At 49.3% G+C, this 57,908-nt stretch overlaps 2 protein-coding genes across 2 annotated transcripts; both read right to left on the bottom strand.

Moving 5' to 3' along the window:
• Positions 1–19,610: 19,610 nt before the first annotated feature.
• LOC138673830 (mucin-2-like) lies at positions 19,611–34,108 on the bottom strand. Its single transcript, XM_069761867.1, has 7 exons — positions 33,790–34,108; positions 33,296–33,565; positions 32,309–33,182; positions 31,638–32,074; positions 31,118–31,500; positions 30,429–30,939; positions 19,611–23,874 (listed from the first exon to the last, which is right to left on the bottom strand). Exons 1-7 carry the CDS (start codon positions 34,106–34,108, stop codon positions 20,021–20,023), a joined length of 6,648 nt encoding a protein of 2,215 aa, XP_069617968.1. The 3' UTR covers positions 19,611–20,020.
• Positions 34,109–42,325: 8,217 nt separating this feature from the next.
• On the bottom strand, positions 42,326–47,703 carry LOC138673833 (proteoglycan 4-like). The gene is made up of 5 exons (XM_069761868.1): positions 47,155–47,703; positions 46,293–46,646; positions 45,214–45,610; positions 43,721–44,763; positions 42,326–43,636 (listed from the first exon to the last, which is right to left on the bottom strand). Exons 1-5 carry the CDS (start codon positions 47,701–47,703, stop codon positions 42,326–42,328), a joined length of 3,654 nt encoding a protein of 1,217 aa, XP_069617969.1.
• Between the last annotated feature and the right edge of the window lie 10,205 nt (positions 47,704–57,908).

Below are 57,908 nucleotides of genomic sequence, written 5' to 3' on the forward strand. Positions count from 1 at the left end.
GGATATCATACAGCAGCATGGAGGTCATCATACAGCAGCATGGAGGACATCATACATGGAGGTCATCATACAGCAGCATGGAGGACATCATACAGCAGCATGGAGTACATCATACAGCAGCATGGAGTACATCATACAGCAGCATGGAGGACATCATACATGGAGGACATCATACTGCAGCATGGAAGTCATCATACAGCAGCATGGAGGTCATCATACAGCAGCATGGAGGAAATCATACAGCAGCATGGAGGACATCATACAGCAGCATGGATGTCATCATACATCAGCATGGAGGATATCATACTGCAGCATGGAGGTCATCATACAGCAGCATGGAGGACATCATACTGCAGCATGGAGGTCGTCATACAGCAGCATGGAGGACATCATACATGGAGGACATCATACTGCAGCATGGAGGACATCATACATGGAGGACATCATACTGCAGCATGGAGGACATCATACATGGAGGACATCATACATGGAGGACATCATACATGGAGGACATCATACTGCAGCATGGAGGTCATCATACAGCAGCATGGAGGACATCATATATGGAGGACATCATACAGCAGCATGGAGGACATCATACAGCAGCATGGATGGCATCATACATGTAGGACATCATACAGCAGCATGGAGGACATCATACAGCAACATAGAGGACATCATACATGGAGGACATCATACAGCAGCATGGAGGACATCATACAGCAGCATGGAGGACATCATACATGGAGGACATCATACTGCAGCATGGAGGACATCATACAGCAGCATGGAGGACATCATACATGTAGGACATCATACAGCAGCATGGAGGACATCATACAGCAACAAAGAGGACATCATACATAGAGTACATCATACAGCAGCATGGAGGACATCATACATGGAGGACATCATACTGCAGCATGGAGGACATCATACAGCAGCATGGAGGACATCATACATGTAGGACATCATACAGCAGCATGGAGGACATCATACAGCAACAAAGAGGACATCATACATAGAGTACATCATACAGCAGCATGGAGGACATCATACATGGAGGACATCATACTGCAGCATGGAGGACATCATACAGCAGCATGGAGGACATCATACATGTAGGACATCATACAGCAGCATGGAGGACAACATACATGTAGGACATCATACAGCAGCATGGAGGACATCATACAGCAACAAAGAGGACATCATACATAGAGTACATCATACAGCAGCATGGAGGTTATCATACATGGAGGACATCAAACTGCAGCATGTAGGACATCATACAGCAGCATGGAGGACATCATACAGCAACAAAGAGGACATCATACATAGAGTACATCATACAGCAGCATGGAGGACATCATACATGGAGCACATCATACAGCAGCATGGAGGTCATCATACAGCAGCATGGAGGACATCATACATGGAGGACATCATACTGCAGCATGGAGGACATCATACATGGAGGACATCATACTGCAGCATGGAGGATATCATACAGCAACATAGAGGACATCATACATGGAGGAGATCATACAGCAGCATGGAGGACATCATACATGAAGGACATTATACAGCAGCATGGAGGACATCATACATGGAGGACAACATACAGCAGCATGGAGGACATCATACATGGAGGACATCATACAGCAGCATGGAGGACATCATACATGGAGGGCATTATACAAAGAGGACATCATACATGGAGGACATCATACAGCAGCATAGAGGACATCATACATGGAGGGTATCATACAGAAGCATGGATGACATCATACATGGAGGACATCATTCAGAAGCATGGATGACATCATACATGGAGGACATCACACAGCAGCATGGAGCACATCATACATGGAGGACATCATACTGCAACATGGAGGACATCATACATGGAGGACATTATACTGCAACATGCAGGACATCATACAGAAGCATGGAGGACATCATACATGGAGGACATCATACAGAAGCATGGAGGACATCATACATGAAGGACATCATACTGCAACATGGAGGACATCATACATGGAGGACATCATACAGAAGCATGTAGGACATCATACATGGAGGACATCATACTGCAGCATGGAGGACATCATACATGGAGGACATCATACAGCAGCATGGAGGCTAACATACATGGAGGACATCATACATGAAGGACATCACACAGCAGCATGGAGGACATCATACATGGAGGACATCACACAGCAGCATGGAGGACATCATACATGGAGGACATCATACAGCAGCATGGAGGCTAACATACATGGAGGACATCATACATGAAGGACATCACACAGCAGCATGGAGGACATCATACATGGAGGACATCATACAGCAGCATGGAGGACATCATACATGGAGGACATCATACAGCAGCATGGAGGCTAACATATATGGAGGACATCATACATGAAGGACATCACACAGCAGCATGAAGGACATCATACATGGAGGACATCATACAGCAGCATGGAGGACATCATACATGGAGGACATCATACAGCAGCATGGAGGCTAACATACATGGAGGACATCATACATGAAGGACATCACACAGCAGCATGAAGGACATCATACATGGAGGACATCATACAGCAGCATGGAGTATAACATACATGGAGGACATCATACATGGAGGACATCATACAGCAGCATGGAGGACATCATACATGGAGGACATCATACAGCAGCATGGAGGCTAACATACATGGAGGACATCATACATGAAGGACATCACACAGCAGCATGAAGGACATCATACATGGAGGACATCATACAGCTGCATGGAGGACATTATGCAGCAGAGCTGACCACTGTGAATCAGCTCTGGATGAAGGTCGATGACTTGTTAGACAGCTCCCCACACTCTTTCTACGTCTCCCTCTGCCTGTTTCCTCTCCCTGCTCCTCTCCATACAGTATAATGGGCTGAGTGCTGGTGTCCGCCGTTCTGTTTGCTGAAAGGACAAGTTCAGGAGAAGCGTCTGATCAGTGCAGAAAGAAGCCGATTCTTCTATTCGTCTGTTTTGATACATGTTTGTTACAGTCCAGCTCCAGTAGTGTCGTTAGTGTCACATGGGTGGTGCATTATTTAGGTATTTGCGGAGCGATTCTTGTGCCCCGTATTGCAGCATTTGGGCTCATGTCCACTTGCGATGAAATCGGACTAATTCAATCCGATGAAAATCTATGATTGTGTGTTCATCTACGTTTTTTTTTTCCAGCTCAGATCAGATCACGCATTAGAAGTCAATGGGTGTAAGAAAAAAATCACACAGGACTCGCACAGGACTCGGACCATGCAAGTGCTGTGTGAATTTTACGCACCGGTGTCCTTTGAAAAGCCGGCAATTCATGTGCGGCTAATGTAAAAAACACACTGACAGGTTAGAATCTATAATATAACGCTGGGAGCGTCACTCTGTCCGAAGCCTTTATAGACTGCGCAAGCGCAAGCGCCGGCTTAGTCTGGCCCCCACAGAGTGATGCTCCCAGGAGATCGCGGTATGCGTAAACACTGAACGCACACCGCGATCTCCACCGGAGAGTCAGGGACGCGCCAGGATGGTGAGTATGAGCTATATTCACCTGTCCTCCGTTCCAGCGCTGCATGCGGCTCCGAATCCCGGGTCCTCTGCTGTGACGTTCACAGTTCAGAGGGCGCGATGACGCGCTTAATGCGCGCCGGCGCCGCCCTCTGACTGAACAGTCACAGCTAGAGGAGCCAGAAGATGGCGGCGCGCAGCGCTGGAACGGGACAGACAGTTGAATATAGCAAGTGCTTGGGGCCTGAGCTAGCGGTGACTCTGGCACCTGACCCCCACAGCGCGCCGGTGTCCCCGCCTGCTCAGGCCCCCCAGCACTCGGCGCCCAGCGGCGATAGGTGAGTATGGTTTTTTTTTTTTTTTATATGGCAGCAGCATACGGGGCATATATAATGGAGCATCTTATGGGGGGCATATAATACAATGGTGGCGCAGGATGGGAGCAGCACATGACAGAACGGGCGCAGGATGGCAGCAGCACATGACAGAACGGGCGCAGGATGGCAGCAGCACATGACAGAACGGGCGCAGGATGGCAGCAGCACATGACAGAACGGGCGCAGGATGGCAGCAGCACATGACAGAACGGGGGCGCAGGATGGGAGCAGCACATGAAAGAACGGGGGCGCAGGATGGGAGCAGCACATGACAGAACGGGCGCAGGATGGAGCAGCAAATGACAGAACAGGGGCGCAGGATGGAGCAGCACATGACAGAACGGGCGCAGGATGGCAGCAGCACATGACAGAACGGGGGCGCAGGATGGGAGCAGCACATGAAAGAAAGGGGGCGCAGGATGGCAGCAGCACATGACAGAACAGGCGCAGGATGGCAGCAGCACATGACAGAACAGGCGCAGGATGGAAGCAGCACATGACAGAACGGGGGCGCAGGATGGGAGCAGCACATGAAAGAACGGGGGCACAGGATAGGAGCAGCACATGACAGAACGGGGGCGCAGGATGGGAGCAGCACATGACAGAATGGGCGCAGGATGGCAGCAGCACATGACAGAACGGGGGCGCAGGATGGGAGCAGCACATGACAGAACGGGCGCAGGATGGCAGCAGCACATGACAGAATGGGGCGCAGGATGGGAGCAGCACATGAAAGAACGGGGGCACAGGATGGGAGCAGCACATGACAGGATGGGAGCAGCAAATGACAGAATGGAGGCGCAGGATGGGTGCAGAACATGTCAGAATGGGGGCGCAGGATGGGAGCAGCACATGTCACAATGGGGGCGCAGGATGGGAGCAGCACATGTCACAATGGGGGCGCAGGATGGGAGCAGCACATGACAGAATGGGGGCGCAAGATGGGAGCAGCACATGTCACAATGGGGGTGCAGGATGGGAGCAGCACATGACAGAATGGGGGTGCAGGATGGGAGCAGCACATGTCACAATGGGGGCGCAGGATGGGAGCAGCACATGTCACAATGGGGGTGCAGGATGGGAGCAGCACATGACAGAATGGGGGCGCAAGGTGGGTGCAGCACATGACAGAACGGGGGCGCAGGATGGGAGCAGCACATGAAAGAACGGGGGCACAGGATAGGAGCAGCACATGACAGAACGGGCGCAGGATGGCAGCAGCACATGACAGAACGGGGGCGCAGGATGGCAGCAGCACATGACAGAACGGGGGCGCAGGATGGGAGCAGCACATGACAGAACGGGCGCAGGATGGCAGCAGCACATGACAGAATGGGCGCAGGATGGCAGCAGCACATGACAGAACGGGGGCGCAGGATGGGAGCAGCACATGACAGAACGGTCGCAGGATGGCAGCAGCACATGACAGAATGGGGCGCAGGATGGGAGCAGCACATGAAAGAACGGGGGCACAGGATGGGAGCAGCACATGACAGGATGGGAGCAGCAAATGACAGAATGGAGGCGCAGGATGGGTGCAGAACATGTCAGAATGGGGGCGCAGGATGGGAGCAGCACGTCACAATGGGGGCGCAGGATGGGAGCAGCACATGACAGAATGGGGGCGCAAGATGGGAGCAGCACATGTCACAATGGGGGTGCAGGATGGGAGCAGCACATGACAGAATGGGGGTGCAGGATGGGAGCAGCACATGTCACAATGGGGGCGCAGGATGGGAGCAGCACATGTCACAATGGGGGTGCAGGATGGGAGCAGCACATGACAGAATGGGGGCGCAAGGTGGGTGCAGCACATGTCAGGATGGGGACGCAGGATGGAGCAGCACATACCAGGATGGAGACCATATACCAATATAGATGCTCGCCACCCGGGCGTAGAACGGGTTCAATAGCTAGTAGATATATACACAGAGAATACATATACACGTCAGTGACACAGATATACAGATATATATATATATATATATATATATATATACAGTATATTTATATTTAACAGAGAGATAGAAGAATAGCTGGTAATTCATTTGTCGGCTTCTGTAAAATCACTGCAGGAGCCGACAGGATAGAAGACATGGTTCACATACAGTAAATATTTGCAGAATAGGTAGATACTGTATATAGATGACAGTGACCAATGCAATTAGTACAGTGTGTGTGCAAATTATGGGACATGTATGTAATTAATAAAAGATTATTTTACGGGAAAAAATGGTGTGGGCTCCCGCGCAATTTTCAAAACCAGCAGAGGGAAAGCCAGAGACAGGGGGTCAATGTTTATAGCCTGGGAAGGGGGTAATACTCATGGAGCTTCCCAGGCCATTAATATCAGCTCACAGGTGTATACTTAGCCTTTACTGGCTATTAAAATGGGGGACCCCCCAAAAAATGACAATGGGTCCCCCAATAATTAATAACCAGCAAAGGCGATGCAGGCTGATATTAATAGTCTAGGAAGGGGCCATGGACATAGCCTTCCCCCCCACCTAAAAACATCAGCCTGACCCACGCTGAGCTCTGGACCGTGGGAACTGGCATTTTCCCACGCTCCAGAGTTCAGCGCAGGTCAGGCTGTGAGGGAGCGCAGCTTCCGTGATGTCACCACTAGTCACTGAAGCTGCTGTCAGCTTCTTGTTCATCAGTGGTTTACAGCCGGGGCGGTCGCATCTTGGCACCGTCCACATTGAAAACTGTATATGCCTGAGATATGGAACACTGCGTGGGACACAACAACAGACAGGTATGGGTATATTGTTGGTTTATTTTTTTTTATTACAGGGGAACGAGGGTGTCTGGGAATTAGGTGTATAATAAAATGGGAAACTGTGTTGTGTTATATTTCATTAAAAGACTTTATTCTGGCCGTGAAGAGAAGGACAGCACCACAGCAATTGTGAAAAAAACAGCTCCCGTATTTATTCTGCCATCTGCAACGTTTCGGTCCGTGGACCTTTTTCAAGCAGGACGTGCACTCTGCTGTCCATAGAGATGTTGCCATTATAGGGTGCGGCCTTACTACTAATATTTGATACTTTATTCTGGCCGTGTCTTCATTTAACCTGTAACAACTATAGGATTAGTAATGGATAGGTTCTTATTGACACCTTTCCATTACTAAGCCGAGCTTGATGTCACTTTACAATACAAAGGTGACATCAACCCCGCAACTATTACCCATGGGGAAAAGAGGAGCCTTGATGAGCAGGTGAGCGGGGGCAAGAGCCCTGAGGGGCAAGAGAGCGGGGGAAGGAGTCCTGAGGGGCAGGTGACCGGGGGCAGGAGCCCTGGGGGGCAGGTGACCGGGGGCAGGAGCCCTGGGGGGCAGGTGACCGGGGGCAAGAGCCCTGAGGAGCAGGGGAAGGAGCCCTGAGGAGCAGTTGAGCGGGGGCAGGAGCCCTGAGGTGCAGGTGAGTGGGGACAGGAGCAGTGGCGTAGGAAGGGGGGTGCGGGGGGGGCGGTCCGCCCCGGGCGGCACAATGCGGGGGGCGGCCGGCGCTGCAGGAGAAGAAAAAAAAAAAAAAAAGACGCCCCTTTAAATCTTCGGGCGGCGCCGTCCGCCGCCACGACCAGGGCCAGCTCCCCCCGCCACCGGACCCCGCCCCCCGCTCTATACTCACCTCTCCTGGTTCCTGCGGCGCCGGCAGCTGCAGCGTCCTCTGACTCTGCGACGTCTCAGAGCAGAGGGCGCGATGACGTCACTACTGTGCGCGCCGCTCTGCCTCTCTGTCCTGAGCGTCGCAGAGCCGGAGAGACGCTGACTGCACCGGACCTGCGCTAGGAACGGGAGAGGTGAGGATTTTACTTTTTTTTTTTTTTCTTTATGTCTGACTGTCTGGGGCTGGGGCAATGCTGGAGACCATGGGGCAGATTGCTGGACACACTGGGGCAATACTGGAGACCATGGGGCAGATTGCTGGACACACTGGGGCAGTACAGGAGACTATGGGGCAGATTGCTGGACACACTGGGGCAATACAGGAGACCATGGGGCAGATTGCTGGACACACTGGGGCAATACATGAGACCATGGGGCAGATTGCTGGACACACTGGGGCAATACATGAGACCATGGGGCAGATTGCTGGACACACTGGGGCAATACAGGAGACTATGGGGCAGATTGCTGGACACACTGGGGCAATACTGGAGACCATGGGGCAGATTGCTGGACACACTGGGGCAATACAGGAGACCATGTGGCAGAATGCTGGACACACTGGGGCGATACAGGAGACCATGGGGCAGATTGCTGGACACACTGGGGCAATACAGGAGACCATGGGGCAGATTGCTGGACACACTGGGGCAATACTGGAGACCATGGGGCAGATTGCTGGACACACTGGGGCAATACTGGAGACCATGGGGCAGAATGCTGGACACACTGGGGAAATACTGGAGACCATGGGGCAGAATGCTGGACACACTGGGGCAATACAGGAGACTATGGGGCAGATTGCTGGACACACTGAATACTGGAGACCATGGGGCAGATTTCAGGACACATTGAGGCAATGCTGGAGACCCTGGGCAGACTTCTGGACATACTGGGGCAATACTGGAGACCATGGGGCAGATTGCTGGACACACTGGGGCAATACTGGAGACCATGGGGCAGATTGCTGGACACACTGGGGCAATACTGGAGACCATGGGGCAGAATGCTGGACACACTGGGGAAATACTGGAGACCATGGGGCAGAATGCTGGACACACTGGGGCAATACAGGAGACTATGGGGCAGATTGCTGGACACACTGAATACTGGAGACCATGGGGCAGATTTCAGGACACATTGAGGCAATGCTGGAGACCCTGGGCAGACTTCTGGACATACTGGGGCAATACTGGAGACCATGGGGCAGATTGCTGGACACACTGGGGCAATACTGGAGACCATGGGGCAGAATGCTGGACACACTGGGGCAATACAGGAGACCATGGGGCAGATTGCTGGATACACCGGGGCAATACTGGAGACCATGGGGCAGAATGCTGGACACACTGGGGCAATACAGGAGACCATGGGGCAGATTGCTGGACACACTGGGGCAATACTGGAGACCCTGGGGCAGATTTCTGGACACACTGGGGCAATGCTGGACACTGGGGCAGATTGCTGGACACACTGGGGGTAATATGCTGGACACACTGGGGCAATGCTGGACACTGGGGGTAATATGCTGGACACACTGGGGCAGACTGCTGGACACACTGGGGAAAGGCTGGACACTGGGGCAGATTGCTGGACACACTGGGGGCAGTGCTGGACATACTGGGGCAGATTGCTGGACACACTGGGGGTAATATGCTGGACACACTGGGGCAGATTGCTGGACAACATGGGGGTAATATGCTGGACACACTGGGGCAGATTGCTGGACAACATGGGGGTAATATGCTGGACACACTGGGGGCAGGACTTGAGGCATGGGCAGAATGTAGATACAGGGCATGATTGGAGACACGGGGCAGGATTGGATCATGGGGCAGGACGGATACGAAGGAGGCTGGTGGGGCAGGATGTGGAGATCATATGGGGTAGAATGGATACTCATGAGGGCAGGATGCGAGAACATATGGCTGGAGCCAGGAATGAGATAAACGGGGCCAGGGTGGGGATATTATTAATACCATAGGGGCTAATTAAGGGATATTATTACTGCAGTGATGTATTTATTTTATTTTTTGAGTATACTGTTTTAAATGGGGGGGCGGTCCTGTTACTGTATAGAGTGACACTATATCACCTTTTTTTCTTCATGTGATGTAATGTAGAAGTTGTGAAAAATTAAGTAATGTGTTCTGCAAGCGGAGCTCGAGATAACTGTGTTATTTCCTGCAGAAACGAGTCCTGGCTGGAAGGAATGATGGCGGTCTGTGCTGGATGAAAGATGAAGGACTTCACCTAGAGACGTCACTGGTGAGTCAGTGTTACCTATACACTGACACTATACACTGTATACTATATAGAGGTCCTGTGTATAATGTCACCAGTGATCTCTGTATTACCTCTACACAGACACTGCATACTAAGTACAGATCTCCTGTGTATAATGGCACTTATGGTGATAGTATTGTGGGTTTTTTTTTATTACTGATCAGTATTGTAGTATTCAGTCACTATGTGGTGGTAATATGTGGTCTGGACATGGTGCGGTGGTATTTGTCCCTTGTATGTAGTATTATTCGGTCACTATGTGGCCTGGTCATGGTGTGGTGGTATTAAGTCACAGGTGTGGCATGTGGGGGTGACACCATTAGGCCCAGTTTAAGTTCTACAAAACAGGAAAACCGTTTTTGGTAACCTTTGTCTGTATTGAGCCGGGGGGGGGGGCTTTGGGGGGCGCCAAACTCGGGAACAGCCCCGGGCGGCAAAAGCTCTAGCTACGCCTCTGGACAGGAGCCCTGATGAGCAGGAGCCCTGAGAAGCAGGTGAGCGGGGGCAGGAGCCCTGAGAGACAGGTGAGCGGGGGCAGGTGAGAGGGGCAGGAGCCCTGGGCCCTAGGGGGCAGATGAGCGGGAGCAGCGGCCCTGGGGGGCAGGTGAGAGGAGCAGGAGCCATGGGGGGCAGGGCGGGGAAATCATCGTAGTCATTTTCCCCTCCACAATCTGCAGGATCAGGGTGGACGCGCTCGGCGCTGGATTACTCCTGTCTGCAGAATTTAAAGCTCCGCTCCTGACGTCAGCAGTGTGCAGAGTCCAGGGCACTCAGATTACAGGGTCTCACCAGCCCCGAGCCCTCCCCCACCCGCTATGTGACCCTGAGATCTGTCCACACGAGGGTTAAACGATCACCCACAGAAACCACATTAAAAATACCGATATCATGTATAAAGTGCGGACGATCACTCCCAACCGGCTCCCATCATCCTGTTATCTATAAACTGGATTCAGGACTGTGCAAAAGTCTCATCAGTATCTGGTGACTGCCCGTCACCTCCATCATCAGTATCTGGTGACTGCCCGTCACCTCCATCATCAGTATCTGGTGACCGCCCGTCACCTCCATCATCAGTATCTGGTGACCGTCCGTCACCTCCATCATCAGTATCTGGTGACCGCCTGTCTCCTCCATCATCAGTATCTGGTGACCGCCCGTCACCTCCATCATCAGTATCTGGTGACCGCCCTTCACCTCTATCATCAGTATCTGGTGACCGCCCGTCACCTCCATCATCAGTATCTGGTGACCGCCCATCACCTCTATCATCAGTATCTGGTGACCGCCCGTCACCTCCATCATCAGTATCTGGTGACCGCCCATCACCTCTATCATCAGTATCTGGTGACCGCCCATCACCTCTATCATCAGTATCTGGTGACCGCCCGTCACCTCCATCATCAGTATCTGGTGACCGCCCCCCGCCTCCATCATCAGTATCTGGTGACCGCCCGTCACCTCCATCATCAGTATCTGGTGACCGCCTGTCTCCTCCATCATCAGTATCTGGTGACCGCCCGTCTCCTCCATCATCAGTATCTGGTGACCGCCCGTCACCTCCATCATCAGTATCTGGTGACCGCCCGTCTCCTCCATCATCAGTATCTGGTGACCGCTCGTCTCCTCCATCATCAGTATCTGGTGACCGCCCATCACCTCTATCATCAGTATCTGGTGACCGCCCGTCACCTCCATCATCAGTATCTGGTGACCGCCCATCACCTCCATCATCAGTATCTGGTGACCGCCCGTCACCTCCATCATCAGTATCTGGTGACCGCCCATCACCTCTATCATCAGTATCTGGTGACCGCCCGTCACCTCCATCATCAGTATCTGGTGACCGCCCGTCACCTCCATCATCAGTATCTGGTGACTGCCCGTCACCTCCATCATCAGTATCTGGTGACAGCCCGTCTCCTCCATCATCAGTATCTGGTGACCGCCCATCACCTCCATCATCAGTATCTGGTGACCGCCCGTCTCCTCCATCATCAGTATCTGGTGACCACCCATCACCTCCATCATCAGTATCTGGTGACTGCCCGTCTCCTCCATCATCAGTATCTGGTGACTGCCCGTCTCCTCCATCATCAGTATCTGGTGACCGCCCGTCACCTCCATCATCAGTATCTGGTGACCGCCCGTCACCTCCATCATCAGTATCTGGTGACCGCCCATCCCCTCCATCATCAGTATCTGGTGACCGCCCATCACCTCCATCATCAGTATCTGGTGACCGCCCGTCACCTCCATCATCAGTATCTGGTGACCGCCCGTCACCTCCATCATCAGTATCTGGTGACCGCCCGTCACCTCCATCATCAGTATCTGGTGACTGCCCGTCACCTCCATCATCAGTATCTGGTGACAGCCCGTCTCCTCCATCATCAGTATCTGGTGACCGCCCGTCTCCTCCATCATCAGTATCTGGTGACCACCCATCACCTCCATCATCAGTATCTGGTGACTGCCCGTCTCCTCCATCATCAGTATCTGGTGACTGCCCGTCTCCTCCATCATCAGTATCTGGTGACCGCCCGTCACCTCCATCATCAGTATCTGGTGACCGCCCGTCACCTCCATCATCAGTATCTGGTGACCGCCCATCCCCTCCATCATCAGTATCTGGTGACCGCCCATCACCTCCATCATCAGTATCTGGTGACCGCCCGTCACCTCCATCATCAGTATCTGGTGACCGCCCGTCACCTCCATCATCAGTATCTGGTGACCGCCCGTCACCTCCATCATCAGTATCTGCTGACTGCCCATCACCTCCATCATCAGTATCTGGTGACCGCCCGTCACCTCCATCATCAGTATCTGGTGACCGCCCATCACCTCCATCATCAGTATCTGGTGACCGCCCGTCACCTCCATCATCAGTATCTGGTGACCGCCCATCACCTCTATCATCAGTATCTGGTGACCGCCCGTCACCTCCATCATCAGTATCTGGTGACCGCCCGTCACCTCCATCATCAGTATCTGGTGACTGCCCGTCACCTCCATCATCAGTATCTGGTGACAGCCCGTCTCCTCCATCATCAGTATCTGGTGACCGCCCATCACCTCCATCATCAGTATCTGGTGACCGCCCGTCTCCTCCATCATCAGTATCTGGTGACCACCCATCACCTCCATCATCAGTATCTGGTGACTGCCCGTCTCCTCCATCATCAGTATCTGGTGACTGCCCGTCTCCTCCATCATCAGTATCTGGTGACCGCCCGTCACCTCCATCATCAGTATCTGGTGACCGCCCGTCACCTCCATCATCAGTATCTGGTGACCGCCCATCCCCTCCATCATCAGTATCTGGTGACCGCCCATCACCTCCATCATCAGTATCTGGTGACCGCCCGTCACCTCCATCATCAGTATCTGGTGACCGCCCGTCACCTCCATCATCAGTATCTGGTGACCGCCCGTCACCTCCATCATCAGTATCTGGTGACTGCCCGTCACCTCCATCATCAGTATCTGGTGACAGCCCGTCTCCTCCATCATCAGTATCTGGTGACCGCCCATCACCTCCATCATCAGTATCTGGTGACCGCCCGTCTCCTCCATCATCAGTATCTGGTGACCACCCATCACCTCCATCATCAGTATCTGGTGACTGCCCGTCTCCTCCATCATCAGTATCTGGTGACTGCCCGTCTCCTCCATCATCAGTATCTGGTGACCGCCCGTCACCTCCATCATCAGTATCTGGTGACCGCCCGTCACCTCCATCATCAGTATCTGGTGACCGCCCATCCCCTCCATCATCAGTATCTGGTGACCGCCCATCACCTCCATCATCAGTATCTGGTGACCGCCCGTCACCTCCATCATCAGTATCTGGTGACCGCCCGTCACCTCCATCATCAGTATCTGGTGACCGCCCGTCACCTCCATCATCAGTATCTGCTGACTGCCCATCACCTCTATCATCAGTATCTGGTGACCGCCCGTCACCTCCATCATCAGTATCTGGTGACCGCCCGTCACCTCCATCATCAGTATCTGGTGACCGCCTGTCTCCTCCATCATCAGTATCTGGTGACCGCCCGTCACCTCCATCATCAGTATCTGGTGACCGCCCGTCACCTCCATCATCAGTATCTGGTGACCGTCCGTCACCTCCATCATCAGTATCTGGTGACCGCCTGTCTCCTCCATCATCAGTATCTGGTGACCGCCCGTCACCTCCATCATCAGTATCTGGTGACCGCCCCCCGCCTCCATCATCAGTATCTGGTGACCGCCCGTCACCTCCATCATCAGTATCTGGTGACCGCCTGTCTCCTCCATCATCAGTATCTGGTGACCGCCCGTCTCCTCCATCATCAGTATCTGGTGACCGCCCGTCACCTCCATCATCAGTATCTGGTGACCGCCCGTCTCCTCCATCATCAGTATCTGGTGACCGCTCGTCTCCTCCATCATCAGTATCTGGTGACCGCCCATCACCTCTATCATCAGTATCTGGTGACCGCCCGTCACCTCCATCATCAGTATCTGGTGACCGCCCATCACCTCCATCATCAGTATCTGGTGACCGCCCGTCACCTCCATCATCAGTATCTGGTGACCGCCCATCACCTCTATCATCAGTATCTGGTGACCGCCCGTCACCTCCATCATCAGTATCTGGTGACCGCCCGTCACCTCCATCATCAGTATCTGGTGACTGCCCGTCACCTCCATCATCAGTATCTGGTGACAGCCCGTCTCCTCCATCATCAGTATCTGGTGACCGCCCATCACCTCCATCATCAGTATCTGGTGACCGCCCGTCTCCTCCATCATCAGTATCTGGTGACCACCCATCACCTCCATCATCAGTATCTGGTGACTGCCCGTCTCCTCCATCATCAGTATCTGGTGACTGCCCGTCTCCTCCATCATCAGTATCTGGTGACCGCCCGTCACCTCCATCATCAGTATCTGGTGACCGCCCGTCACCTCCATCATCAGTATCTGGTGACCGCCCATCCCCTCCATCATCAGTATCTGGTGACCGCCCATCACCTCCATCATCAGTATCTGGTGACCGCCCGTCACCTCCATCATCAGTATCTGGTGACCGCCCGTCACCTCCATCATCAGTATCTGGTGACCGCCCGTCACCTCCATCATCAGTATCTGGTGACTGCCCGTCACCTCCATCATCAGTATCTGGTGACAGCCCGTCTCCTCCATCATCAGTATCTGGTGACCGCCCATCACCTCCATCATCAGTATCTGGTGACCGCCCGTCTCCTCCATCATCAGTATCTGGTGACCACCCATCACCTCCATCATCAGTATCTGGTGACTGCCCGTCTCCTCCATCATCAGTATCTGGTGACTGCCCGTCTCCTCCATCATCAGTATCTGGTGACCGCCCGTCACCTCCATCATCAGTATCTGGTGACCGCCCGTCACCTCCATCATCAGTATCTGGTGACCGCCCATCCCCTCCATCATCAGTATCTGGTGACCGCCCATCACCTCCATCATCAGTATCTGGTGACCGCCCGTCACCTCCATCATCAGTATCTGGTGACCGCCCGTCACCTCCATCATCAGTATCTGGTGACCGCCCGTCACCTCCATCATCAGTATCTGCTGACTGCCCATCACCTCCATCATCAGTATCTGGTGACCGCCCGTCACCTCCATCATCAGTATCTGGTGACCGCCCATCACCTCCATCATCAGTATCTGGTGACCGCCCGTCACCTCCATCATCAGTATCTGGTGACCGCCCATCACCTCTATCATCAGTATCTGGTGACCGCCCGTCACCTCCATCATCAGTATCTGGTGACCGCCCGTCACCTCCATCATCAGTATCTGGTGACTGCCCGTCACCTCCATCATCAGTATCTGGTGACAGCCCGTCTCCTCCATCATCAGTATCTGGTGACCGCCCATCACCTCCATCATCAGTATCTGGTGACCGCCCGTCTCCTCCATCATCAGTATCTGGTGACCACCCATCACCTCCATCATCAGTATCTGGTGACTGCCCGTCTCCTCCATCATCAGTATCTGGTGACTGCCCGTCTCCTCCATCATCAGTATCTGGTGACCGCCCGTCACCTCCATCATCAGTATCTGGTGACCGCCCGTCACCTCCATCATCAGTATCTGGTGACCGCCCATCCCCTCCATCATCAGTATCTGGTGACCGCCCATCACCTCCATCATCAGTATCTGGTGACCGCCCGTCACCTCCATCATCAGTATCTGGTGACCGCCCGTCACCTCCATCATCAGTATCTGGTGACCGCCCGTCACCTCCATCATCAGTATCTGGTGACTGCCCGTCACCTCCATCATCAGTATCTGGTGACAGCCCGTCTCCTCCATCATCAGTATCTGGTGACCGCCCATCACCTCCATCATCAGTATCTGGTGACTGCCCGTCTCCTCCATCATCAGTATCTGGTGACCGCCCATCACCTCCATCATCAGTATCTGGTGACCGCCCGTCTCCTCCATCATCAGTATCTGGTGACCGCCCGTCACCTCCATCATCAGTATCTGGTGACCGCCCGTCACCTCCATCATCAGTATCTGGTGACTGCCCGTCACCTCCATCATCAGTATCTGGTGACAGCCCGTCTCCTCCATCATCAGTATCTGGTGACCGCCCATCACCTCCATCATCAGTATCTGGTGACCGCCCGTCTCCTCCATCATCAGTATCTGGTGACCGCCCATCACCTCCATCATCAGTATCTGGTGACTGCCCGTCTCCTCCATCATCAGTATCTGGTGACTGCCCGTCTCCTCCATCATCAGTATCTGGTGACCGCCCGTCACCTCCATCATCAGTATCTGGTGACCGCCCGTCACCTCCATCATCAGTATCTGGTGACCGCCCATCCCCTCCATCATCAGTATCTGGTGACCGCCCATCACCTCCATCATCAGTATCTGGTGACCGCCCGTCACCTCCATCATCAGTATCTGGTGACCGCCCGTCACCTCCATCATCAGTATCTGGTGACCGCCCGTCACCTCCATCATCAGTATCTGGTGACCGCCCATCACCTCCATCATCAGTATCTGGTGACCGCCCGTCACCTCCATCATCAGTATCTGGTGACTGCCCGTCACCTCCATCATCAGTATCTGGTGACAGCCCGTCTCCTCCATCATCAGTATCTGGTGACCGCCCATCACCTCCATCATCAGTATCTGGTGACCGCCCGTCTCCTCCATCATCAGTATCTGGTGACCACCCATCACCTCCATCATCAGTATCTGGTGACTGCCCGTCTCCTCCATCATCAGTATCTGGTGACTGCCCGTCTCCTCCATCATCAGTATCTGGTGACCGCCCGTCACCTCCATCATCAGTATCTGGTGACCGCCCGTCACCTCCATCATCAGTATCTGGTGACCGCCCATCCCCTCCATCATCAGTATCTGGTGACCGCCCATCACCTCCATCATCAGTATCTGGTGACCGCCCGTCACCTCCATCATCAGTATCTGGTGACCGCCCGTCACCTCCATCATCAGTATCTGGTGACCGCCCGTCACCTCCATCATCAGTATCTGGTGACCGCCCGTCACCTCCATCATCAGTATCTGGTGACCGCCCGTCACCTCCATCATCAGTATCTGGTGACCGCCCGTCACCTCCATCATCAGTATCTGGTGACCGCCCATCACCTCCATCATCAGTATCTGGTGACCGCCCGTCACCTCCATCATCAGTATCTGGTGACTGCCCGTCACCTCCATCATCAGTATCTGGTGACAGCCCGTCTCCTCCATCATCAGTATCTGGTGACCGCCCATCACCTCCATCATCAGTATCTGGTGACCGCCCGTCTCCTCCATCATCAGTATCTGGTGACCACCCATCACCTCCATCATCAGTATCTGGTGACTGCCCGTCTCCTCCATCATCAGTATCTGGTGACTGCCCGTCTCCTCCATCATCAGTATCTGGTGACCGCCCGTCACCTCCATCATCAGTATCTGGTGACCGCCCGTCACCTCCATCATCAGTATCTGGTGACCGCCCATCCCCTCCATCATCAGTATCTGGTGACCGCCCATCACCTCCATCATCAGTATCTGGTGACCGCCCGTCACCTCCATCATCAGTATCTGGTGACCGCCCGTCACCTCCATCATCAGTATCTGGTGACCGCCCGTCACCTCCATCATCAGTATCTGGTGACCGCCCGTCACCTCCATCATCAGTATCTGCTGACTGCCAGATACTGATGATGGAGGTGACGGGCGGTCACCAGATACTGATGATGGAGGAGACGGGCAGTCACCAGATACTGATGATGGAGGAGACGGGCGGTCACCAGATACTGATGATGGAGGTGACGGGCGGTCACCAGATACTGATGATGGAGGGGACGGGCGGTCACCAGATACTGATGATGGAGGTGACGGGCAGTCACTAGGTACTGATGATGGAGGTGACGGAATTTACATTTCTCTCTTCTTCGGTAATTTTGTAGTTTGATAATTGGTAATAATAGCCTATTAACCCTTCTATTACTGGCGGCTTCTGACTGCAGCATTCCCCCACCTGCCTCAGCCTTTTGCACAGTATTATCTGTCTCTCTGTCTCCTCATTTCCAGCTGTTGGCCGGTTCCTCCGCTGGGGCAGATGTGCGCCTTATTACGAATCTGAACCGCCCATCCCCCGCTCTGCCGGGTTCTTTCCTCTGTAATATGTTCAGGTTACAGTCACTTCCTTCTGACCTTCTCATTTGCGCAGGAGACCAATCAGAGAAGCCCAAAAATCCCAAACCCCATTATAACCTGCGCCCGGCACAGATATGAATATGGCGATCAGGATTCTGCGCTGATGGCGCAACTTCACGACTCATCCCCATTCATTGTTTATGGAGAACACATACCGGCTGTAACAGAGAGATGGTGGGGCCCGTGGCAGAAGCTACATGGGGCCCCCGCACTGTGAGCACAGCTCTGATTGGCTGAGGAAATAATAGTCATACAGTGTGAAAACCATACATTAATTGATTGCCAAACTATACCCAAATAATACCAACCTATAGTGCCCAAAGTATACTGTCAAATAGTGCCCAAAGTAATCCTCTCATATGGTGGCCAAAAAATACTCATACTGTACTCAAATAATACAGCCACTTAGTGCCCAAATAATACAGCCACATAGTATCCAAATAATGGTCACATAGTGTCCAAATAATACAGCAAGAAAGTGCCCATATAATACAGTCACATAGTGCCCAAATAATACAGCCATAGAGTGCCCAGATAATACAGCCATATAGTGCCCATATAATACAGCCACGTAGTGCCCAGATAATACAGCCACATAGTGTCCAGATAATACAGCCATATAGTGCCCAAATAATACAGCCATGTAGTGCCCATATAATACAGCCTCATAGTGCCCAAATAATACAGCCATAAAGTGCCCGTATAATACAGCCACATAGTGCCCAAATAATACAGCCATTTATAGCCACAATAGTCCTCCCATGTTGTGCCCAATCATACTGTCATTATAGGTGAAATAATACCGTCCTACTATTGAGCAATAGTTTTGCTAAGATTTGCTCTGCTCCAATCACATCCAAAGCTGCATCCAAAATGTTCTTGAAAACAAATGAGAGAAATATTAAAGTAGCGACAGCGGATTTTCCCTTTATTTTTCTGCCGGCGTTAGGCCCTGGATTCTGGACTGAGGGGCGACATGTCCCCTGTGTGACCCCATTATATAAACGGGGCGATCGCGCTAAGCGCTGGCTATCTGGGAAGATCTATCCTGATATTTACAGTCAACAGTCGGAGGCTTCGCTGTGTGCGGTGGCAGGAATGTGGCCCCCGGCTGCGCCGCCTCCTCCCATGTAAACAGCTGAATGCTCTGTGGCCTGACTGCACCACACGGTGTAAAGACGGATCCAGACCGTTCTGCAAGCGGCTCCGCTCTGAAGACGCTCCGCGCTTTACACTACGAGTCAATGGGAAGTTTCAGAAGACCCAGAGCTGCTTTATTTTATGTTTATGTTAGCGTTTTCTTCATTGTTGAATGGAGTTAAAAAAAAAAAAAAAAAAAAAAGCGAGTGAAAAAGGTGAAAAAACGCTGCCAAAAATGTTGAAGAATCACTCAAGAAGGGACCAAAAAGCGAAAAAAGACCCTGCAGGGAGAAAAAATTGCGACGTCCTGATGCCTCCGCCTCCTGGAATACTGGGTGGGTTTGCTGGAGTGAAAAAACAACGCTGTGTGCACAGAGCCCTAACATACAACACAGTCTTATTCGGGGCTGGAGTTGGTTTCTTATTCGGGGCTGGAGTTGGTTTCTTATTCGGGGCTGGAGTTGGTTTCTTATTTGGAGCTGGAGTCAGTTTCTTGTTCGGAGCTGGAGTCGGTATCTTATTTGGAGCTGGAGTCGGTTTCTTATTCGGGGCTGGAGTCGGTTTCTTATTCGGGGCTGGAGTTGGTTTCTTATTCGGAGCTGGAGTCAGTTTCTTATTTGGAGCTGGAGTCAGTTTCTTGTTCGGAGCTGGAGTCGGTTTCTTATTCGGGGCTGGAGTCAGTTTCTTGTTCGGAGCTGGAGTCGGTATCTTATTTGGAGCTGGAGTCGGTTTCTTATTCGGGGCTGGAGTTTGTTTCTTATTCGGAGCTGGAGTCAGTTTCTTGTTGGGAGCTGGAGTCGGTATCTTATTTGGAGCTGGAGTCGGTTTCTTATTCGGGGCTGGAGTTGGTTTCTTACTCGAGGCTAGAGTCAGTTTCTTGTTCGGAGCTGGAGTCGCTATCTTATTAGGGGATGCAGTCGGTTTCTTATTCGGGGCTGGAGTCGGTTTCTTATTCGGGGCTGGAGTTGGTTTCTTATTCGAGGCTGGAGTCAGTATCTTATTCAGAGCTGTAGTCGGTTTCTTGTTCAGGGCTAGAGTTGGTTTCTTGTTTGGAGTCAGTATCTTAGAGGCTCGAGTCGATTTCTTATTCAAGGCTGGAGTCGCTTTCTTATTCGGGGCTGGAGTTGGTTTCTTATTTGGGGCTGGAGTCGGTTTCTTATTTGATGCTGGAGTCAGTTTCTTATTCCAGGCTGGAGTCAGTTTCTTATTCAGGGCTAGAGTCGGTTTCTCGTTCGGAGCTGGAGTCAGTTTCTTATTAGGGTCTGGAGTCAGTTTCTTACTCGGAGTGAGAGTCAGTTTCTTGTTCGGAGCTGGAGTCGGTATCTTATTAGGGGCTGCAGTCAGTTTCTTGTTCGGAGCTGGAGTCAGTTTCTTATTCGGGGCTGGAGTCGGTTTCTTATTCGAGGCTGGAGTCGGTATCTTATTCGGAGCTTTAGTCGGTTTCTTATTCGAGGCTGGAGTCGTTATCTTATTCAGAGCTGTAGTCAGTTTCTTATTCAGGGCTAGAGTCGGTTTCTTATTAGGGGCTGGAGTTGATTTCTTATTCGGGGCTGGAGTCGATTTCTTATTAGGGGCTGGAGTCGGTTTCTTATTCGGGGTTGGAGTCGGTTTCTTATTCGGGGCTGGAGTCGGTTTCTTATTCAGGGCTGGAGTCGCTTTCTTATTTGGGGCTGGAGTCGGTTTGTTGTTCGGGGCTGGAGTCGGTTTCTTACTTTTGGCTGCAGTCGGTTTCTTGTTTGAGGATGTAGTCGGTTTCGTATTCGAGGCTGGAGTCGGTTTCTTGTTCGGGGCTAGAGTCGGTTTCTTGTTCGGGGCTGGAGTTTGTTTCTTATTCGGAGCTGGAGTCAGTTTCTTGTTGGGAGCTGGAGTCGGTATCTTATTTGGAGCTGGAGTCGGTTTCTTATTCGGGGCTGGAGTTGGTTTCTTACTCGAGGCTAGAGTCAGTTTCTTGTTCGGAGCTGGAGTCGCTATCTTATTAGGGGATGCAGTCGGTTTCTTATTCGGGGCTGGAGTCGGTTTCTTATTCGGGGCTGGAGTTGGTTTCTTATTCGAGGCTGGAGTCAGTATCTTATTCAGAGCTGTAGTCGGTTTCTTGTTCAGGGCTAGAGTTGGTTTCTTGTTTGGAGTCAGTATCTTAGAGGCTCGAGTCGATTTCTTATTCAAGGCTGGAGTCGCTTTCTTATTCGGGGCTGGAGTTGGTTTCTTATTTGGGGCTGGAGTCGGTTTCTTATTTGATGCTGGAGTCAGTTTCTTATTCCAGGCTGGAGTCAGTTTCTTATTCAGGGCTAGAGTCGGTTTCTCGTTCGGAGCTGGAGTCGGTTTCTTATTCGAGGCTGGAGTCGGTATCTTATTCGGAGCTTTAGTCGGTTTCTTATTCGAGGCTGGAGTCGTTATCTTATTCAGAGCTGTAGTCAGTTTCTTATTCAGGGCTAGAGTCGGTTTCTTATTAGGGGCTGGAGTTGATTTCTTATTCGGGGCTGGAGTCGATTTCTTATTAGGGGCTGGAGTCGGTTTCTTATTCGGGGTTGGAGTCGGTTTCTTATTCGGGGCTGGAGTCGGTTTCTTATTCAGGGCTGGAGTCGCTTTCTTATTTGGGGCTGGAGTCGGTTTGTTGTTCGGGGCTGGAGTCGGTTTCTTACTTTTGGCTGCAGTCGGTTTCTTGTTTGAGGATGTAGTCGGTTTCGTATTCGAGGCTGGAGTCGGTTTCTTGTTCGGGGCTAGAGTCGGTTTCTTGTTCGGGGCTGGAGTTTGTTTCTTATTCGGAGCTGGAGTCAGTTTCTTGTTGGGAGCTGGAGTCGGTATCTTATTTGGAGCTGGAGTCGGTTTCTTATTCGGGGCTGGAGTTGGTTTCTTACTCGAGGCTAGAGTCAGTTTCTTGTTCGGAGCTGGAGTCGCTATCTTATTAGGGGATGCAGTCGGTTTCTTATTCGGGGCTGGAGTCGGTTTCTTATTCGGGGCTGGAGTTGGTTTCTTATTCGAGGCTGGAGTCAGTATCTTATTCAGAGCTGTAGTCGGTTTCTTGTTCAGGGCTAGAGTTGGTTTCTTGTTTGGAGTCAGTATCTTAGAGGCTCGAGTCGATTTCTTATTCAAGGCTGGAGTCGCTTTCTTATTCGGGGCTGGAGTTGGTTTCTTATTTGGGGCTGGAGTCGGTTTCTTATTTGATGCTGGAGTCAGTTTCTTATTCCAGGCTGGAGTCAGTTTCTTATTCAGGGCTAGAGTCGGTTTCTCGTTCGGAGCTGGAGTCAGTTTCTTATTAGGGTCTGGAGTCAGTTTCTTACTCGGAGTGAGAGTCAGTTTCTTGTTCGGAGCTGGAGTCGGTATCTTATTAGGGGCTGCAGTCAGTTTCTTGTTCGGAGCTGGAGTCAGTTTCTTATTCGGGGCTGGAGTCGGTTTCTTATTCGAGGCTGGAGTCGGTATCTTATTCGGAGCTTTAGTCGGTTTCTTATTCGAGGCTGGAGTCGTTATCTTATTCAGAGCTGTAGTCAGTTTCTTATTCAGGGCTAGAGTCGGTTTCTTATTAGGGGCTGGAGTTGATTTCTTATTCGGGGCTGGAGTCGATTTCTTATTAGGGGCTGGAGTCGGTTTCTTATTCGGGGTTGGAGTCGGTTTCTTATTCGGGGCTGGAGTCGGTTTCTTATTCAGGGCTGGAGTCGCTTTCTTATTTGGGGCTGGAGTCGGTTTGTTGTTCGGGGCTGGAGTCGGTTTCTTACTTTTGGCTGCAGTCGGTTTCTTGTTTGAGGATGTAGTCGGTTTCGTATTCGAGGCTGGAGTCGGTTTCTTGTTCGGGGCTAGAGTCGGTTTCTTGTTCGGGGCTGGAGTCGGTATCATATTAGGGGCTGGAGTTGATTTCTTATTTGGGGCTGGAGTCGGTTTGTTGTTTGGGGCTAGAGTCAGTTTCTTATTCGGGGCTGGAGTCGGTTTCTTGTTCGGGGCTGGAGTCGGTTTCTTATTCGAGGCTGGAGTCGGTATCTTATTCGGAGCTGTAGTTGGTTTTTTATTCAGGGCTAGAGTCAGTTTCTTGTTCGGAGCTGGAGTCGGTATATTATTAGGGGTTGGAGTCGATTTCTTATTCAGGGCTGGAGTCAGTTTCTTATTCAGGGCTGGAGTCAGTTTCTTATTAGGGGCTGAGTCGGATTCTTATTCGGGGCTGGAGTCAGTTTCTTATTCAGGGCTGGAGTCGCTTTCTTGTTCGGGGCTGGAGTCAGTTTGTTGTTCGGGGCTGGAGTCGGTATCTTATTTGGTCTATAAAGGCACGGATGATTGACCTCGTGGAGACCAAAACATCCAACACCGCGGAGACCCCTGTTATGTAGGCAATCCAGTAACACAGTGTGCAGTAATCAGAGCACATACAGTGATCTGACAGTAACCCAAAAACAATAGAACCAGCTCTGAGACGTGGAATCTCTGTAGACCGCAATACCTGAACCTATCCTAAACACAACTAAAGGCAGCTGTGGATTGCGCCTATCACTACCTATGCAACTTGGCACAGCCTGAGGAGCTGACTAGCCTGAAGATAGAAATACAAGCCTGACTTGCCTCAGAGAAATACCCCAAAGGAATAGGCAGCCCCCCACATATAATGACTGTTAGCAAGATGAAAAGACAAACGTAGGAATGAAATAGATTCAGCAAAGTGAGGCCCGATATTCTAGACAGAGCGAGAATAGCAAAGAGAACTATGCAGTCTACAAAAAAACCCTAAAGCAAAAACCACGCAAAGGGGGCAAAAAGACCCACCGTGCCGAACTAACGGCACGGCGGTACACCCTTTGCGTCTCAGAGCTTCCAGCAAAAAAGAATAGACAAGCTGGACAGAAAAAACAGCAACAAAAACAAAGTAGCACTTATCTAGCAGAGCAGCAGGCCACAGGAAAGATCCAAGAGCTCAGATCCAACACTGGAACATTGACAAGGAGCAAGGAAGACAGAATCAGGTGGAGTTAAATAGCAAGGCAGCCAACGAGCTCACCAGAACACCTGAGGGAGAAAGCCCAGAGGCTGCAGTACCACTTGTGACCACAGGAGTGAATTCAGCCACAGAATTCACAACAGTACCCCCCCCCTTGAGGAGGGGTCACAGAACCCTCACCAGAGCCCCCAGGCCGACCAGGATGAGCCACATGAAAGGCACGAACAAGATCTGGAGCATGGACATCAGAGGCAAAAACCCAGGAATTATCTTCCTGAGCATAACCCTTCCATTTGACCAGATACTGGAGTTTCCGTCTAGAGACACGAGAATCCAAAATTTTGTCCACAACATACTCCAATTCCCCCTCCAGCAAAACAGGGGCAGGAGGCTCCACAGATGGAACCATAGGTGCCACGTATCTCCGCAACAACGACCTATGGAATACATTATGTATGGAAAAGGAGTCTGGGAGGGTCAGACAAAAAGACACCGGATTGAGAATCTCAGAAATCCTATACGGACCAATAAAACGAGGTTTAAATTTAGGAGAGGAAACCTTCATAGGAATATGACGAGAAGATAACCAAACCAGATCCCCAACACGAAGTCGGGGACCCACACGGCGTCTGCGATTAGCAAAAAGCTGAGCCTTCTCCTGGGACAAGGTCAAATTGTCCACTACCTGAGTCCAGATCTGCTGCAACCTGTCCACCACAGAATCCACACCAGGACAGTCCGAAGACTCAACCTGTCCTGAAGAGAAACGAGGATGGAACCCAGAATTGCAGAAAAATGGAGAGACCAAGGTAGCCGAGCTGGCCCGATTATTAAGGGCGAACTCAGCCAACGGCAAAAATGACACCCAATCATCCTGGTCTGCAGAAACAAAACATCTCAGATATGTTTCCAAGGTCTGATTGGTTCGTTCGGTCTGGCCATTAGTCTGAGGATGGAAAGCCGAGGAAAAAGACAGGTCAATGCCCATCCTACCACAAAAGGCTCGCCAGAACCTCGAGACAAACTGGGAACCTCTGTCAGAAACAATATTCTCAGGAATGCCATGCAAACGAACCACATGCTGGAAAAACAAAGGCACCAAATCAGAGGAGGAAGGCAATTTAACCAAGGGCACCAGATGGACCATTTTAGAAAAGCGATCACAGACCACCCAAATGACCGACATCTTTTGAGAAACGGGAGGGTCAGAAATAAAATCCATCGAAATATGAGTCCAAGGCCTCTTCGGGACCGGCAAGGGCAAAAGCAACCCACTGGCACGAGAACAGCAGGGCTTAGCCCTAGCACAAGTCCCACAGGACTGCACAAAAGCACGCACATCCCGTGACAGAGATGGCCACCAGAAGGATCTAGCAACCAACTCCCTGGTACCAAAGATTCCTGGATGACCAGCCAACACCGAACAATGAAGTTCAGAGATAACTTTACTAGTCCACCTATCAGGGACGAACAGTTTCTCGGCTGGACAACGATCAGGTTTATTAGCCTGAAATTTCTGCAACACTCTCCGCAAATCAGGAGAGATGGCAGACACAATGACTCCTTCCCTGAGGATACTCGCCGGCTCAGACAACCCCGGAGAGTCGGGCACAAAACTCCTAGACAGAGCATCCGCCTTCACATTTTTAGAGCCCGGAAGGTACGAAATCACAAAATCAAAACGAGCAAAAAATAACGACCAACGGGCCTGTCTAGGATTCAAGCGCTTGGCAGACTCGAGATAAGTCAAGTTCTTATGATCAGTCAATACCACCACGCGATGCTTAGCTCCTTCAAGCCAATGATGCCACTCCTCGAATGCCCACTTCATGGCCAGCAACTCTCGGTTGCCCACATCATAATTACGCTCAGCAGCAGAACACTTCCTGGAAAAGAAAGCACATGGTTTCAACACTGAGCAACCAGCACCTCTCTGTGACAAAACCGCCCCTGCACCAATCTCAGAAGCATCAACCTCGACCTGGAACGGAAGAGAAACATCTGGTTGACACAACACAGGGGCAGAAGAAAAACGACGCTTCAACTCCTGAAAAGCTTCCACGGCAGCAGAAGACCAATTAACCAAATCAGCACCCTTCTTGGTCAAATCGGTCAATGGTCTGGCAATGCTAGAAAAATTACAGATGAAGCGACGATAAAAATTAGCAAAGCCCAGGAATTTTTGCAGACTTTTCAGAGATGTCGGCTGAGTCCAATCCTGGATGGCTTGGACCTTAACCGGATCCATCTCGATAGTAGAAGGGGAAAAGATGAACCCCAAAAATGAAACTTTCTGCACACCGAAGAGACACTTTGATCCCTTCACGAACAAGGAATTAGCACGCAGTACCTGGAAAACCATTCTGACCTGCTTCACATGAGACTCCCAATCATCTGAGAAGATCAAAATGTCATCCAAGTAAACAATCAGGAATTTATCCAGATACTCACGGAAGATGTCATGCATAAAAGACTGAAACACAGATGGAGCATTGGCAAGTCCGAACGGCATCACTAGATACTCAAAATGACCCTCGGGCGTATTAAATGCCGTTTTCCATTCATCTCCCTGCCTGATTCTCACCAGATTATACGCACCACGAAGATCAATCTTAGTGAACCAACTAGCCCCCTTAATCCGAGCAAACAAGTCAGATATCAATGGCAAGGGATACTGAAACTTAACAGTGATCTTATTAAGAAGGCGGTAATCAATACACGGTCTTAGCGAACCATCCTTTTTGGCTACAAAAAAGAACCCTGCTCCCAGTGGTGACGACGATGGGCGAATATGTCCCTTCTCCAGGGATTCTTTCACATAACTGCGCATAGCGGTGTGTTCAGGCACGGATAAATTAAATAAACGACCTTTAGGGAATTTACTACCAGGAATCAAATTGATAGCACAATCACAATTCCTATGCGGAGGTAGAGCATCGGACTTGGGCTCTTCAAATACATCCTGAAAATCAGACAAGAACTCTGGGATCTCAGAAGGAATGGATGACGAAATAGACAAAAATGGAACATCACCATGTACTCCCTGACAACCCCAGCTGGTCACCGACATAGAGTTCCAATCCAATACAGGATTATGGGTTTGTAGCCATGGCAACCCCAACACGACCACATCATGCAGATTATGCAGCACCAGAAAGCGAATAACTTCCTGATGTGCAGGAGCCATGCACATGGTCAGCTGGGCCCAGTACTGAGGTTTATTCTTAGCCAAAGGTGTAGCATCAATTCCTCTCAATGGAATAGGACACCGCAAAGGCTCCAAGAAAAACCCACAACGTTTAGCATAATCCAAATCCATCAGATTCAGGGCAGCGCCTGAATCCACAAACGCCATGACAGAATACGATGACAAAGAGCAGATCAAGGTAATGGACAGAAGGAATTTGGACTGTACAGTACCAATGACGGCAGACCTATCGAACCGCCTAGTGCGCTTAGGACAATTAGAAATAGCATGAGTGGAATCACCACAGTAGAAACACAGCCCATTCAGACGTCTGTGTTCTTGCCGTTCAACTTTAGTCATAGTCCTATCGCACTGCATAGGCTCAGGTTTAATCTCAGACAATACCGCCAGATGGTGCACAGATTTACGCTCGCGCAAGCGACGACCGATCTGAATGGCCAAGGACATAGACTCATTCAAACCAGCAGGCATAGGAAATCCCACCATGACATCCTTAAGAGCTTCAGAGAGACCCTTTCTGAACAAAGCTGCCAGCGCAGATTCATTCCACAGAGTGAGTACTGACCACTTCCTAAATTTCTGACAATATACTTCTATATCATCCTGACCCTGGCACAAAGCCAGCAAATTTTTCTCAGCCTGATCCACTGAATTAGTCTCATCGTACAGTAATCCGAGCGCCAGGAAAAACGCATCGACACCGCTCAATGCAGGGTCTCCTGGCGCAAGAGAAAACGCCCAGTCCTGTGGGTCGCCGCGCAAAAAAGAAATAATAATCAAAACCTGTTGAACTGAATTACCAGAAGAATGAGGTTTCAAGGCCAGAAATAGCTTACAATTATTTTTGAAGCTCAGAAACTTATTTCTATCACCAAAAAACAAATCAGGAATAGGAATTCTTGGTTCTAGCATAGATTTCTGATCAATTGTATCTTGAATCTTTTGTACATTTACAACGAGATTATCCATTGAAGAGCACAGAGCCTGAATATCCATGTCCACAGCTGTGTCCTGAAGCACCCTAATGTCTAGGGGAAAAAAAAGACTGAAGACAGAGCTGAGAAAAAAAAATGATGTCAGAACTTCTTTTTTCCCTCTATTGAGAATCATTGGTGGCTCCTTGTACTGTTATGTAGGCAATCCAGTAACACAGTGTGCAGTAATCAGAGCACATACAGTGATCTGACAGTAACCCAAAAACAATAGAACCAGCTCTGAGACGTGGAATCTCTGTAGACCGCAATACCTGAACCTATCCTAAACACAACTAAAGGCAGCTGTGGATTGCGCCTATCACTACCTATGCAACTCGGCACAGCCTGAGGAGCTGACTAGCCTGAAGACAGAAATACAAGCCTGACTTGCCTCAGAGAAATACCCCAAAGGAATAGGCAGCCCCCCACATATAATGACTGTTAGCAAGATGAAAAGACAAACGTAGGAATGAAACAGATTCAGCAAAGTGAGGCCCGATATTCTAGACAGAGCGAGAATAGCAAAGAGAACTATGCAGTCTACAAAAAACCCTAAAGCAAAAACCACGCAAAGGGGGCAAAAAGACCCACCGTGCCGAACTAACGGCACGGCGGTACACCCTTTGCGTCTCAGAGCTTCCAGCAAAAAAGAATAGACAAGCTGGACAGAAAAAACAGCAACAAAAACAAAGTAGCACTTATCTAGCAGAGCAGCAGGCCACAGGAAAGATCCAGAAGCTCAGGTCCAACACTGGAACATTGACAAGGAGCAAGGAAGACAGAATCAGGTGGAGTTAAATAGCAAGGCAGCCAACAAGCTCACCAGAACACCTGAGGGAGAAAGCCCAGAGGCTGCAGTACCACTTGTGACCACAGGAGTGAATTCAGCCACAGAATTCACAACAGACCCCATCACATGTTTCTCAACGCAGTGATCCAGAACACTGCCCCCAAATATGCAAATGCAAGTAGAGAAGCTGCGGAGACACCATCACGTGTTTCTCAACGCAGGCAGTGAATAGCCAGGCCTTTCCCCGGGAAGGAACAACCAAGGGAAGGGCAGCATCCAATAAAGGAAAACATCCAATAAAGGAAAACCACCTATGCCAAGCATGGTATCCATCCACAGACAGCTGTTTCGGGGTTTTTGCCCCTCATCAATGTGGAGTAGGAAACGGGCTATCAGAAGCAGTGCCTAGTAGAAAGTCTATAAAGGCACGGATGATTGACCTCGTGGAGACCAAAACATCCAACACCGCGGAGACACCATCACGTGTTTCTCAACGCAGTGATCCAGAACACTGCCCCCAAATATGCAAATGCATGTAGAGGAGCTGCGGAGACACCATCACTAGTTTTTCAACGCAGGCAGTGAATAGCCAGGCCTTTCCCCGGGAAGGAACAACCAAGGGAAGGGCAGCATCCAATAAAGGAAAACATCCAATAAAGGAAAACCACCTATGCCAAGCATGGTAACAATCCACAGACAGCTGTTTCGGGGTATCTTATTTGGGGCTGGAGTCGGTTTCTTGTTAGGGGCTGAAGTCGGTTTCTTACACGGGGCTGGAGTCGGTTTCTTGTTCGAGGCTGGAGTCGGTTTCTTACTTGGGGTTGCAGTCGGTTTCTTACTTGGGGTTGCATTCGAGGCTGGAGTTAGTTTCTTGTTCGGGGCTGGAGTTGATTTCTTATTCAGGGGTGGAGTCGGTTTCTTGTTCGGGGCTGGAGTCGGTTTCTTGTTCGGGGCTGGAGTCGGTTTCTTATTCAGGGCTGGAGTCGCTTTCTTTTTCGGGGCTGGAGTCGGTTTGTTGTTCGGGGCTGGAGTCGCTTTCTTGTTCGGGACTGGAGACGCTTTCTTATTCGGGGCTGGAGTCGGTTTGTTGTTCGGGGCTGGAGTTGGTTTCTTATTTGGGGCTGGAGTCGGTTTCTTGTTCGGGGATGGAGTCAGTTTCTTGTTCAGGGCTGGAGTTGGTTTCTTATTCGGGGCTGAAGTCGCTTTCTTATTCAGAGCTGCAGTCAAATTCTTGTTTGAGGCTGGAGTCAGTTTCTTATTTGGGGCTGGAGTCGTTTTCTTGTTCGGGGCTTGAGTCAGTTCTTATTCGGGGCTGGAGTGGCTTTCTTATTCGGGCCTGCAGACGGTTTCTTATTCGGGCTGGAGTAGGTTTCCTATTCGGAGCTCGAGTCGCTTTCTTATTCGGGACTGGAGTCGATTTTTTGTTTGGGGCTGGTGTTGGTTTCTAATTCAGGGCTGGAGTCGGTTTCTTGTTCGGGGCTAGAGTCGGTTTGTTGTTCGGGGCTGGAGTCGGTTTGTTGTTCGAGGCTGGAGTCGGTTTCTTGTTCGAGGCTGGAGTCGGTTTCTTATTCAGAGCTCGAGAGAGTTTCTTATTCAGAGCTGGAGTCGGTTTCTTATTCGGTGCTGGAGTCAGTTTCTTATTTGGGGCTGGAGTCGTTTTCTTGTTCGGGGCTGGAGTCGTTTTCTTGTTCGGGGCTGGAGTGGCTTTCTTATTCGGGGCTGGAGTCGGTTTCTTGTTTGAGGCTGGAGTCGGTTTCTTATTCAGAGCTCGAGAGAGTTTCTTATTCAGAGCTGGAGTCGGTTTCTTATTCGGGGCTGGAGTCCTTTTCTTGTTCGGGGCTGGAGTCGGTTCTTATTCGGGGCTGGAGTCAGTTTCTTATTCGGAGCTGGAGTCACTTTCTTATTCGGGGCTGGAGTCGGTTTGTTGTTCGAGGCTGTAGTCTGTTTTGTATTCGAGGCAGGAGTCGGTTTCTTACACGGGACTGGAGTCAGTTTCTTGTTCGAGGCTGGAGTCAATTTCTTATTTGGGGCTGGAGTCGTTTTCTTGTTCGGGGCTGGAGTGGCTTTCTTATTCGGGGCTGGAGTCGGTTTCTTGTTCGGAGCTGGAGTCGCTTTCTTATTCGGGGTTGGAGTCGGCTTGTTGTTCGGGGCTGGAGTCGGTTTCTTGTTCGGGACTGGAGACACTTTCTTATTCGGGGCTGGAGTCGCTTTCTTATTGAGGGCTGGAGTCGGTTTGTTGTTCGGGGCTGGAGTCGGTTTCTTATATGGGGCTGGAATCGGTTTCTTGTTCGGGGCTGGAGTCGGTTTCTTACTCAGGGCTGGAGTCAGTTTCTTACTCAAGGCTGGAGTCGGTTTCTTGTTCGGGGCTGGAGTTGGTTGTTGTTCAGGGCTAGAGTCGGTTTCTTGTTCGGGACTGAAGATGCTTTCTTATTTGGGGCTGAAGTCGCTTTCTTATTCGGGGCAGGAGTCGGTTTGTTGTTCGGGGCTGGAGTCGGTTTCTTATTTGGGGCTGGAGTCGGTTTCTTGTTCGGGGCTGGAGTCGGAATCTTACACTGGGCTGGAGTCGGTTCCTTGTTCGGGGCTGGAGTCAGTTTCTTATTTGGGGCTGGAATCGGTTTCTTGTTCGGGGCTGGAGTCGGTTTCTTACACTGGGCTGGAGTCGGTTCCTTGTTCGGGTCTGGAGTCAGTTTTTATTTGGGGCTGGAGTGGCTTTCTTATTCGGGGTTGCAGTCGGTTTCTTATTCGGGCTGGAGTAGGTTTCCTATTCGGAGCTGGAGTCGCTTTCTTATTCGGGACTGGAGTCGATTTGTTGTCCGGGGCTGGAGTCGGTTTCTTATTCAGAGCTGGAGTCGGTTTCTTATTTGGGGCTGCAGTCGATTTCTTATTCGGAGCTGGAGTCACTTTTTTGTTCGGGGCTGGAGTCGGTTTGTTGTTCGGGGCAGGAGTTGGTTTCTTATTCAGACATGGAGTCGGTTTCTTGTCCCGGGCTGGAGTCGGTTTGTTGTAAGGGGCTTGAGTCGGTTTCTTCTTCGGGGTTGGAGTTGGTATCTTATTCGGGGCTGGAGTCGGTGTCTTATTCAGGGCCAGAGTCGGTTTCTTATTTGGGGCTGGAGTCGGTTTCTTATTCAGAAATGGAGTCAGCTTCTTATTCGGGGCTGGAGTCGGTTTCTTGTTCGGGGCTGGAGTCGTTTTTTTATTCGGGGCTGGAATCGGTTTCTTATTCGGTGCTGGACCTGGACTCGGTTTCTTATTCAGGGCTGGAGTCGGTTTCTTGTTTGGTGCTGGAGTCGGTTTCTTGTTCAGAGATGGAGTCGGTCTCTTGTTCGGGGCTGGAGTCACTTTCTTATTCGAGGCTGGACTCGGTATGTTGTTAGGGTCTGGGGTCGGTTTTTTATTCAGGGCTGGAGTCGGTTCCTTATTCTGAGCTGGATTTGTTTTCTTATTCGGGGCTGGAGTCGGTTTGTTGTTCGGGGCTAGAGTTGGTTTCTTATTAGGAGCTGGAGTCGGGTCCTTATTAGGGGCTGGAGTCGGGTTTCTTATTCGCGGCTAGAGTGGATTTCTTTTTCGGGGCTGGAGTAATTTTCTTATTCGGGTCTGGAGTTGGTTTCTTATTCGAGCTGGAGTAGGTTCCTACTCGAGGCTGAAGTCGCTTTCTTATTTGGGGCTGCAGTCGGTTTCTTATTCGGGGCTGGAGTCGGTTTCCTATTCGGAGTTGGAGTCGCTTTCTTATTCCGGGCAGGAGTCGGTTTGTAGTTCGGGGCTGGAATTGGTTTCTTATTCGTGGCTAGAGTCGGATTGTTGTTGACTGCTGCAGTTGGTTTCTTTTTATGAGCTGGAGTCGGTTTCTTATTCGGGGCTGGAGTTGATTTCTTATTCTGGTCTGGAGTCGGTTTCTTACTCGGTGCTGGAGTCAGTTTCTTACTGCGGGCTTAAGTCGCTTTCTTATTCGGGGCTGGTGTCGGTTTCCTATTCGGAGCTGGAGTCGCTTTCTTATCTGGGGCTGGAGTCGGTTTGTTGTTCAGGGCTGGATTTGGTTTCTTATTCGAGGCTGGAGTCGGTTTCTTGTTCGGGTCTGGAGTTGGTTTCTTATTCAGGGCTGGAGTCGGTTTCTTATTTGGGGCTGGAGACGGTTTCTTATTAGGGGCTGGAGTTGGTTTCTTGTTTGGGCTGGAGTCGTTTTGTTGTTCGGCGCTGCAGTTGGTTTCTTGTTCGGGGCTGGAGTCGGATTCTTATTCAGGACTGGAGACGGTTTCGTTTTTGGGGCTGGAGTTGATTTCTTATTCAGGGCTGGAATCGGTTTCTTTTTTGGGGCTGGAGTCGGTTTCTTTTGTTGGGCTGGAGTCGGTTTCTTTTTTGGAGCTGGAGTCAGTTTCTTATTCTGGGCTGGAGTCAGTTTCTTATTTGGGGCTGGAGACATTTTCTTATTAGGGGCTGGAGTCGGTTTCATGTTCGGGCTGGAGTCGGTTTGTTGTTCAGGGCTGGAGTCGGTTTCTTATTCGGGGCTGGAATCAGCTTCTTATTTGGGGCTGGAGTTGGTTTCTTATTCGGGGCAGGACTCGGTTTCTTATTCAGGGCTGAAGTTGGTTTCTTATGTGGGGCTGGAGTTGGTTTCTTATTTGCAGCTGGAGTTGGTTTGTTATTAGGGCTGGAGTCGGTTTCTTATTCGGAGCTAGAGTCAGTTTCTAGTTCGGGGCTGGATTCAGTATCTTATTTAGGTCTGGAGTCGGTTTGTTGTTCGGGGCTGGAGTCGCTTTCTTATTCGGGGCTGGAGTCGGTTTGTTGTTCGGGGCTGGAGTCAGTTTGTTGTTTGGGGCTGAAGTCGGTTTCTTATTTGGGTATTTGGGGCTGAAGTCGGTTTCTTATTCGGAGCTGGAGTCTGTATCTTATTCGGGGCTGGAGTCGGTTTGTTGTTCGGGGTTGGAGTTGGTTTCTTAATCGGGCCTAGAATCGGTTTGTTGTTCAGGGCTGGAGTTGGTTTCTTTTTATGAGCTGGAGTTGGTTTCTTTTTCGGGGCTGGAGTTGATTTCTTATTCGGGGCTGGAGTAGGTTTCTTATTCTGGTCTGGAGTCGGTCTCTTACTCGGTGCTGGAGTCAGTTTCCTATTCGGAGCTGGAGTCGCTTTCTTATTCGGGGCTGGAGTCAGTTTGTTGTTCAGGGCTGGAGTTGGTTTCTTATTCAGGGCTGGAGTCGGTTTCTTATTCGTGGCTAGAGCCGGTTTGTTGTTCGGGGCTGGAGTCGGTTTCTTGTTCGGGGCTGGAATCGGTTTCTTATTCTGGACTAGAGTTGGTTTCTTTTTTGTGGGTAGAGTCGGTCTCTTATTCAGGGCTGGAGTCGGTTTGTTGTTCGGGACTGGAGTAGGTTTCTTATTCTGGTCTGGAGTCAGTTTCTTATTCGGTGCTGCAGTCGGTTTTGTATTCGAGGCTGGAGTCGGTTGTTATTCGGGGCTGGAGTTGGTTTCTTATTCAGGGCTGCAGTCGGTTTCTTATTCGGGGCTGGAGTCGGTTTCTTATTCAGGGCTGCAGTCAGTTTCTTATTCAGGGCTGGAGTCGATTTCTTTTTCAGGGCTGGAGTCGGTTCTTATTTGGGGCTTGAGTTGGTTTCTTATTCGGAGCTGGAGTCGGTTTGTTGTTCGGGCCTGGAGTCGGTTTGTTGTTCGGGGCTGGAGTCGGATTCTTATTCAGGGCTGGAGTCAGTTTCTTTTTTATGGCTGGAGTCGGTTTCTTATTCAGGGCTGGAGTGGGTTTCTTGTTCGGGGCTGGAGTCGGTTTCTTATTCGGGGCTGGAATCGGCTTCTTATTCGGGGCTGGAATCGGCTTCTTATTCAGGGCTGGAGTCGGTTTCTTATTCAGGGCTGAAGTAGGTTTCTTATTCGGGGCTGGAGTCTGTTTCTTATAAGGGCTGGAGTCGGTTTCTTATTCGGGGCTAGAGTCGGTTTCTAGTTCGGGGCTGGAGTCGGTATCTTATTCGGGGCCGTCGGTATCTTATTCTGTTTGTTGTTCGGGCCTAGAGTCGGTTTGTTTTTCGATGTTGGAGTTGGTTTCTTATTCGGGGCTAGAGTCGGTTTGTTGTTCAGGGCTGGAGTTGGTTTCTTTTTATGAGCTTGAGTCGGTTTCTTATTTGGGGCTGTAGTTGATTTCTTATTTGGGGCTGGAGTAGGTTTCTTATTCTGGTCTGGAGTCGGTTTCTTACTCGGTGCTGGAGTTAGTTTCTTATTCGGGGCTGGAGTCGGTTTCCTATTAGGAGCTGGAGTCGCTATCTTTTTCGGGGCTGCAGTCGGTTTGTTGATCAGGGCGGGAGGTGGTTTCTTATTCAGGGCTGGAGTCAGTTTCTTGTTCAGGGCTGGAGTTGGTTTGTTGCTCGAGGCTGGAGTCGGTTTCTTGTTTGGGTCTGGTGTTGTGAATTCTGTTGTTGAACTCCCTCCTGTGGTCGTGAATGGTACTTCGGCGAGTTCTGTCCATGGACTCCCTCTGGTGGCTGTGAGTGAAGCTGCTGCTTCTGAGGTTCCTTACACAGGTGACGTGGTTTATCCTTTGGTTGGCTGCTCTATTTAACTCCACTCAGATCGTTACTCCAGGCCAGCTGTCAATGTTCCTGTGCTGGTTCAGTTCGCTCTTGGATCTTCTGGAGACCTGTCTCTTCCTGCAAGAAGCTAAGTCCCCGTTTGTTATTTTCTGATCATGGTTTTCTAGTCCAGCTTGCTTTCATGATTTTGTCTTGCTAGCTGGAAGCTCTGGGATGCAGGGTGGCGCCTCCGCACCGTGAGTCGTTGCGGGGGTCTTTTTGCACACTCTGCGTGGTCTTTTGTAGTTTTGTGCTGACCGCAAAGATACCTTTCCTATCCTCTGTCTATTTAGTTAGTCTGGCCTCCCTTTGCTAAACCTGTTTCATTTCTATGTTTGTGACTTTCATCTTAACTCACAGTTAATATTTGTGGGGGGCTGCCTTTTCCTTTGGGGAAATTTCTCTGAGGCAAGGTAGGCTTTATTTTCGATCTCTAGGGCTAGCTAGTTCTTAGGCTGTGTCCGAGGTGTCTAGGCCTGTTAGGTACGCTCCACGGCTATTTCTAGTGTGTGTGATAGGATTAGGGATTGCGGTCAGCAAAGTTCCCACTTCCCAGAGCTTGTCCTGTGAGTTTAACCATCAGGTCATTCCTGGTGCTCCTGACCACCAGGTCATAACAGTACAGCTGGCCCAAAGTATTAATGCATCTCAATAGAGGGATAAGAGAAGCTCTGAGACCATTTTTTTTTCTTTGCACTGTGTTTTGTCTTTCTTTTCCCCTAGACCTTTGGGTGGTTCAGGACACAGGTGTAGAGATGGACATTCAAGGTCTGTCCTCTTGTGTGGATCATCTCACTGCAAGAGTACAAAACATTCAAGATTTTGTGGTTCAGAATCCTATGTTAGAGCCTAGAATTCCTATTCCTGATTTATTTTCTGGGAATAGATCTAAGTTTCTGAATTTCAAAAATAATTGTAAACTGTTTCTAGCTTTGAAACCCCGCTCCTCTGATGACCCCGTTCAACAAGTAAAAATCATTATTTCTTTCTTGCGTGGTGACCCACAAGACTGGGCATTTTCCCTTGCGCCAGGAAATCCTGCATTGCGTGATGTTGATGCGTTTTTTCTGGCGCTTGGATTGCTTTATGATGAACCAAATTCAGTGGATCAGGCAGAGAAAATCTTGCTGGCTTTGTGTCAGGGTCAGGATGAAGCGGAGGTGTACTGTCAGAAGTTTAGAAAGTGGTCTGTGCTTACTCAGTGGAATGAGTGTGCCCTGGCGGCAATTTTCAGAAAGGGTCTTTCTGAAGCTCTTAAGGATGTCATGGTGGGATTTCCCACGCCTGCTGGTCTGAATGAGTCTATGTCCTTGGCCATTCAGATCGATCGGCGCTTGCGTGAGCGCAAAGCTGTGCACCATCTGGCGGTATTCTCTGACTATAGGCCTGAGCCTATGCAGTGTGATAGGACTTTGACCAGAGCTGAACGGCAAGAACACAGACGTCGGAATGGGCTGTGTTTTTACTGTGGTGAATCCACTCATGCTATCTCCGATTGTCCTAAGCGCACTAAGCGGTTCGCTAGGTCTGCCACCATTGGTACGGTACAGTCGAAATTTCTTTTGTCCGTTACTCTGATTTGCTCTCTGTCGTCCTATTCTGTTATGGCATTTGTGGATTCAGGCGCTGCCCTGAACTTGATGGACTTGGAGTTTGCCAGGCGCTGTGGTTTTCTCTTGGAGCCCTTGCAGTATCCTATTCCATTTAGAGGAATTGATGCTACGCCTTTGGCCAAGAATAAGCCTCAGTACTGGACTCATTTGACCATGTGCATGGCTCCTGCACATCAGGAGGATATTCGCTTTTTGGTGTTGCATAATCTGCATGATGTGGTCGTTTTGGGGTTACCATGGCTACAGGTCCACAACCCAGGATTGGATTGGAAATCAATGTCTGTGTCCAGCTTGGGTTGTCAAGGGGTACATGGTGATGTTCCATTGCTGTCAATTTCGTCTTCCACTCCTTCTGAAGTCCCTGAGTTTTTGTCGGATTACCGGGATGTATTTGATGAGCCCAAATCCGGTGCCCTACCTCCTCATAGGGATTGCGATTGTGCTATTAATTTGATTCCTGGTAGTAAGTTTCCTATGGGTCAACTGTTCAATTTATCGGTGCCAGAACACGCCGCTATGCGGAGTTACGTAAAGGAATCCTTGGAGAAGGGTCATATTCGCCCGTCGTCGTCACCATTGGGAGCAGGGTTCTTTTTTGTGGCCAAGAAGGATGGCTCTTTGAGACCTTGTATTGATTACCGCCTTCTTAATAAGATCACAGTCAAATTTCAGTATCCTTTGCCGCTGCTTACTGATTTGTTTGCTCGGATTAAGGGGGCTAGTTGGTTCACCAAGATAGATCTTCGAGGGGCGTATAATCTTGTGCGAATTAAACAGGGCGATGAATGGAAAACAGCATTTAATACGCCCGAGGGCCATTTTGAGTACCTGGTTATGCCATTCGGGCTTTCTAATGCTCCATCTGTGTTTCAGTCCTTTATGCATGACATCTTTCGAGAGTACCTGGATAGATTCATGATTGGATATTTGGATGACATTTTGGTCTTTTCGGATGATTGGGAGTCTCATGTGAAGCAGGTCAGAATGGTGTTCCAGGTCCTTCGTGCAAATTCCTTGTTTGTGAAGGGGTCAAAGTGTCTCTTTGGACTTCAGAAGGTTTCATTTTTGGGTTTCATTTTTTTCCCCTTCTACTATCGAGATGGACCCTGTTAAAGTCCAGGCCATTTATGATTGGACTCAGCCGACATCTCTGAAGAGCCTGCAGAAGTTCCTGGGCTTTGCTAATTTTTACCGTCGCTTCATCGCTAATTTTTCTAGTATTGCTAAACCGTTGACTGATTTGACCAAGAAAGGTGCTGATGTGGTCAATTGGTGCTCTGCGGCTGTAGAGGCTTTTCAGGAGTTGAAGCGTCGTTTTTCCTCTGCCCCTGTGTTGTGCCAGCCAGATGTTTCGCTCCCATTTCAGGTCGAGGTTGATGCTTCTGAGATTGGAGCAGGGGCAGTTTTGTCGCAAAGAAGTTCTGATGGCTCGGTGATGAAACCATGTGCCTTCTTTTCTAGAAAATTCTCGCCTGCTGAGTGCAATTATGATGTTGGTAATCGAGAGTTGTTGGCCATGAAGTGGGCATTCGAGGAGTGGCGACATTGGCTTGAAGGAGCTAAACATCGCGTGGTGGTCTTGACGGATCACAAGAATTTGATTTATCTCGAGTCTGCCAAACGGTTGAATCCTAGACAGGCTCGATGGTCGCTCTTTTTCTCCCGTTTTGATTTTGTGGTTTCATACCTTCCGAGATCTAAGAATGTGAAGGCTGATACCCTGTCAAGGAGTTTTGTGCCTGACTCTTCGGGTGTTCCGGAGCCGGCGGGTATTCTTAAAGAGGGGGTAATTTTGTCTGCCATCTCCCCTGATTTGCGGCGCGTGCTGCAGAAGTTTCAGGCTGATAGACCTGACCGTTGTCCAGCGGAGAGACTGTTTGTCCCTGATAGATGGACTAGTAGAGTTATCTCTGAGGTTCATTGTTCGGTGTTGGCTGGTCATCCTGGAATCTTTGGTACCAGAGATTTGGTGGCTAGATCCTTTTGGTGGCCTTCTTTGTCACGGGATGTGCGTTCTTTTGTGCAGTCCTGTGGGACTTGTGCTCGGGCTAAGCCCTGCTGTTCTCGGGCCAGTGGGTTGCTTTTGCCCTTGCCGCTCCCGAAGAGGCCCTGGACGCATATTTCCATGGATTTTATTTCTGATCTCCCTGTTTCTCAAAGGATGTCAGTCATTTGGGTGGTTTGTGATCGCTTCTCTAAGATGGTCCATTTGGTACCCTTGTCTAAATTGCCTTCCTCCTCTGATTTGGTGCCATTGTTTTTCCAGCATGTGGTTCGTTTGCATGGCATTCCGGAGAACATCGTCTCGGACAGAGGTTCCCAGTTTGTTTCGAGGTTTTGGCGGTCCTTTTGTGCTAAGATGGGCATTGATTTGTCTTTTTCTTCGGCTTTCCATCCTCAGACTAATGGCCAAACCGAACGAACTAATCAGACTTTGGAAACATATCTGAGATGCTTTGTTTCTGCTGATCAGGATGATTGGGTGTCCTTCTTGCCTTTGGCTGAGTTCGCCCTTAATAATCGGGCCTGCTCGGCTACTTTAGTTTCTCCTTTTTTCTGTAATTCTGGTTTCCATCCTCGTTTCTCTTCAGGGCAGGTTGAGCCTTCGGACTGTCCTGGTGTGGATACAGTGGTGGACAGGTTGCAGCAGATTTGGACTCATGTGGTGGACAATTTGACATTGTCCCAGGAGAAGGCTCAACGTTTTGCTAACCGCCGGCGCTGTGTTGGTCCCCGACTTCGTGTTGGGGATTTGGTTTGGTTGTCATCTCGTCATGTTCCTATGAAGGTTTCCTCTCCTAAGTTTAAGCCTCGTTTCATTGGGCCATATAAGATTTCTGAAGTTCTTAATCCTGTGTTATTTCGTTTGGACCTTCCAGCTTTTGCCATCCATAATGTGTTCCATAGGTCGTTGTTGCGGAGACACGTGGCGCCTATGGTTCCCTCCGTTGATCCTCCTGCCCCGGTGTTGGTCGAGGGGGAGTTGGAGTATGTGGTGGAGAAGATTTGGATTCTCGTGTTTCGAGACGGAAACTCCAGTACCTGGTCAAGTGGAAGGGTTATGGTCAGGAAGATAATTCCTGGGTTTTTGCCTCTGATGTTCATGCTGCCGATCTAGTTCGTGCCTTTCATTTGGCTCATCCTGATCGGCCTGGGGGCTCTGGTGAGGGTTCGGTGACCCCTCCTCAAGGGGGGGTACTGTTGTGAATTCTGTTGTTAAACTCCCTCCTGTGGCCTTGAATGGTACTTCGGCGAGTTCTGTCCATGGACTCCCTCTGGTGGCTGTGAGTGGAGCTGCTGCTTCTGAGGTTCCTTACACAGGTGACATGGTTTATCCTTTGGTTGGCTGCTCTATTTAACTCCACTCAGATCGTTACTCCAGGCCAGCTGTCAATGTTCCTGTGCTGGTTCAGTTCGCTCTTGGATCTTCTGGAGACCTGTCTCTTCCTGCAAGAAGCTAAGTCCCCGTTTGTTATTTTCTGTTCATGGTTTTCTAGTCCAGCTTGCTTTCATGATTTTGTCTTGCTAGCTGGAAGCTCTGGGATGCAGGGTGGCGCCTCTGCACCGTGAGTCGGTGCGGGGGTCTTTTTGCACACTCTGCGTGGTCTTTTGTAGTTTTGTGCTGACCGCAAAGATACCTTTCCTATCCTCTGTCTATTTAGTTAGTCTGGCCTCCCTTTGCTAAACCTGTTTCATTTCTATGTTTGTGACATTCATCTTAACTCACAGTTAATATTTGTGGGGGGCTGCCTTTTCCTTTGGGGAAATTTCTCTGAGGCAAGGTAGGCTTTATTTTCGATCTCTAGGGCTAGCTAGTTCTTAGGCTGTGTCCGAGGCGTCTAGGCCTGTTAGGTACGCTCCACGGCTATTTCTAGTGTGTGTGATAGGATTAGGGATTGCGGTCAGCAAAGTTCCCACTTCCCAGAGCTTGTCCTGTGAGTTTAACCATCAGGTCATTCCTGGTGCTCCTAACCACCAGGTCATAACAGGCTGGAGTCAGTTTCTTGTTCGGGTTTGGAGTTGGTTTCTTATTCAGGGCTGGAGTTGGTTTCTTATTTGGGGCTGGAGATGGTTTCTTATTCAAAGCTGGAGTCAGTTTCTTATTTGGGGCTGGAGACATTTTCTTATTAGGGGCTGGAGTCGGTTTCATGTTCGGGCTGGAGTCGGTTTGTTGTTCGGGGCTGGAGCCGGTTTGTTGTTCGGGGCTGGAGTCGGTTTCTTATTCGGGGCTGGAATCAGCTTCTTATTTGGGGCTGGAGTTGGTTTCTTATTCGGGGCAGGACTCGGTTTCTTATTCAGGGCTGAAGTTGGTTTCTTATGTGGGGCTGGAGTTGGTTTCTTATTTGCAGCTGGAGTTGGTTTCTTATTAGGGCTGGAGTCGGTTTCTTATTCGGAGATAGAGTCAGTTTCTAGTTCGGGGCTGGATTCAGTATCTTATTTAGGTCTGGAGTCGGTTTGTTGTTCGGGGCTGGAGTCGGTTTCTTGTTCGGTTATGGAGTTGGTTTCTTATTCAGGGCTGGAGTCGGTTTCTTATTAGGGGCTGGAGTCTGTATCTTATTCGGGGCTGGAGTCGGTTTCTTATTCGGAGCTGGAGTTTGTATCTTATTCGGGGCTGGAGTCGGTTTGTTGTTCGGGGTTGGAGTTGGTTTCTTATTCGGGCCTAGAATCGGTTTGTTGTTTGGGGCTGGAGTTGGTTTCTTTTTATGAGCTGGAGTTGGTTTATTTTTCGGGGCTGGAGTTGATTTCTTATTCGGGGCTGGAGTAGGTTTCTTATTCTGGTCTGGAGTCGGTTTCTTACTCGGTGCTGGAGTCAGTTTCACATTCGGAGCTGGAGTCACTTTCTTATTCGGGGCTGGAGTCAGTTTGTTGTTCAGGGCTGGAGTTGGTTTCTTATTCAGGGCTGGAGTCGGTTTCTTATTCGTGGCTAGAGCCGGTTTGTTGTTCGGGGATGGAGTCGCTTTCTTATTCGGGGCTGGAGTCGGTTTGTTGTTCGGGGCTGGAGTCAGTTTGTTGTTTGGGGCTGAAGTCGGTTTCTTATTTGGGGCTGAAGTCGGTTTCTTATTCGGAGCTGCAGTCTGTATCTTATTCGGGGCTGGAGTCGGTTTGTTGTTCGGGGTTGGAGTTGGTTTCTTATTCGGGCCTAGAATCGGTTTGTTGTTCGGGGCTGGAGTTGGTTTCTTTTTATGAGCTGGAGTTGGTTTCTTTTTCGGGGCTGGAGTTGATTTCTTATTCGGGGCTGGAGTAGGTTTCATATTCTGGTCTGGAGTCGGTTTCTTACTCGGTGCTGGAGTCAGTTTCCCATTCGGAGCTGGAGTCACTTTCTTATTCGGGGCTGGAGTCAGTTTGTTGTTCAGGGCTGGAGTTGGTTTCTTATTCAGGGCTGGAGTCGGTTTCTTATTCGTGGCTAGAGCCGGTTTGTTGTTCGGGGCTGGAGTCGGTTTCTTGTTCGGGGCTGGAGTCGGTTTCTTGTTCGGGTTTGGAGTTGGTTTCTTATTCAGGGCTGGAGTCGGTTTCTTATTTGGGGCTGGAGACGGTTTCTTATTCAAAGCTGGAGTCAGTTTCTTCTTCGGGGCTGGAGTCGGTTTCTTACTCGGTGCTGGAGTTAGTTTCTTATTCGGGGCTTTAGTCGGTTTCCTATTCGGAGCTGGAGTCGCTTTCTTTTTCGGGGCTGCAGTCGGTTTGTTGATCAGGGCTGGAGGTGGTTTCTTATTCAGGGCTGGAGTCGGTTTCTTGTTCAGGGCTGGAGTTGGTTTGTTGCTCGAGGCTGGAGTCGGTTTCTTGTTCGGGGCTGGAGTCGGTTTCTTGTTCGGTTATGGAGTTGGTTTCTTATTCAGCGCTGGAGTCGGTTTCTTATTAGGGGCTGGAGTCTGTATCTTATTCGGGGCTGGAGTCGGTTTCTTATTCGGAGCTGGAGTCTGTATCTTATTCGGGGCTGGAGTCGGTTTGTTGTTCGGGGTTGGAGTTGGTTTCTTATTCGGGCCTAGAATCGGTTTGTTGTTCGGGGCTGGAGTTGGTTTCTTTTTATGAGCTGGAGTTGGTTTATTTTTCGGGGCTGGAGTTGATTTCTTATTCGGGGCTGGAGTAGGTTTCTTATTCTGGTCTGGAGTCGGTTTCTTACTCGGTGCTGGAGTCAGTTTCCCATTCGGAGCTGGAGTCACTTTCTTATTCGGGGCTGGAGTCAGTTTGTTGTTCAGGGCTGGAGTTGGTTTCTTATTCAGGGCTGGAGTCGGTTTCTTATTCGTGGCTAGAGCCGGTTTGTTGTTCGGGGATGGAGTCGCTTTCTTATTCGGGGCTGGAGTCGGTTTGTTGTTCGGGGCTGGAGTCAGTTTGTTGTTTGGGGCTGAAGTCGGTTTCTTATTTGGGGCTGAAGTCGGTTTCTTATTCGGAGCTGCAGTCTGTATCTTATTCGGGGCTGGAGTCGGTTTGTTGTTCGGGGTTGGAGTTGGTTTCTTATTCGGGCCTAGAATCGGTTTGTTGTTCGGGGCTGGAGTTGGTTTCTTTTTATGAGCTGGAGTTGGTTTCTTTTTCAGGGCTGGAGTTGATTTCTTATTCGGGGCTGGAGTAGGTTTCATATTCTGGTCTGGAGTCGGTTTCTTACTCGGTGCTGGAGTCAGTTTCCCATTCGGAGCTGGAGTCACTTTCTTATTCGGGGCTGGAGTCAGTTTGTTGTTCAGGGCTGGAGTTGGTTTCTTATTCAGGGCTGGAGTCGGTTTCTTATTCGTGGCTAGAGCCGGTTTGTTGTTCGGGGCTGGAGTCGGTTTCTTGTTCGGGGCTGGAGTCGGTTTCTTGTTCGGGTTTGGAGTTGGTTTCTTATTCAGGGCTGGAGACGGTTTCTTATTCAGGGCTGCAGTCAGTTTCTTATTTGGGGCTGGAGTCGATTTCTTTTTCAGGGCTGGAGTCGGTTCTTCTTTGGGGCTTGAGTTGGTTTCTTATTCGGAGCTGGAGTCGGTTTGTTGTTCGGGCCTGGAGTCGGTTTGTTGTTCGGGGCTGGAGTCGGTTTCTTATTCAGGGCTGGAGTGGGTTTCTTGTTCGGGGCTGGAGTCGGCTTCTTATTCGGGGCTGGACTCAGTTTCTTATTCAGGGATGAAGTAGGTTTCTTATTCGGGGCTGGAGTCTGTTTGTTATAAGGGCTGGAGTCGGTTTCTTATTCGGGGCTGGAGTCGGTTTCTTATTCGGGGCTGCAGTCGGCTTCTTATTCGGGGCTGGACTCAGTTTCTTATTCAGGGTTGAAGTAGTTTTCTTATTCGGGGCTGGAGTCTGTTTGTTATAAGGGCTGGAGTCGGTTTCTTATTCGGGGCTAGAGTCGGTTTCTAGTTCGGGGCTGGAGTCGGTATCTTATTCGGGGCCGTCGGTATCTTATTCTGTTTGTTGTTCGGGCCTAGAGTCGGTTTGTTTTTCGGTGTTGGAGTTGGTTTCTTATTCGGGGCTAGAGTCGGTTTGTTGTTCAGGGCTGGAGTTGGTTTCTTTTTATGAGCTTGAGTCGGTTTCTTATTTGGGGCTGTAGTTGATTTCTTATTTGGGGCTGGAGTAGATTTCTTATTCTGGTCTGGAGTCGGTTTCTTACTCGGTGCTGGAGTTAGTTTCTTATTCGGGGCTGGAGTCGGTTTCCTATTCGGAGCTGGAGTCGCTTTCTTTTTCGGGGCTGCAGTCGGTTTGTTGATCAGGGCTGGAGGTGGTTTCTTATTCAGGGCTGGAGTCGGTTTCTTGTTCAGGGCTGGAGTTGGTTTGTTGCTCGAGGCTGGAGTCGGTTTCTTGTTCACGGCTGGAGTCGGTTTCTTGTTCGGTTATGGAGTTGGTTTCTTATTCAGGGCTGGAGTCGGTTTCTTATTAGGGGCTGGAGTCGGTTTCTTCTTCGGGGCTAGAGTCGGTTTCTTGTTCGGGGCTCGAGTCATTTTTTTTATTCGGGGTTGGATTCGGTTTCTTCTTCGGGACTGGAGTCGGTTTCTTATTCGGGATGGAGTCGGTTTCTTGTTCAGGGCTAGAGTCGGTCTCTTATTCGGGGCTTGAGTTGGTCTCTTATTCGGGGCCGAAGTCGGTTTGTTGTTCTGGGCTGCAGTTGGTTTGTTGTTCGGGGCTAGAGTCAGTTTCTTGATCAGGGCGGGAGTCAGTTTCCTGTTCGGGGCTGGAGTCGCTTTCTTATTCGGGGCTGGACTCGGTTTGTTGTTAGAGGCTGGGGTCGGTTTCTTATTCGGGACTAGAGTCTGTTTCTTATTCGTGGCTAGAGTCAGTTTCTCGTTCAGGGCTAGAGTCTGTCTCTCATTTGGGGCTGGAGTTGGTCTCTTTTCGGGGCTGGAGTCGGTTTGTTGTTCGGGGCTGGAGTCGGTTTCTTGTTCAGGGCTGGAGTCAGTTTCCTGTTTGGGGCTGGAGTCGCTTTCTTATTTGGGGCTGGACTCAGTTTGTTGCTAGGGGCTGGGGTCGGTTTTTTGTTTGGGGCTGGGGTTGGTTTCTTATTAGGACCTGGAGTCGGTTTCTTTTAATGGGCTGGAGTCGTTTTCTTTTTGGGGCTGGAGTTGATTTCTTATTCGGGGCTGGAGTCGGTTTCTTATTCGGGTCTGGAGTCGGTTTCTTATTCGGTGCTGCAGTCGGTTTTTTATTCGGGGCTGGAGTCGGTTTCTTATTTAGGGCTGGATTCGGTTTCTTGTTCGGGGCTGGGGTCGGATTCTTAGTCAGGGCTGGAGTCGGTTTCTTTTTTTGGGCTGGAGTCCATTTCTTATTCAGGGCTGGAGTCGGTTTCTTTTTTGGGGCTGGAGTCGGTTTCTTGTTCGGGGCTGGAATCGGCTTCTTATTCGAGGCTGGACTCGGTTTCTTATTCTGGGCTGAAGTCGGTTTGTTATAAGGGCTGAGGTCGGTTTCTTATTCGGGGCTAGAGTCGGTTTCTAGTTCGGGGCTGGATTCGGCATCTTATTCGGGGCTGAAGTCGGTTTGTTGTTCGGGGCTGGAGTCAGTTTGTTGTTCGGGGCTGAAATCGGTTTCTTATTTGGGGCTGGAGTGGGTTTCATATTCGGAGCTGGAGTCGGTATCTTATTCGGGGCTGGAGTCGGTATCTTATTCGGGGCTGGAGTCGGTATCTTATTCGGGGCTGGAGTCGGTTTGTTGTTCGGGGCTGGAGTCGGTTTGTTGTACGGGGCTGGAGTCGCTTTCTTATTTGAGGCTTGACTCGGTTTGTTGTTAGGGGCTGAAGTCGGTTTCTTATTCGGGGCTGTAGTCGGTTTCTTATTCGAAGCTGGAGTCGGTATATTATTCGGGGCTGGAGTTAGTTTGTTGTTCGGGGCTGGAGTCGGTTTGTTGTTTGGGGCTGGAGTTGGTTTGTTATAAGGGCTGAGGTCGGTTTCTTATTCGGGGCTGGATTCGGTATCTTATTCGGAGCTGGAGTCGGTTTGTTGTTCGGGGCTGGAGTCAGTTTGTTGTTCGGGGCTGAAATCGGTTTCTTATTTGGGGCTGGAGTGGGTTTCATATTCGGAGCTGGAGTCGGTATCTTATTCGGGGCTGGAGTCGGTTTGTTGTTTGGGGCTGGAGTCGGTTTGTTGTACGGGGCTGGAGTCGCTTTCTTATTTGAGGCTTGACTCGGTTTGTTGTTAGGGGCTGAAGTCGGTTTCTTATTCGGGGCTGTAGTCAGTTTCTTATTCGAAGCTGGAGTCGGTATATTATTCGGGGCTGGAGTTAGTTTGTTGTTCGGGGCTGGAGTTGGTTTGTTGTTCGGGGCTCTAGTCGGTTTCTTATTCGGGGCTGGAGTCAGTTTGTTGTTCGGGACTGGAGTCACTTTCTTATTTGAGGCTGGACTCGATTTGTTGTTAGGGGCTGAAGTCGGTTTCTTATTCAGAGCTGGAGTCGGTTTCTTATTTGGGGCTGGAGTCGGTTTAGTTTTCATCAGTTTTTCTGTTTTTTACAGGTTTAACAACAAAAATACAAAATCACAATAATAAAATACAGAGCAGCGAGGACTCTGGTGTGAATAAACATAAAACCTGCTTCAAGGGTTATAAAACTGGCACAAAAATGACTTTATACAATTTGTAGCTGCTCTAAAGCGAATCCACACCAGGGTCCTCGCTGATTATGGTGATTTTTTATTTTTGTGGTTAAACTTGTAAAAACGAGAAAAGGAGAAACTGACGAATAAGAAAACGACTTCAGCATCGTCCCAAAAACAGAACCTGCACCTAAATGTATGATCACTGCACCAAGGAATGCACCTAAATGTATGATTACTGCACCAAAGCCTGCACCTAAATGTATGATCACTGCACCAAAGCCTGCACCTAAATGTATGATCACTGCACCAAGGCTGCACCTAAATGTATGATCACTGCACCAAAGCCTGCACCTAAATGTATGATCACTGCACCAAAGCCTGCACCTAAATGTATGATCACTGCACCAAGGCCTGCACCTAAATGTATGATCACTGCACCGAGGGCTGCACCTAAATGTATGATCACTGCACCAAGGGATGCACCTAAATGTATGATCACTGCACCAAGGCCTGCACCTAAATGTATGATCACTGCACCAAGGGCTGCACCTAAATGTATGATCACTGCACCAAGGCCTGCACCTAAATGTATGATCACTGCGCCAAGGGCTGCACCTAAATGTATGATCACTGCAGCAAGGCTGCATCTAAATGTATGATCACTGCACCAAGGCTGCATCTAAATGTATGATCACTGCACCAAGGGCTGCATCTAAGTGTATGATCACTGCACCAAGGGCTGCACCTAAATGTATGATCACTGCACCAAGGGCTGCACCTAAATGTATAATCACTGCACCAAGATCTGCAGCTAAATGTATGATCACTGCACCAAGGGCTGCACCTAAATGTATGATCACTACACCAAGGGCTGCACCTAAATGTATGATCACTACACCAAGGGCTGCACCTAAATGTATGATCACTATACCAAGGGCTGCACCTAAATGTATGATCCCTACACCAAGGGCTGCACCTAAATGTATGATCACTACACCAAGGGCTGCATCTAAATGTATGATCAGTGCACCAAGGGCTGCACCTAAATGTATGATCACTGCAGCAAGGGCTGCACCTAAATGTATGATCACTGCAGCAAGGCTGCATCTAAATGTATGATCACTGCACCAAGGGCTGCACCTAAATGTATGATCACTGCACCAAGGGCTGCATCTAAATGTATGATCAGTGCACCAAGGCTGCATCTAAATGTATGATCACTGCAGCAAGGCTGCATCTAAATGTATGATCACTGCACCAAGGGCTGCATCTAAGTGTATGATCACTGCAGCAAGGCTGCATCTAAATGTATGATCACTGCACCAAGGGCTGCACCTAAATGTATGATCACTGCAGCAAGGCTGCATCTAAATGTATGATCACTACACCAAGGGCTGCACCTAAATGTATGATCACTGCACCAAGGGCTGCATCTAAGTATATGATCACTGCACCAAGGGCTGCATCTAAATGTATGATCACTGCACCAAGGCTGCATCTAAATGTATGATCACTGCACCAAGGGCTGCATCTAAGCGTATGATCACTGCACCAAGTGCTGCACCTAAATGTATGATCACTACACCAAGGGCTGCACCTAAATGTATGATCACTGCACCAAGGCTGCATCTAAATGTATAATCACTGCACCAAGGCTGCATCTAAATGTATGATCACTGCACCAAGACCTGCACCTAAATGTATGATCACTGCACCAAGGCCTGCACCTAAATGTATGATCACTGCACCAAGGCTGCATCTAAATGTATGATCACTGCACCAAGGCCTGCACCTAAATGTATGATCACTGCACCAAGGCATGCATCTAAATGTATGATCACTGCACCAAGGCCTGCACCTAAATGTATGATCACTGCACCAAGGCATGCACCTAAATGTATGATCACTGCACCAAGGCCTGCACCTAAATGTATGATCACTGCACCAAGTGCTGCACCTAAATGTATGATCACTGCACCAAGGCCTGCACCTAAATGTATGATCACTGCACCAAGACCTGCACCTAAATGTATGATCACTGCACCAAGTGCTGCACCTAAATGTATGATCACTGCAACAAGATCTGCACCTAAATGTATGATCACTGCACCAAGGCCTGCACCTAAATGTATGATCACTGCACCAAGTGCTGCACCTAAATGTATAATCACTGCACCAAGATCTGCAGCTAAATGTATGATCACTGCACCAAGGCTGCATCTAAATGTATAATCACTGCACCAAGGCTGCATCTAAATGTATGATCACTGCACCAAGACCTGCACCTAAATGTATGATCACTGCACCAAGGCCTGCACCTAAATGTATGATCACTGCACCAAGGCTGCATCTAAATGTATGATCACTGCACCAAGGCCTGCACCTAAATGTATGATCACTGCACCAAGGCATGCACCTAAATGTATGATCACTGCACCAAGGCCTGCACCTAAATGTATGATCACTGCACCAAGGCATGCACCTAAATGTATGATCACTGCACCAAGGCCTGCACCTAAATGTATGATCACTGCACCAAGTGCTGCACCTAAATGTATGATCACTGCACCAAGGGATGCACCTAAATGTATGATCACTGCACCAAGGCCTGCACCTAAATGTATGATCACTGCACCAAGGCCTGCACCTAAATGTATGATCACTGCAACAAGATCTGCACCTAAATGTATGATCACTGCACCAAGTGCTGCACCTAAATGTATGATCACTGCACCAAGACCTGCACCTAAATGTATGATCACTGCACCAAGGCCTGCACCTAAATGTATGATCACTGCACCAAGTGCTGCACCTAAATGTATGATCACTGCACCAATGGCTGCACCTAAATGTATGATCACTGCAACAAGATCTGCAGCTAAATGTATGATCACTGCACCAAGGCTGCATCTAAATGTATGATCACTGCTAAAAGGCTGCATCTAAATGTATGATCACTGCACCAAGACCTGCACCTAAATGTATGATCACTGCACCAAGGCTGCATCTAAATGTATGATCACTGCACCAAGGGCTGCACCTAAATGTATGATCACTGCACCAAGGGCTGCACCTAAATGTATGATCACTGCACCAAGGGCTGCATCTAAGTATATGATCGCTGCACCAAGGGCTGCATCTAAATGTATGATCACTGCACCAAGGCTGCATCTAAATGTATGATCACTGCACCAAGGGCTGCATCTAAGCGTATGATCACTGCACCAAGTGCTGCACCTAAATGTATGATCACTACACCAAGGGCTGCACCTAAATGTATGATCACTGCACCAAGGCTGCATCTAAATGTATAATCACTGCACCAAGGCTGCATCTAAATGTATGATCACTGCACCAAGACCTGCACCTAAATGTATGATCACTGCACCAAGGCCTGCACCTAAATGTATGATCACTGCACCAAGGCTGCATCAAAATGTATGATCACTGCACCAAGGCCTGCACCTAAATGTATGATCACTGCACCAAGGCATGCACCTAAATGTATGATCACTGCACCAAGGCCTGCACCTAAATGTATGATCACTGCACCAAGGCCTGCACCTAAATGTATGATCACTGCACCAAGTGCTGCACCTAAATGTATAATCACTGCACCAAGATCTGCAGCTAAATATATGATCACTGCACCAAGGCTGCATCTAAATGTATGATCACTGCACCAAGGCCTGCACCTAAATGTATGATCACTGCACCAAGGCTGCATCTAAATGTATGATCATTGCAAAAAGGCTGCATCTAAATGTATGATCACTGCACCAAGGCCTGCACCTAAATGTGTGATCACTGCACCAAGGCCTGCACCTAAATGTATGATCACTGCACCAAGGCCTGCACCTAAATGTATGATCACTGCACCAAGTGCTGCACCTAAATGTATGATCACTGCACCAAGGGCTGCACCTAAATGTATGATCACTGCAACAAGATCTGCAGCTAAATGTATGATCACTGCACCAAGTGCTGCACCTAAATGTATGATCACTGCAACAAGATCTGCAGCTAAATGTATGATCACTGCACCAAGGCTGCATCTAAATGTATGATCACTGCTAAAAGGCTGCATCTAAATGTATGATCACTGCACCAAGGCCTGCACCTAAATGTATGATCACTGCAAAAAGGCTGCATCTAAATGTATGATCACTGCACCAAGGCCTGCACCTAAATGTATGATCACTGCACCAAAGCCTGCACCTAAATGTATGATCACTGCACCAAGGCTGCATCTAAATGTATGATCACTGCACCAAGGGCTGCACCTAAATGTATGATCACTGCAACAAGATCTGCAGCTAAATGTATGATCACTGCACCAAGTGCTGCACCTAAATGTATGATCACTGCAACAAGATCTGCAGCTAAATGTATGATCACTGCACCAAGGCTGCATCTAAATGTATGATCACTGCTAAAAGGCTGCATCTAAATGTATGATCACTGCACCAAGGCCTGCACCTAAATGTATGATCACTGCACCAAGGCCTGCAGCTAAATGTATGATCACTGCACCAAGGCCTGCACCTAAATGTATGATCACTGCACCAAGGCCTGCACCTAAATGTATGATCACTGCACCAAGTGCTGCATCTAAATGTATGATCACTGCACCAAGGGCTGCACCTAAATGTATGATCACTGCAACAAGATCTGCACCTAAATGTATGATCACTGCACCAAGGCTGCATCTAAATGTATGATCACTGCACCAAGGCCTGCAGCTAAATGTATGATCACTGCACCAAGGCCTGCACCTAAATGTATGATCACTGCACCAAGGCCTGCACCTAAATGTATGATCACTGCACCAAGTGCTGCACCTAAATGTATGATCACTGCACCAAGGGCTGCACCTAAATGTATGATCACTGCAACAAGATCTGCAGCTAAATGTATGATCACTGCACCAAGTGCTGCACCTAAATGTATGATCACTGCAACAAGATCTGCAGCTAAATGTATGATCACTGCACCAAGGCTGCATCTAAATGTATGATCACTGCTAAAAGGCTGCATCTAAATGTATGATCACTGCACCAAGGCCTGCACCTAAATGTATGATCACTGCAAAAAGGCTGCATCTAAATGTATGATCACTGCACCAAGGCCTGCACCTAAATGTATGATCACTGCACCAAAGCCTGCACCTAAATGTATGATCACTGCACCAAGGCTGCATCTAAATGTATGATCACTGCACCAAGGCCTGCACCTAAATGTATGATCACTGCACCAAGGCCTGCACCTAAATGTATGATCATTGCAAAAAGGCTGCATCTAAATGTATGATCACTGCACCAAGGCCTGCACCTAAATGTATGATCACTGCACCAAGGCCTGCACCTAAATGTATGATCACTGCACCAAGGCTGCATCTATATGTATGATCACTGCACCAAGACCTGCACCTAAATGTATGATCACTGCACCAAGGCCTGCACCTAAATGTATGATCACTGCACCAAGTGCTGCACCTAAATGTATGATCACTGCACCAAGGGCTGCACCTAAATGTATGATCACTGCAACAAGATCTGCAGCTAAATGTATGATCACTGCACCAAGGCTGCATCTAAATGTATGATCACTGCACCAAGTGCTGCACCTAAATGTATGATCACTGCACCAAGGGCTGCACCTAAATGTATGATCACTGCAGCAAGGCTGCATCTAAATGTATGATCACTGCACCAAGGCCTGCACCTAAATGTATGATCACTGCACCAAGGGCTGCACCTAAATGTATGATCACTGCAACAAGATCTGCACCTAAATGTATGATCACTGCACCAAGGCTGCATCTAAATGTATGATCACTGCACCAAGGCCTGCAGCTAAATGTATGATCACTGCACCAAGGCCTGCACCTAAATGTATGATCACTGCACCAAGGCCTGCACCTAAATGTATGATCACTGCACCAAGGGCTGCATCTAAATGTATGATCACTGCACCAAGGGCTGCACCTAAATGTATGATCACTGCAGCAAGGCTGCATCTAAATGTATGATCACTGCACCAAGGCCTGCACCTAAATGTATGATCACTGCACCAAGGGCTGCACCTAAATGTATGATCACTGCACCAAGGGCTGCATCTAAGTATATGATCACTGCACCAAGGGTTGCACCTAAATGTATGATCACTGCACCAAGGCTGCATCTAAATGTATGAACACTGCAAAAAGGCTGCATCTAAATGTATGATCACTGCACCAAGGGCTGCACCTAAATGTATGATCACTGCACCAAGGCTGCATCTAAATGTATGAACACTGCAAAAAGGCTGCATCTAAATGTATGATCACTGCACCAAGGCATGCATCTAAATGTATGATCACTGCACCAAGGCCTGCACCTAAATGTATGATCACTGCACCAAAGCCTGCACCTAAATGTATGATCACTGCACCAAGGCTGCATCTAAATGTATGATCACTGCACCAAGGCCTGCACCTAAATGTATGATCACTGCACCAAGGCTGCATCTAAATGTATGATCATTGCAAAAAGGCTGCATCTAAATGTATGATCAATGCACCAAGGCTGCATCTAAATGTATGATCACTGCACCAAAGCTGCATCTAAATGTATGATCACTGCACCAAGGCCTGCACCTAAATGTATGATCACTGCACCAAGGCCTGCATCTAAATGTATGATCACTGCACCAAGGCTGCATCTAAATGTATGATCACTGCACCAAGGCCTGCACCTAAATGTATGATCACTGCACCAAGGCTGCATCTAAATGTATGATCATTGCAAAAAGGCTGCATCTAAATGTATGATCAATGCACCAAGGCTGCATCTAAATGTATGATCACTGCACCAAAGCTGCATCTAAATGTATGATCACTGCACCAAAGCTGCACCTAAATGTATGATCACTGCACCAAGGCTGCATCTAAATGTATGATCACTGCACCAAAGCTGCATCTAAATGTATGATCACTGCACCAAGACCTGCACCTAAATGTATGATCACTGCACCAAAGCCTGCACCTAAATGTATGATCACTGCACCAAGGCTGCATCTAAATTTATGATCACTGCACCAAGGCTGCATCTAAATGTATGATCACTGCACCAAGGCCTGCACCTAAATGTATGATCACTGCACCAAGGCTGCATCTAAATGTATGATCACTGCACCAATATCTGCACCTAAATGTATGATCACTGCACCAAGGGCTGCACCTAAATGTATGATCACTGCACCAAGGGCTGCACCTAAATGTATGATCACTGCACCAAGGGCTGCACCTAAATGTATGATCACTGCACCAAGTGCTGCACCTAAATGTATGATCACTGCACCAAGACCTGCACCTAAATGTATGATCACTGCACCAAGGCCTGCACCTAAATGTATGATCACTGCACCAAGTGCTGCACCTAAATGTATGATCACTGCACCAAGGGCTGCACCTAAATGTATGATCACTGCACCAATATCTGCACCTAAATGTATGATCACTGCACCAAGGCCTGCACCTAAATGTATGATCACTGCACCAATATCTGCACCTAAATGTATGATCACTGCACCAAGGGCTGCACCTAAATGTATGATCACTGCACCAAGGGCTGCACCTAAATGCATGATCATTGCACCAAGGGCTGCAGCTAAATGTATGATCACTGCACCAAGGCTGCATCTAAATTTATGATCACTGCACCAAGGCTGCACCTAAATGTATGATCACTGCACCAAGGCCTGCACCTAAATGTATGATCACTGCACCAAGGCTGCATCTAAATGTATGATCACTGCACCAATATCTGCACCTAAATGTATGATCACTGCACCAAGGCCTGCACCTAAATGTATGATCACTGCACCAAGTGCTGCACCTAAATGTATGATCACTGCACCAAGGGCTGCACCTAAATGTATGATCACTGCACCAATATCTGCACCTAAATGTATGATCACTGCACCAAGGCCTGCACCTAAATGTATGATCACTGCACCAATATCTGCACCTAAATGTATGATCACTGCACCAAGGGCTGCACCTAAATGTATGATCACTGCACCAAGGGCTGCACCTAAATGCATGATCATTGCACCAAGGGCTGCAGCTAAATGTATGATCACTGCACCAAGGCCTGCACCTAAATGTATGATCACTGCACCAAGGCCTGCACCTAAATGTATGATCACTGCACTAAGGCTGCACCTAAATGTATGATCACTGCACTAAGGCTGCACCTAAATGTATGATCACTGCACCAAGATCTGCAGCTAAATGTATGATCACTGCACCAAGGGCTGCATCTAAATGTATGATCACTGCACCAAGGCTGCATCTAAATGTATGATCACTGCACCAAGGCCTGCACCTAAATGTATGATCATTGCACCAAGTGCTGCATCTAAATGTATGATCACTGCACCAAGGCTGCATCTAAATGTATGATCACTGCACCAAGTGCTGCATCTAAATGTATGATCACTGCACCAAGGGCTGCATCTAAATGTATGATCACTGCAAAAAGGCTGCACCTAAATGTATGATCACTACACCAAGGCCTGCACCTAAATGTATGATCACTGCACCAAGTGCTGCACCTAAATGTATGATCACTGCACCAAGGGATGCACCTAAATGTATGATCACTGCACCAAGGCCTGCACCTAAATGTATGATCACTGCACCAAGGCCTGCACCTAAATGTATGATCACTGCACCAAGTGCTGCACCTAAATGTATGATCACTGCAACAAGATCTGCACCTAAATGTATGATCACTGCACCAAGTGCTGCACCTAAATGTATGATCACTGCACCAAGACCTGCACCTAAATGTATGATCACTGCACCAAGGCCTGCACCTAAATGTATGATCACTGCACCAAGTGCTGCACCTAAATGTATGATCACTGCAACAAGATCTGCAGCTAAATGTATGATCACTGCACCAAGGCTGCATCTAAATATATGATCACTGCTAAAAGGCTGCATCTAAATGTATGATCACTGCACCAATGGCTGCATCTAAATGTATGATCACTGCACCAAGACCTGCACCTAAATGTATGATCACTGCACCAAGGCTGCATCTAAATGTATGATCACTGCACCAATGGCTGCATCTAAATGTATGATCACTGCACCAAGACCTGCACCTAAATGTATGATCACTGCACCAAGGCTGCATCTAAATGTATGATCACTGCACCAAGGGCTGCATCTAAATGTATGATCACTGCACCAAGACCTGCACCTAAATGTATGATCACTGCAGCAAGGCTGCATCTAAATGTATGATCACTGCACCAAGGGCTGCACCTAAATGTATGATCACTGCACCAAGGGCTGCATCTAAGTATATGATCACTGCACCAAGGGCTGCACCTAAATGTATGATCACTACACCAAGGGCTGCACCTAAATGTATGATCACTGCACCAAGGCTGCATCTAAATGTATAATCACTGCACCAAGGCTGCATCTAAATGTATGATCACTGCACCAAGACCTGCACCTAAATGTATGATCACTGCACCAAGGCCTGCACCTAAATGTATGATCACTGCACCAAGGCTGCATCTAAATGTATGATCACTGCACCAAGGCCTGCACCTAAATGTATGATCACTGCACCAAGGCATGCACCTAAATGTATGATCACTGCACCAAGGCCTGCACCTAAATGTATGATCACTGCACCAAGGCCTGCACCTAAATGTATGATCACTGCACCAAGGCTGCATCTAAATGTATGATCATTGCAAAAAGGCTGCATCTAAATGTATGATCACTGCACCAAGGCCTGCACCTAAATGTGTGATCACTGCACCAAGGCCTGCACCTAAATGTATGATCACTGCACCAAGGCCTGCACCTAAATGTATGATCACTGCACCAAGTGCTGCACCTAAATGTATGATCACTGCACCAAGGGCTGCACCTAAATGTATGATCACTGCAACAAGATCTGCAGCTAAATGTATGATCACTGCACCAAGGCTGCATCTAAATGTATGATCACTGCTAAAAGGCTGCATCTAAATGTATGATCACTGCACCAAGGCCTGCACCTAAATGTATGATCACTGCAAAAAGGCTG

Source organism: Ranitomeya imitator, chromosome 4, assembly GCF_032444005.1.
Source record: "Ranitomeya imitator isolate aRanImi1 chromosome 4, aRanImi1.pri, whole genome shotgun sequence".
NCBI lineage: Eukaryota > Metazoa > Chordata > Amphibia > Anura > Dendrobatidae > Ranitomeya > Ranitomeya imitator.

What these genes read in the sequence shown, in the direction of transcription:
- LOC138673833 (XM_069761868.1), bottom strand. Translation starts at nt 47,703, where the DNA reads ATGAAAACTAAACCGACTCCAGCCCCAAATAAGAAACCGACTCCAGCT. An exon ending in CGAATAAGAAACCGACCTCA is followed by an intron (nt 46,647 to 47,154) that starts GCCCTTATAACA and finishes ACTTCAGCCCAG; the next exon opens with AATAAGAAACCGAGTCCAGC. An exon ending in CGAATAAGAAACCGACTCCA is followed by an intron (nt 43,637 to 43,720) that starts GCCCCGAATAAG and finishes TAACCGAACAAG; the next exon opens with AAACCGACTCCAGCCCCGAA.
- LOC138673830 (XM_069761867.1), bottom strand. Translation starts at nt 34,108, where the DNA reads ATGAAACCGACTCCAGCCCCTAATAAGAAAATGTCTCCAGCCCCAAAT. An exon ending in GAAAGCGACTTCAGCCTCGA is followed by an intron (nt 33,183 to 33,295) that starts GTAGGAACCTAC and finishes ACCCGACTCCAG; the next exon opens with CCCCTAATAAGGACCCGACT. An exon ending in GGAACCGACTCCAGCCCAGT is followed by an intron (nt 32,075 to 32,308) that starts GTAAGAAACCGA and finishes AAGCATCTTCAG; the next exon opens with TCCCGAACAAGAAACCGACT.